General features: G+C 37.2%; 1 protein-coding gene across 1 annotated transcript; it reads left to right on the top strand.

The window, feature by feature from the left end:
• The first annotated feature begins 23,346 nt into the window (after positions 1-23,346).
• Positions 23,347-66,442, top strand: SLC25A24 (solute carrier family 25 member 24). The gene is made up of 10 exons (XM_049765847.1): positions 23,347-23,526; positions 33,339-33,465; positions 37,765-37,852; positions 40,047-40,158; positions 44,211-44,369; positions 46,743-46,895; positions 56,699-56,806; positions 60,195-60,362; positions 63,591-63,741; positions 66,258-66,442. The coding sequence occupies exons 1-10, from the start codon at positions 23,347-23,349 to the stop codon at positions 66,440-66,442; spliced, it is 1,431 nt and encodes a 476-aa protein (XP_049621804.1).
• Positions 66,443-72,089: the final 5,647 nt, after the last annotated feature.

The raw sequence follows: 72,089 nt of genomic DNA, 5'->3' as shown, positions 1-72,089 counted from the left end.
GTTGTTTCTGAACTCTGGCTATTGTGAATAGAGCTGCAATGAACATAGGAGTGCAGATGCCTTTATTGCATTGTGTTTTTGGGTTCCTAGGGTATGTTCACAGGAGTTTTTGCTTCTGGGTTGAATTGAAACTCAATTTCTAGTTTTTTGAAGAAATTCCATATTATGTTTCATAAAGGCTGTACCAGTCTACATTTCTACCAGCAGTGAATTACTTACTCTCTTTTCTCCCCATATCCACATGAGCACTGGATATTCTTTTTAGTTGTTGTTGTTTGTTGATTTTTTTGTTGTGGGGCCACACTCGGTGGTGGCGGCGCTCCTGGGTTACTCCTGGCTCTGTGCTCGGAAATCGCACCTGGCAGGCATGGGGACCATATGGGATGCCGGGAATCGAACCACTGTCGGTCCTAGGTGGGCTGCTTGCAAGGCAAATGCTCTATCTCTGTGCTATCTCTCCTCTTGGGTTATTTTTGAGGTGTGCTAATCTCTCTGTGGTATAAGGTGATATTGTATTGTAGTTTTGGCATTTCCATTATGATTGAGGACGTGGTTCACCTTTTTCTTTTTTTTTTTTTTTTTTTTTTTGGTTTTTGGGCCACACCCGGTGACGCTCAGGGGTTACTCCTGGCTATGCGCTCAGAAGTCGCTCCTGGCTTGGGGGACCATATGGGACGCCGGGGGATCGAACCGCGGTCCGTCTCCTAGGCTAGCGCAGGTAAGGCTTACCTTACCTCCAGCGCCACCGCCCGGCCCCGTGGTTCACCTTTTTCATGTGCCTTTTGACCACCTGTATTTCTTCTTTGAGAAATCTTTTCTCTCCATATTTTGACGGGATTAGATGTTGGAGCTCACATTTTTTTGCTGCGTAGTTGAGTAGTGCTTTAGAAATAGTCATATACATTGGATTGCTTTCATTTTAGGTTAAGAATTTCAGGCCCTGGAATTTTTCTGGGAGAATATTTAACCTTCTAAGAGGCAAGAATGGGGAATTGTATACCTGAGTAACTGGCAGCCAGCCTTTGTAGCATTCCTCATTCTTTCTCGTTCATTTATAAAAAATTTCAGGACACGAAACTTTTCTGAGGTGGTTGGGGTGGTGCCAGGAGTCAAATTAGCTGGTTTTGTATGTATTCCAAAATGCAATTAAATGCAGTGAAAGCACCCCATGTAAGATAAACATGAAGTTCATCCCCTCACTTTCCTGGCACACTGAGTGAGGGTGCTGCTATCTCCATCTGAAGTTTTCAAAACTTTGGCTCTGGAGATTTCTTTTCTATATGGAAATCCTTGCCTGTTCGGTGTTGCTTATCCTCCCTCACCTAGCATATGTTTCTAGTAGTTTTTTCCCCCATGTCCATATATTTGTTTTGATATCATGCACCGGCAACTCTGGTTATTCTTATCAGCCTGGATTTTGTTTCTGTCACCATTAGATCTCAGAAAGTAGTGAGTTATAGAAAATATTTTTTTCTCTTATTTTTGTGGGGGGCCATCTCAATGATGATCTGGGCTTACACCTGAGGGGAAAATTTTGCTTGGTAGGGTTTACTGTATTGAACTTAAACTCCTAATACTGTTTCATGAGGAAAATTCTAAATTTTCAGGAAAACTGAAGGACCACTCAAGTATTTGGTCGAGTTACATATATTGTTTTTTAAGTGTAATTTTGCTGTTTTCTCACTTATTTTAAAAAATATACTTAGATCTTTCAGAATATTTGTTCTCAGGTTTACCCTTAGTAAGAATCAATTGGCAAAGCCTACTATTCTGTACATACTAAAAGACAGGATGTTGGGGAAGGAGGTATGCCTTTGAAGTGGATTTTGTTTCCATTACTCTTTCGTTATTTTAGCTCTATCTTTAATAGAAACTGAAACAATTATTGGTTTTGTGCTGCTAAGTCCTTCCCAAAACTGCCTTGGGTGAGTTATGTTTTGTGTTACTGGCCTCCACTTGAACAAAATGATTGAAAAAAACAGTCCTTCCTGTTGTTGCAATTGCTTTTAGAATTTTTAAAGGACCTTATCTTCTCCCTTCATCACAGTGAGTCATTTCTTAAACTACACTGTACTACAACAAAACCCTCCCCACCCCCATCCCCCAAAAGAAAACAACCCCATGGGTTCTCTAGAGGAGCGGATTTATTTCCTCCTTTGTATTTACTTTTATCTTTTGTATTTTGCACTCTCTGGTCTTTCTATTCTGTTTTATTTGAATTTTTTTTGTTTTGTTTTGGTTTGTTTTTTTGGGAGCCATACCCTGGTGATGCACTGGGCTTACTCCTGGCTCTTTGTACAGAGATCAGTCCTGGAGGTGCTTAGGGGACCTACGACATGTTAGAGATCACGCAGTGTTGAGGGCTGCTGTACTATTTCTCTAGCCCTTTCTATTCTGTTCTAAAATGTGCTAATGACTCTTAGATAAAGTGAGTTCAGATGACTAATGCGAATTCTGTTGACAAAAGACTCCCCTAGACACAACCATGTCTAGTTAAGTTGTCTGCTGTCTGCTGCAAGGTATGGAGCCAGAAAATGACTCCTTTGTAATTGGTTATAATTCAGTGTAAGATATACATACACATTACAATAATTGGTCTATTTTTTACTCCTTTCCTAAATGAAGACAAATTAATTATATTTTGCTGGTAGGTGTGGTACAGTAGCAGTAGAAGCTATTCATATTATAGGATTAATATTCTATAATTTATAAATTAACACTAATATATAAATATTAAAACTAATCATGCTGCATTAACCGATTTTTATTTTAAAAGATATGTAAGACTTACAAAAAGGAGAAAATTAAATACATTCTAAATGAAAGACCAGTTTTTAATATTTTTCCTCAGCATTAGAGTAACAAGATGAGAATTTTATTCAGATTATTTTTTTTAATTTTTATTTTTGGGTCAAACCCGGTGGCAGTGCTCAAGGATTACTCCTGGCTCTGTGCTCGGGGGACCACATAGGATGCTGGGATTCGAACCACTGACCTTCTGCATGCAAGGCAAATGCCTACCTCCATGCTATCTCTCAGGCCCAAAGATTTTTCAGTGATGTTACATTGGTTTAGAAAACAGTTTTTCACCTCTTCAAAATACAAATAACTACACCATGCTTTCCATCTGCATATCAATATCACTTTTATCACAATCAATTAATTCTATAACTGTATTCTTTTTCTTTTTCTTTTTTTTTGGCCACACCCGGTGACCTCAGGGGTTACTCCTGGCTATGAGCTATGAGCTATGAGCTCAGAAGTCGCTCCGGCTTGGGGGACCATATGGGACGCCAGGGGATCCAGCCACGGTCCGTCCTAGGCTAGCGCTGGCAAGGCAGACACCTTACCTCTAGCATCACCGCGCTGGCCCCTTTTCTATAACTTTATTCTTTCAATCTTCTCCCACCTTCATCCTTGTGAAACTTGTACTCTGTAGTCACTTTTTTTTTCTCTGAAGTCACTTTCTAAAGGTGTCTTTTCTTTTTGTTTTTGGGGTCACACTTGGCTGTGGTCAGAGACTATTTCTCATGGGGGGCTTAAGGGATCAGATGTGATGGGCGTGTAAGATGAGCTTCCTAACTGCTCCACTATCTTTCTGGTTCCAGGGTTATTACTTATTTTAGGTTTTTTGACCTCCCTTTTTATGACCCAAATATGAGTAAGATCATTTGGTATTTGCTTTTCTCCTTCTGACTTATGCTTAGCATGAACCATTTTAGTAACATCCATGTTGTCACAAAGTTAAGAATTACTCTTTTCTTGGGGCTGGAGCAGTAGTACAGCTGGTAGGGTGTTTTCCTTGCACGCAGAGTAACTGGTTCCAATCCCTGGCATCCTATATGGTTCACTGTACCCCTTCAAGAGTGATTTCTGAGCATAAAACCTGAGTGCTGCCAGGTGTGGCAAAAATTAATCTTTTCTTTTAAATAAGTAGTATATAATTGTGTATATATATTGCCCCTTCTTTATCCACTCATTTGTCATTGGATCCTTGGATTATTTCCATAGCTTGGTTATTATAAATAGATATGCATATTATTTTCGAATAAATGTTCTGTGGATTGATGTAAGAGTAAAAATATTTTGGGAAATATCAATACTTTTCACAGAAGCTTGATCAATATCCAAACTAATAGAGGGAGCACGTATTTTTGGCCTTTTTCACACAGGCCTTTACAGGTATCATAGGACTGGAATAACAGCTCACTGCAGAGGCTCAAGGCTGCCATGTCTGGGTGCAGCAAGACCCATCCAGGAGAAGGGAGGGGAGGGAGAGGAGAGGGAGACTGAGAGAGATAGGGAGAGAGAGGTGGGGGAAAGAAAGGGGGAAAGAGGAGAGAGAGAAGAGAGAGAGAGAGGGGAAAGAGAGGAGGAGAGAAAATGGAAAGAGGGGAGAAAGAGATGGTAAGAAACAGAAAAGAGAGAGGGGAGAGAGAGGGTAAGAGACAGGGGGAGAGAGAGTGGGGAGAGATTGAGGGGAGATAGAAGGGAGACAGAGAGGGGAGAAAGGTGAAGAGAGAGGGGAAAGGGAGAGAGAGGAGGAGAGGTGAGAAAGAGGGGGGAGAGAGAGGTGAGAAAAAGGGGAGAGAGGGAGAGAGAGAGAGAGAGAGAGAGAGAGAGAGAGAGAGAGAGAGAGAGAGAGAGAGAGAGAGAGAGAGAGAGAAACCAAGTATACTCTTATTCCTCCTGGAGTTTGAGGCCTGCCCAGGATGTTCTGAGGTTCTGAGAGGGAGAGATAGATGGAAATTCACTGGGGCTGGAGGTGATATAAGAAAGAAAAAGGGATAAATATAAAGCAGGTAGCATCTTCCCAATGCTTTATCTCTGGGCTCCCCGTGGACCAGCAGGCTTTGCTCTGGTCACTATCCTGGACCACCCTCCCCCGCAAAGATCTTGTTTTTTTCCTTTTATACCAGGCATGACAAGGGGCATGTCCAAGTCCAACTGCCATTACATCGACAGCTCACTATCATTTTGCTTTACTGTTCCTTGAAAATAGTAAAAATGGAAGAATTTTTATGTGCCTGTGGTCATCTGTAAATCTTTTTTGAGGAAAAGTTTGCTGAGCTTTTCTTCTCATTTTGTTGCATTTTTCTTTTCTTTCCATTTTGTTTGCTTTCTTGTTGAATTTTCCGAGTTCCTTCTAGATCATGAGTATTAGCAGAAAGCTTCTTAGCTGATTGTATACAAATAGTATCTCATTCAGGAGAATGTCTTTTTTGTTTTAATTAAAGTTTCTTTTGCTTCTTTTTGTTTGGGGGACACTATCAATGATGCTTAGGACTTACTTCTAACCTTGTGTCCAGAGGTCACTCCTGAAGGTCTTGCTTGGTGGAATAAACGCAGTGGCCACAATAGAGAGAATCCAGGTCTGGTACATACAAGGCAAGTGGCTCAATCCCTATCTTATCTCTCTAGCATTTCAATTATTTTTTTAATTGGGAAGAAAAAGATATACCTCAAGAAAGCAGAAGCCTTAGATTACAAAACCACAGCTAACATAATATCAGTGATAAAAAAAGCAGATTTCCTCAGTTCACTGCCACCTCTTTTTTAATAATTTTGGAAGTCTAAATCAGAGCAACTAGACATAAAAAAGACATACAGGAACCCAAGCTGGAAACTATTGCTTTTTGCAGATAATATGATAATATATTTAGAAAATCTAAAAGACTATGTTCAAAACTCAATAGAAATAATGAATGAGTTTTGTAAGTTGGCAGAATACAAAATCAATATGTATAAACCCATTGCATTTTTAAATGAATTACTTTATTTGAAGACCATGATTCACGGAGTTTCTCATAATATGGGTCTGCCATTCTGTGTTCCAATACCAATCCCACCACCAATATAAAATCTCCTCTACCATTGTCCTGAATCCCTACCCATTTTCAAGCCTGCCTGCTTGTCAGGCATGAAATAATACATTTTATATCGCTTCTTTACAGGTAAGTGGTAATGAAATTATTTTTTTAAGTACAGAATAAAGAAAATATGTGACAATCATTGCATCTTGTAATGAGGTTAAGTCATTATTGTCAGAAGTTTACGAAGCTATTTGTTGCTAATTGAACTTTTGGTTATTTTGTTTATTTGTTTCTAAACATTAGGTGGCTTTGAGTCCATTTGATGTCTAAATTTGTGCCTTCCTACTGGTTGACTGTATTGAAAATTTGTGTTGTCTACAGCCTTGCGGTGCAAAAATTCCAAGGTCTAGGTCTGATATCGCATGTGGTTTAGGCTACCAGGCCTGGGGTTAGGGATGGGGGTTAGCCCTTACTCATTCTGACAAAGTCCTCCTGATGTCAGCCCAAATACCAGCATATCTAGAGTTTTGGTCAGTTAGGCATCTCTGCAGATATCAGTGGTTAAGCCATGAAGTTGGGCTATTGCGATAAAATAGTGATAAATCTGTTTAATTTTTAAGGAAAAGAAAGTTAAGAAAAAAATCGCATTTACAATTGCTTCCAAAAAGATAAAAATACCTGGTAGTAAACATGACAATGGAGTGAAAAGATCTATATAAACAGAGTATATGAAATTATTAAAATAAAAGGAGATAAAAATATTGAAAAAGTCTGTTCATGGGTTGGAAGAATAAGCATTATTACAATGGTTATCTTACCTAAGTAAATCTATATATTCAAGGTATCCCTTCTAAAGATAACCAAGACATTCTTTGTAGAAATAGAAGAAACAAATCTAAAATTGTTACAAAACCACAAAGACACCACAAAGCAATTCTGAAAGCAAAGAATGGAGACATCTCATGCCATGGCTTCAAACTATATTTCAAAATAGTAGTAATAAACCCTATGGTTTTGGAACAAAATAGGTACCGAGTCCAGTGGATTAGGATGGAGTCCAGGATTATTCCACATAAATGTGTACCATCTGCTCTACAATAAAGGAGCCAAAACCTTACAAAGGAGAAAGGAAGCCTCTTCAAACAATGATGTTGGTGGACTCCCTCAGGGGTCAGGAGTATGTTGCTTGAAGCACATGGACCTAGCATGATCTCCTGAGCACAATTTAGTATACTGATTATAACCATCACTACCCCTCTGCCCAACCATATACACGCCTCTGGAATGGCTGGAAGTAATTCTGGTGAATCCCCAAACTGCCAGAGTGACTCTGTTGCCCTCAATACTATAACAACAACAACAACAACAACAACAACAGCAATAGCAGTACCACACTGCCCAGATCTTTCAATAAACTATTTGATCTGTTGGCCAATTATGTCTGAGAGCAACCTCAGGCCCTCTGAGCACTGATTTTTGGAGAATTACCACAAATAAACAAACTAAAATAATAGTGCTGGGGAAACTGGACGTCAAAAAACGACCAAACAGGGACCGAAGCGATAGCACAGCAGTAGGGTGTTTGCCTTGCATGCGATTGGCTCAGGATAAACTTGGGTTCACTCCTTGGCATCCCATATGGTCCCCTAGACAGGAGAGATTTCTGAGCACATAGCCCAGGAGTAACCTCTGAGCATCACCCGGGTGTGTGGGTGTGGGGGGGGAAGCAACCAAACAAACAAACAAAAAAAAGCTAGGATCATTATAGCACCATAAACAAAAATGTTCTCCAAATGAATTAGAGACTTGAAATTGAATTGCAACCCCTAAATTATAAATACACAGAAGAAAACAGGTGGTGCTCTGCAGTACTTCAACATAAAGAGATGAGTCAACATAGAGTGACTCAATTCCATTGTCAATGGAAACAAAAACATGAATAAAAAGTAGGACTACATCAAATTAGTAAGCTTTTATACTATGGAAGAAACTACTACAAAAGCAAAAGGAAACCTAGGAATTGGAAAAAAATATTTGCATGTAGCAGTCTGATAACACGTATGTCCAGACATATTAAAAAATTTCTACAGCTCAACAACAATGACAACAGAAAAGAAATCAAGCAACTCAATTGAAAAATGGGTGAAAGGATCTCAAAACACACAGCTTTAAAGAAAACATACTAAGGACTCACAGAAATGATGAAAAAATGGCCAAACATCACTGAATATTATGAAAATTCAAATCAGGAACCAATGTGAGATATTACTACTCAGAAAATGACCTATATAAGAAGATAGAAAACAATAGATATCAATGAGGTTGGGAGAATAAAAGCATTCCTATTAGATTGTGTTGGAATAGTCACTGGTGCCCTCTACGAACTGGTATGAAGTTCTTTAAAAAACTAAAGTAGGGAAATTCTGCATGATTGAGCATTACCAACTTCTAGATATTTGTCTGAAAGATATATAAGCACTAATTTAAACAATAATCTCACCCCTGTGTTCACAGCGACATTGTTAACAATAATTTTTTTTGTTTTTGTTTTTTGTTTTTTGGGCCACACCCAGCGGTGCTCAGTGGTTACTCCTGGCTATCTGCTCAGAAATAGCTCCTGGCAGACACGGGGGAACATATGGGACACTGGGATTCAAACCAACCACCTTAGGTCCTGGATCGGCTGTTTGCAAGGCAAACACCACTGTGCTATCTCTCTGGCCCCCATTGTTAACAATAATGAAGACACTGAATCCACTTACATGTCCAACCATATATGACTGAATTGACATGCTGTGTTATTTATACTCAATGAAATACCAATTTGATTGAACATTATTTTTATTGCCTTTTTTGGGGTGTGGTTTCACACCTGTCTGTGCTGAGGGCTTACTCCTGGCTCTGTTCTCAGAGATCACTCATATTTAACTTGGAGTCTCTCTGGGTTGCCAGCAATCAAACCTAGGTCAGCTGTGTGCAAGGCAAGCTCCTTACCCATTATACTATCTCTCTGGTCCCTCTGCGAGAACATTATATGTCTAAAATTTAACTATCAACAACTTTGCAGATAATGATTCTTTAATAATTTTTTTAATAAAAAAGGTGAAATAGTGCCATTTTGCTTAAACTGAATGGAACTGGGGTGATTATGCAGAGTAAAAAAAATAAGGAAGTGAAAGACAATTATAAAATGGCTTGACTCATGGAGAATATAAATAACTAAAGTGAATCAGCTGGTATGAAAAGCAAAACTAACTTAGAGAGCCTGAAAACTTGTGGTGGTTGCTAGCAGGAGGTGGGGTAGTGGTTATAGATAGAGAAGTAGTCTTTGTGGTTCTTGTATCACTTGAACCTTGGTGGTCAGTCATGTCAGTCTGTACACAAGCAAACTATGTTAGCCTACACCCCTAAAAGTTCCTGTAGTATTATAAACTAGTGTTTCTTAACCTTTTTATTGGACCTTGGCTCCCTCCAATCCTGTTTCCTTCCTCTGGTCTCCCGACCCTCACTGGTGGGACCCTAGTCCATGCTGTGGCCTACCGCTTTCCCCCACTTCCATAATTCATGCTTTTCACTGTGGACACTTTGGAATAAACAAGGAACTAATACAAACAAAGGAGACCAGAATCTTGTACTTCAAAAGTAATAACACAGGCTGATAAAAATAAAGATTTTTGTTCTTTATCTTCTGCCAGTACCTACAACTGGCTTAAGGAGAGTCCATCATGAGTTGCCTCTTATTGGAAAGATACTTATTGGTAAGAAAAAAATGTATTTGCCAACATAGTTTGAATTGGTTTTTTCTAAGAAAAATACTGATGCAAATTTATTTCCTGGGTTGATAAAATTTCATAATATTGTACAACACAGGAAAAAAAGATGAGAAATAAAAACAGTAAAAAACACAGGGAAAAAAAGTGAAAATAAGTTCATAAATGTTTATAAATTTGTTCATAATGATTTTTATACCGTTTTATATTAATTATAGGTATGCGGATCAATGAATTTTGGGTAAAATATTAATCACATGAATTGTGCTTAAAGAAAAAGTTCAACAAAGCCTCCAGAGGTAACCTCAAGTTGTCATTTTGGTGTTCTATCTCCCTCTACTGATCAGAAGCCAAATTACATGTAGCCTTTCCCTATTCATAGAGGATTTCTTTGCTAAAGACAAAACATTTTGACATTATGTTTATTTTGGGGTCACACCTGGGGGTACTCAGGGCTTATTTCTGGCTTTGCTTTTCTGGATCATTCATGGCTAGCTTGGGAACCATATAAAGTGCTGAGAATCGAACCTGGGTTATATCTGAGTAGCAAACACAAATATTTTGATTATGTTAATTAAATCTCAAAAGTCTGTTAACAATTTTAAAAATAATGAAGATAAGTATATGAGAAATTATGTTTCTCTCCCACTTGTGAACTGCTAAAAGGAAGTTTGAAACTGGTTTATGTTCATAATTCTAGTAGTCAATATACTTCTATGGATCACAGTACATTATATGTACATATATAGGCATTTAATAAATATTGAATAAATTAAATGCTTAGGATCTCATAATTATACAGTAATAGTTAATTATTTTATAAATGACTTTGTTTATAAACATTAATATATAGTTTTCATAAGGTTAAAAACCAATTTCTAATAAATTGATTTCATATAAAATGCTAAGGTTGTTTTAATTCCAATACAACTTAGCAGTTTGAACCCTATGTCTATACTCATTTTGAATGTAATTTAACCTGTCATTTTTTTTCTGTTTATCTGTGTCTTTGGCTAGTTAATAACTTATACCTAATTGAGGATTTTTATTAGTTAGATTTAGCAATTTTATTTGTAGAATTATCATCTCCGAGGGGAGGTGGAGAAAAACAGAATTAATGGTTATAACATTTATATCTTTTTCACCTAAACATGGATAATTCAAGGATTTACTTACATTCTCCATAATTATCAAAATCCTGGTTCCTCCTGTCTTATTGCTTCATCATGAATAAGCTTTGTATACTGAAATAAGTAGTCAAAAAATTTAGGAAAAGTAACAGACATGGGAAACTAGGGCTAGTCATGAAGGTAAGTGGACACTGGTGAACGGATTGGTGATGGAACATTGTGTGCCTGAAATAGATAACTTTGTAACTAATTCACAGTAATTCAATAAAACATTTTTCAAAATAAATGTTTAAAACTTTGGGAAAGTAGATGAACTGATCAAAGGCACTGGTATTTAGGTTGGGTCCATCACAATTATATGATATTGGTGTGGTCAGTTTTGGGTTCCCTGATGCCATTGACATCCTATGAATTCATGCACACAAATTGGTATTCAAGGTTAAACCATTATCTCTTGTAGCAGAGTTTTTCCACTTTCTATAACAACTATCCCACATCTTCTTCAGTCTCTTCAAACTACTGGTCCTCAAATTCTTAAAAAAAAAACAACCAAATTTCTTTTTTTTTATTTTGAAAATCTATTTGGTTTGGGGGGCACTTTTGGCTCTGCATTCAGGGATAAATCCTGGTAATATTTGAGAAACTATCTGAGATGTATAGGATTGAACATAGGAAAGCAAGCATCTTACCTACTGTAAATCTCTCTGACCCCAGCATCTTCTTTTTCTAATCTCAAAAACGAGTCCTCTTCTCTATTTGTACTCAATTCTTGTTCTGAGTCCTAGCCCTCTAGATTATTTATTGACTTCATGGATATTCTTTTAGACAAGTTATGTAAGCAGAATCATGTAATGCAAAATCTTCTCTATCTCAATTTTTCATCTAGTATAATCATTTTGAGATTCAAATATCTTGAAGTATATGTAAGCAATTCCTTTCTATCATTGAAAAGTAGTTATATATTTGCTAATAGAAATATTTGGATTAATACAGTTTGGTGCTATTCTTTTTTTTTTCCCTTTTTTTTGGGGGGGGGGCCGCACCCGGCGACGCTCAGGGGTTACTCCTGGCTGTCTGCTCAGAAATAGCTCCTGGCAGGCATGGGGGACCATATGGGACACCGGGATTTGAACCAACCACCTTTGGTCCTGGATCGGCTGCTTGCAAGGCAAACACCGCTGTGCTATCTCTCTGGGCCCCAGTTTGGTGCTATTCTTAATGCTGCTAGTCATATGAAAACCTTTATTTGGCTTTATGTTTTTATTTCTCTTGTGTTGACATTGAAGATAGTTATACATTTATATTTATAATCACACAGTATCTGGTACATAGTATAGTTTTGAGACTATATAGCCAACTTTTCTTACCACTGATAAATAATATACTAGTCTAAGTATGATGTTACATACTTCATTAAAGACTTAATAGGAAACTGACCACAAAGGTTATATGGTATGCTTATGTTTAAATTTTAAATAACCCCTGAGGCTGATTTTTATTCAATTATAGGGTTCGAAATAGCATAATTTCCTCTTTATTGCTGCATAACATAGAAGCCTACTCATATATTCTTCCATTTTCCCAACTCCCTGATAGTTTTCTAATAATGATATAAGACTCCAAATTATTGAACAGAACTCCATCATTCTTACCTGTTACTGTATGAATGGTCATAGATATAATGCATATATTAATTACATTACCATTACTAAACCCAGCTTGTAAAATTTAAGGGAAGGAGTATGAAGTATTTTCAGCTTTTTTTCTTACTATGTCCTTTGTGGATTTTTGGTGTGCGAGTATTTTCTCTTTAGGGGGATAAAATAATTCTTCCCTCTCTAATCCCCCCCCCCCCTTTTTAACTCCTGATTCTGTATTCAGAAGTCATTCTTGGCAGGTTTGGAGAACCATATGTGATTCTGGGGAATAAACCCAGTTTGGCCACGTGCAAGGCAAATACCCTAACCGCTTTGCCATTGCTCTGTCTCCTCTTATTTTTTTCTTCAGTGAAGTAAAATATCTTTATTTAGGAAGAGAGAAAGAAGAGAAGAGAGAGGAGAGAAACTATTTTTGAGGGAAGAGCAAGGCTAGTGCCTCCAGGGATTGCCCCACCCCCATAAAAATGATTTACACATTTTTTGGCTGTGACATATCACCTCATTGATTAGACCGATCTGGCTGGCTAGATCAGTGTTCATTCCAAAGCTGTGAGCTCAGTCAGAGAGCACTGGACTTCCTTAATAAGACTGTCCTGCGCACTAGGGTAGATGAGTAGCTGTGCTTCCTTACTAGAATCAAGAATCGCCAAGCAAGCTATCAAGATTTACGTATACTCAAGTTGGGATGTGGGTGGTTCCAAGATAGAAAGGAAACCCAACTACAATCACGTTTGTAATCATGGTGCTTAAAGATATTATTTTAAAAAAAAGGTTCACTTTTCTTTTTTATGAAAAATATCTGTGAGAGCTTTGACCCCTGACTCTGCCATCTCTGTAATCTATTAGTATAAAGCCTCCTCTGACTCCTTCATTCTCCAATTCCAAAGGTGAACTTCTTTGCTGACCCTCTTGGGGTTTTTTTGGCACAGGAAGTGATTCTTTTCCCTTCCTCCTGGATGGGTCCCTGCAGCCTTCTCTGATGTCTTCTGCACAGTCTCTGCAAGTCCACATTCATATCCTGGACCCCACATGCTTATGTGGCAGCATTCCCATTCTTTTCTACCTACCCCACACACTTCATCACCTGCAATGAAGCTCTAGGTTGTTACTGTAAACTAATTCTCCACCAACAAAACCTTACCAGGAGACTTTGAAACCTAGTTCCACCTCTCCTCCTCAAACAAACAACACCCTCCAAACAACAGAAAATAAAGTTTACATGGCAGCAGTGTGGGCCAGAGATCAATAGAGACATAAATAGTAGACTGTTTAGTAACCAACATACTGGACCACTGCTCTGACCATTTGGAATTTGAAGTTCCATTCCTAGCACCTGCAAATTATTAGGAATTATGAGAAAACAAAGGAATTCAGTAGCATTAGCAAGTGAGGACAGAGGACTAGCTAAGGCCTCAAGTTTATCAAAATTCTGGACACTGCCTTAGGATAACTTCAGAACAAATGTTTTTTAGTGGTAACTAAAATGAGAGATTTGCTCAGCTTGATGAAAAATTAATGTTAAATATTACAGAATTCATTTAATCCAAATGGAAGGAACTAAGGAATTATAATGGTTACAGCAGCAAACATAAGAAATTATAATGAGTTACAGCAGTAAAACTGAAACCAAGTCAGAGGGCTTGGAAACAGCATATAGAAAGTCAACAATAAATCAAACAAGCAAAAGTAAAGATAATTTTTAAATGGAAGAAACTACAAGATATTTAGTAGATAATGGCAAAAGGAGTAATCTCGGGATCATAAGGATACCTGAAGAAGAGGGAAAGGAGTAAACTCTAGTAATAATGGAGGAACTTGTGGGTAGAAAAGATAATAGCCACAAACTTCCCTAGTCACTAGATGTGCACAGACCCAGGTCGTCTAAATAGTTGCAAAGAAAATAAACTCAAATGAATAACACTCAGACTAACTCAATTCAAAGTGGCAAGAACTAAAGAAAAAGACAGATTACTAAAGCAGCAAGAGAGAGGTAAAATGTTAGGTAGAAGGGACACAACATAGTATTCACTACACATCTCTCACATGAAACCTCATAAAGGCTAGAAGGAAATGGGATAACATTCAAAGTGCTAAATGAAGAAAATCTTCAACCCTTCTAGGCTGTCCTTAAGATTAAGTGAGATTTTAGTCGTACAAAGACATTTGCTGCACAGAAAAATAGAGATGAGGGTTGGAAGGACCAACCCACAATATGAAGTTTACCACAAAGAGTGGTGAGTGCAGTTAGAGAAATAACTACACTGACAACTATCATGACAATTATAGTGAGAGAGATGCTTGTCTCAAATACAGGCAGAGGTTGGGGAGAAGGGAGATAGGGGGCATTTGATGGTGGGAAGGTTGCACTGGTGAAGGGGTGTTCTTTTTCTATAACTGGACAAATATATTTGTAATCATGGTGCTTAAATAAAGGTATTATTTAAAAACAAAGCAAAACAAAAATCCCCAAAGACATTTGTTTTGAATATGTCCTTATAAAAATTCAGACCATAGACACCTAAAGGAATTGATGCACAGGCTTTGTATCTGAGAGACAATCTCCTACACTGTATGGGCCACCAAGTACTTTTGGCACAGGTACAACTGGAGCAGCACCTAAGCACTGCCAGCAATGTCTAAAAGTAGCAAAAAAAATTGCTCTCCTTCCAGAATTCTGTGTTCCAGGAGTTGCTTCATCTTCATCCACTATATTCTGATATTTGAGAAAACAACAATAATAACTCAAATAATAACTGCCATTTGGTTGTCTGGTGATGGAGAATGAAGGTGGGCATAACCTATTTCATCATCAGGACGACAGCAACCCTTTGTGATAACTATGTCTCATGTAAACTAAAAAAAAATATTTTCCATAAAAACAAGTATTTTTCTATATGCAAATAATTATATATTTTATGTAAACAAATAAGAAAATATGATGGATTTACAAATACATATAAATAGGCTAAATATGATACTAAATTATAAATTAGACTGCAAAAATTTTAAAACAGAATAACATAATAACTATATCAATTTTGGGTTTTATATCTTGCTGAATCACACTAATTATATTAGCTTTCTGGCATGAGATGCTTTCCATGCCTTCTACTTCTGAGGTGAAGATTGATTGCAAGCAAGATTGAATTGTTTTTGAAGGGTAGCAATTTTATTTCTACCTTGATGATCCTTTTTATTAAATCACTGCATTGCAGATTATTTTGTTACAAGTTGTTGCTTTATATAAGATTAAAACTTAATTCCTCTTAACATATATTGATTTTGTTGAAGGTTCTTTTTGCATTATATAAACATATACTTGTATACCAATATACCATATACCAATGATGACTATATGGATAGATCTTCCACATTGCTACAATAATACTTTGTCTTGTTTAATATATTTATTTATTATTGGTTTTGGTGCCATACCCAATGGTGCTCAGAGCTCACTGCAGCTCTGTGTTCAGAGATCACTTATGGTGGTATTTAGAGGACCATATATGATGTTGGGATTCAACCAGCGTCAGATGTATGCAAGGCAAGTACCATATACCCTATATTATCTCTTTGGCTTTTCAAACTAAATATTTTTATATTTTATTGCTGGTATAAAAACAAACTAAAATGTCATATATATATGAAAGAAAAGAAAAAATGCCTGTAAGAAAAGTAGATTAAATATGATTCAATTCCATGTCTTCTCAGAATCCAGAATTTAGAAGGATTAAGGGGGAAGTGATACTAAGAAGTTTGCTTTGGTGACTTCAATTTTCTCCTGTAGTTCTTAGCTGGGCATAATTTTTGACTATAGATTCCTGCATTTTCCTGTTACTCTTGATTCTTTTCCTTCTGGTCTCTTCCTTCCTTCTTTCCTTCTTTCCTTCTTTCCTTCTTTCCTTCTTTCCTTCCTTCCTTCCTTCCTTCCTTCCTTCCTTCCTTCCTTCCTTCCTTCCTTCCTTCTTTCCTTCCTTCCTTCCTTCCTTCCTTCCTTCCTTCCTTCCTTCCTTCCTTCCTTCCTTCCTTCCTTCCTTCCTTCCTTCCTTCCTTCCTTCCTTCCTTCCTTTTTCCTCCCCCTTCTTCTTCATCAAGCAAGAACATTTTTATTAAACAAAATTTACTTAGAAAGATGTGGGGGATGACAGGCTACAAAATTAACACACAGAAATCAATTTTATACACCAATAATGATAGGGAAGAGATGGACATTAAGAAGGCAATCCCATTCACGTTAGTGCCACACAAACTCAAATATCTTGGAGTCAACTTGACCAAAGACGTGAAGGACCTATACAAAGAAAACTATAAAGACCTGCTCCAAGAAATAAGAGAGGACACATGGAAATGGAAACACTTGCAAAAAAAACGAACATCGACCCCAGTTAACACCATGTATGAAGGTAAAAACCAAATGGATTAAAGACCTTGATATTAGACCTGATACCATAAGGTATATAGAACAACACATAGGTAAAACACTCCATGACATTGAGACTAAAGGCATCTTCAAGGAGAAAACTGCATTTTCCAAACAAGTGGAAGCAGAGATTAACAGATGGGAATACATTAAGCTGAGAAGCTTCTGCACCTCAAAAGAAATAGTGCCCAGGATACAAGAGCCACCCACTTAGTGGGAGAAACTATTCACCCAATACCCATCAGATAAGGGGCTAATCTCCAAAATATACAGGGCACTGACAGAACTTTACAAGAAAAAAACATCTAATCCCATCAAAAAATGGGGAGAAGAAATGGACATTTTGCCAAAGAAGAAATACAAATGGCCAAAAGGCACATGAAAAAATGCTCATCACTAATCATCAGGGAGATGCAAATCAAAACAATGATGAGATACCATCTCACACCACAGAGATTGGCACACATCACAAAGAACGAGAACAATCAGTGCTGATGGGGATGAGGAGAGATAGGGACTCTTATCCACTGCTGGTGGGAATGCCATCTAGTCCAACCTCTATGGAAAGCGATATGGAGATTCCTCCAAAAACTGGAAATTGAGCTCCCATTCGACCCAGCTATTCCACTCCTAGGGATATACCCTAGGAACACAAGAATACAATACAAAAACCCCTTCCTCACACCTATATTTATTGCAACACTATTCACAATAGCCAGGCTCTGGAAACAACCAAGATGCCTTTCAACAGATGAATGACTAAATAACTGTGGTACATATAGACAATGGAATATTATGCAGCCATCAGGAGAGATGAAGTCATGAAATTTTCCTATACATGGATGTACATGGAAACTATCATGCTGAGTGAAATAAGTCAGAGGGAGAAAGAGAGATGCAGAATAGTCTCACTCATCTATGGGTTTTAAGAAAAATAACAGTCACTTTTGCAACAATCCTCAGAGACAATGAGAGGAGGGCTAGAACTTCCAGCTCACTTCAAGAAGCTCACCACAAAGAGTGGTGAGTGCAGTTATAGAAATAACTACACTGAGAACTACCATACCATGTGAATGAATGAGGGAACTGGAAATCCTGTCTAGAGTACAGGTGGGGGTGGGGTGGGATGGAGGGAGATTTGGGACATTGGTGGTAGGAATGTTGCACTGGTGAAGAGGGGTGTTCTTTACATGACTGAAACCTAATCACAATCATATTTGTAATCAAGATGTTTAAATAAAGATATATATAAAAAAGAAGAATAAAAAACAACAACAAAAAAACCCAACAACAACAAAAAAAGAAAGGTGTGGGGAAGAGAAAAAAAGAACTATATGTTCAAGATTTAACATCAGTTTCTCTGGGGTGGAAGAAGCAAGCTAACCAGCAAAGAGAAATAGAGATACATGTTCCAGGGAGAACACAGTCATGAAAGCAAGTTGTTTTCCCTTCTCTGCTTCCATGATTGTAGATGACTGAAAGCTTGTGTTTGGATTAAGGAAAGAAAGTACATGTGAATAGTAGGAATACTACTGAGAATGATGGTTAGGTAACTTTAGCAGAACTAAACTTAACCTTCATTTAGTTCTACCATTAAACTATTTATTAACTTAAATGAAACAGGAGCCATACTCCTGAAAGTTTTCATTTATCTCTCTTGAAGCTTTACAAGCTAATTGTATGCCTATTATTTTCAGTTTGAAACTCTTTTTGTGAGCTGTACATATGATTTTGTCATTTGCTTGACACACTGCTATCTTGAACTAATAATGTTGAAAGTTGAACATGTTTAAGGGGTCTTCAGTGGGGGGTCTCCCATGCAATGATCAGAAGATCTGAGGACCCTCCTGGCAATTCTCAGCCAATGTAAATTTAATTCAATATGTTTGCAGTCAATCTCCTCTACCTCAGAAGCTAGAACCCTATCTAAATGTAGCATCTCCTGACAGAGATCCAAATTTTTGCTATACTCTTAGTCTGTTTGGGTTGTTATAAACTGGGTGGCTTATGAACAACAAAAATTCATTCCTCACAGATCTTGAAACCAGGAAATTCAATATCAAGGAACTAATAAATTTGCTGTTGATGAGGCCACTTCCTGTTCAAACAAATCTTCTGATTTTGTTTTTATTGGGCCACACTCAGTGACACTCAGGGGATACCCTGGCTATGTGCTTAGAAATTGCTCCTGGCTTGGGAGACCATACGGGACTCCGGGGAATCGAACCGAAGTCTGTCCGAAGTCAGCTCATTCAAGGCAAATACCCTACTTCTTGTGCCACCGCTCCAGCCCATCAAACAAATCTTTTAACTCTGATTTTAGAATTGTGGCTACAAAAGGTTAAGGGTTCCAATGCACATGTGTTGGAGGTATATTTGAACTTGGATGGTGTGAAGAGTACCAAAGTTCCCAATTATTTCCTCTGAATCTATTATTGCCAGCAGGCAAGAACTTGGATTTTGTCACTAACGTAAACCACATTTTGAGTGACATTCTTGTATGTTAGCAGAGCTTTTAAGATTTTAAATGGAGAATTATTATCAAATTCTTGGTAGGTAGTTCTTAACTGGTCTGCAGTGGGTTTGAGATTTTTATGTTCATCATAATCTCCTCAGTGATTCTGTAGTTATTGTTTTCTGTATTGTTTTAAAGTTCATATACTCACAAACTATTTTGATTTTAGTGACTATTTTTTACACACTTGATGGTGCACAGAGGTTACTACTGCTGGCTCTGAACTCAGGAATCACTCCTGGTTAGCTTGGTGGACCATATGGGATACCAAGGATTGAAAGGGGGTCTGCTACATGCAAAGCAAACACCTTACCAACTGTATTATCTCTCCAGTACTTTTTAGATATTTTTTGGGGGGTGATGATTTTTATCCCACTAGCTCGTGTTTGTCAGATACTAACTGAAATCAGATTTTTGAGGAATAATTCCAGAATTAACCAAATCCTAAAGTGTTGTTCATTATAATTTACTCATATAGTTATGTAACCACTCCCATAATAAAAACATAATAGTCTTATCCTATGCAAAACATCCTATATGTAACCAACACTGTCTTCTCCCAGCTACTAGTATCCAGTGATCTATTTTCAGTTCCTGTAGTTTCACTTTTTCCAGAATGTTAAATAATATATTGCTGTAATATCAGTAGTTCATTCCTAGTTATTGCTGAATAGTACTCAAATATGAATGCGATACAGGTTGCTTATCCATAAATTATGAAACATTTATTTGTTTCTGGTCTTGCATAATTATGATAACTGCTATGAAGATTTGTTGTGCATTTTATTTTTAATTAAATATTAATTAAATTAATTATTTTAAATTAAAACTTTTTAAAATGTAAGAACTCTGTACATTCTTTTTCTTTCTTTCTTTCTTTTTTTTTTTTTTGGTTTTTGGGCCACACCCGGCATTGCTCAGGGGTTACTCCTGGCTGTCTGCTCAGAAATAGCTCCTGGCAGGCACGGGGGACCATATGGGACACCGGGATTCGAACCAACCACCTTTGGTCCTGGATCGGTTGCTTGCAAGGCAAACGCCGCTGTGCTATCTCTCAGGGCCCACTGTATACATTCTTACAGTTATTGTTAACTGAATTTTAAACACATGATGTTATAGCACCCATCAATGTCAACTTCCTTCAGCCAGTGTTTTCAAGTTCCTTCCTGTTCCCTCCCTGAGTCAGGAGTCTTGTGTTTAGAGCCAGTAACTCCTGAGCGCTGCTGGGTGTGGCCCCCAAAGCAAAAAACGTACAAAAGAATTTTTACCTGGAAGTTTCTCTATCCTTCAAGTTTGTAACGACCATTTATTCTGCTTGTTTTGGGCCCACTCCTGGTGCTTAGGGATTAATCCTGGCTCTTCATTCATAGATTACTCCTGGCAGTGCTGATCAAAACCTGGCGGGGTCACCATATGTGGTGCCAGGGATCAACCCCAGTTCCACCATGCACAAAGCAAGCACTATATTAGTTGTACTATCTTTGGTACAGCCTCCTAGGACTGCCATTTCAAGCAACCGCTCTTCAAGTATAGTTTCATCTGTAGGAATGAAAAGAAGTTTTCCATGTCAGAAAACTTGATATGGTCTAAAGGTCTTTCCAGAGGAAAAGGATATTTCTTAACAAATACTAAAAACTAGAAGTTACAGACCAAAGGAGTTGGCTTCAAGATTATTAAATGTCAGCGTTCAGTTTATTAACTTCCCATTCATTTGGATGACATAATGAATGGTACTAATGGGGATAAATTTCAAGGTTCTAAGTGGTTTTTCATTTTCTTGGAGCAAATGATTACTGCTAAGTGATTCTGAAGGCATGGGGAGAACCTTATTTATAAGTGTTGAGACCAATCTGCAAATCATAGGAAGATAATGACAGTTTCTGTTAAGCCACTGTGGGTGAAGAGAAAATCATGATAATTAGTGATCTCATTTGACATTTTAGAGTACTATGATCTTTTCCATACAAAAACTTGCTATGAGGCTGCAATCCAGACTCTAAATCCAAGATGAAAGATTAGGAACCTATTCTCAATGTTCTGTTTTCTTCTCATGTCCCAGGAAAAGGTCTGTCTCATTGGGCCAATAAAATCCAAGTTTCTTATCTAGACCCACACGGAGAGCAAGAAATTTCAAAATTTCCAGAAGAAACATTTTAGGTGCTGGAGAGATAGTACAGTTTGCTTTGCACTTTGTTAAGGATTCCGTCTCCGGCATACCACAGGGTCCATGGAGGCCTCACCAGGTGTGATCTCTGAGCACGGAGCCAGGAGGAAGCCCTGAGCACAGCAGGTTGTGTATCCCAAACCAAACCAAACCAAACCACTCCACAAACAGAAGAATGGCCTTGGCAGGTTTAATCTATGATTTAACGGTGGGCGGGTGGATCTCACTAAGCCCTCGCTGCAAAGATTCTCCTTTAACTGCTCCCCTAGAGTGGGCAGGGAGCACAAGTCTCTTGAGTCTCCTTTTATGGTCTTTACAGTTTCACTGAGTTGTAACTGCCAATCACATTGCTACTTTGGGAAGTGGGAGTCTTAGGGAAGTGGGGGTCCAAGGAAAGTGGGGGGTCTTAGAGAAATGAGGTCTTAGGGAAGGGGGTTCTTAGGGAAGTGGAAGTCTTAGAGAAGTGGGGGTCCTAGGGAAGTGGGGGGTCTTAGGGAGGGGGGATCTTAGGGAAATGGGGGTCTTAGACAAGTGGGGCATTAGGGAAGGGGTCTTAAGGAAAGGAGTCTTAGGGAAGTGGGACTCCTAGGGAAGTGGGAGTCTTAGGGAAGTGGGGGTCCAAGGAAAGTGGGGGGGTCTTAGAGAAATGGAGTCTTAGGGAAGGGGGTTCTTAGGGAAGGGGGGTCTTAGAGAAGTGGAAGTCTTAGAGAAGTGGGGGTCCTAGGGAAGTGGGGGGGTCTTATGGAAGGGGGTCTTAGGGAAGGGGGATCTTAGGGAAATGGGGGTCTTAGACAAGTGGGGCATTAGGGAAGGGGTCTTAAGGAAAGGAGTCTTAGGAAAGTGGGAAGCCTAGGGAAGTAGGGGTCTTAGGGAAGTGTCTTAGGAAAGTAAAGGTCTTAGAGAAGTGGGGCTCCTAGGGAAGTGGGGGTTTTAGGAAAATGGGGTCTTAGGGAAATGGGGGCCTTAGGGCGGTGGAGGTCTTAGGGAAGGGGAGTCTTAGGGAAGTGGCGAGTCTTAGAGAAATGGGGTCTTAGGGAAGTGGGGGCTTAGGGAAGGGTGTCTTGAGAAGTGGGGGTCCTAGGGAAGTGGGGGCTCTTAGGGAAGGGGGATCTTAGAAAAGTAGGGGTCTTAGGGAAGTGGGGCCTTAGGGAAAGGGATCTTAGAGAAATGGGGGTCTTAAGGAAGGGGATCTTAGAGAAGTAGGCGTCTTAGGGAAGTGGGGTCCTAAGGAAGTGGGGGCTCTTAGAGAAGTGGGGTCTTAGGGAAGGGGTCCTAGGGAAGTGGGGTCTTTAGAGAAATGGGGTGTTAGGGAAGGGGAGTCTTAAGGAAGGGGGTCTTAGGGAGGTGGGGAATCTTAGGGAAGTAAGGATCTTAGGGAAGTGAGGGTCTCAGGTATGGGGGTCTTCAGGAAGGGGGTTTCGAGAAGTGGGGTCTTAGGAAGGGGGAGCCTTGGAGAAGTGGGGGGTCCTTTTGCCTTTCTATTGTACTAGGAAAATGGGGGGTGGGCCTTCAGTCTTTGCCCTGCCCTCAAGAATTAGGGAGGAAGAGGGGTCCCCGCCTCCGCTGACTGGGATGTGGCTGGGGGGAGGGGACGGCGCTTCCCGTCCGCCTCAGCCTCACTCCAAGCCCAGCCCAGCTCTGGGCGCCTCAGAGGCGGGAGAGCTGAGGGGAAGGAAGGCCGGCCCCCCGCGAGCGAGCGCTCCTCCCCGCGCGCCACGCCCTGCGCCTCAGCTCGCCCGCGCCTCAGAGGCGGCCTCCCTCCGTCCCTCTCCCTCCCTCAGCTGAGGTGCGTCGCGCCCACCCGAGCGCCTCGGGCCGCGCCTCAGGCACTTCCGGAGCGAGAGCAGCGCGAGCGCGCGTGCGCCGGGCCGCGACGATGCCGCGGTGGCCGGGGGGCTCGGCGCTGCCCGGGGCGGCCTGCCAGGCCGAGCGCCGCCCGAGCTACGAGAGCCTCTTCCAGAGGCTCGACCGCAACGGCGACGGCGTGGTGGACGTCCACGAGCTGCACCAGGAGCTGCAGCAGCTCAACGTGCCGCTGGGCCGCGACGCCGAGGAGGTGAGCCCCTCGGGTGGCCGCCCTGCCTGCTTGGTGGCTGGCTGGATGGCTGGCTGGCTGACTCTGACAGACTCTGAACTAGATTGACTGACTGGCTGGCTGACTGGCGGACTGAACTCGATTGACAGACTGACTGACTGACTCTGAGCTAGATTGGCTGGCTGGCTGGCTGACTCTGGCTGGCTGACTCTGACTGACTCTGAACTAGATTGGCTGGCTGGCTGGCTGACTCTGAACTTGTCTGACTGACATTGACCCATTGACTGACTCTGACTGACTGACTGCTTGACTGACTTTGAACTTGACTGGATTGACTGACTGACCCTGATGGACTGATTGACTTGACTGACTGACACTGACTCTGGCTGACTGACTTTGAACTTGACTGACTGACTCTGACTGATTGACTCTGACTGACTTTGAAGTTGACTGATTGACTCTGACTGACCCTGATTGACGGACTCTGATTAACTTTGAACTTGACTGACACTGATTGACTCTGGCTGTCTGTCTGACTGACTGACTGATTGACTGACTTTGAACTTGACCGACTGACTCTGACTGACTCTGGCTGACTGGCTGACCCTAGCTGACTGGCTGGCTGACTGACTGACTTTGAACTTGACTGACACTGACTGACTCTGACTGGCTGACTTTGGCTGACTGATTCTGACTGACTTTGAACTTGACTGACTGACAGACTGACTGACTTACTGACTCTGACTGACTGCTTGGCCGCTTGATTGACTGCTTGACTGACTGACTCTGACCCTGATTGACTGACTGACTGACTTTGAACTTAACTGTCATTGACTGACTGACTCTGACTTACAGGCTCTGACTGACTGACTTTGAACTTGACTGACTGACAGACTGATTTTGAACTTGACGGACTGACTCTGACTGACCAACTAACTGACTTTGAACTTGACTGACTTTGACTGAGACTGACTGACAGACTGACTACTGACTGACTGGAGGGCAGCCTAGGCCTAAGCACCCCTTAAGCTGATTGATTGACTGACTGACTGACTAGGGTGTCCTAGGCCCAAGCACTCCTCAAGTTTCCAGCCCTGACTAACTGACTGACTGACTGACGAATGGGAGGGTGGCCTAGGCCTAAGCACCCCTCAAGCTCACTGACTGACTAGTGGGCGGCCTAGGCCCAAGAACCCCTCAAGTTTCCAGCACTGACTGACTGACTGACTTTGGACCGGGTTGAATGACCCAGTTTGGGGCTACACTCGGCCTTTGCTTCATAACTTCTCCTGCCAGTGCTCCCAAGGACCTGGTTGCCTCCTCTCACAGACCGTTGAGTCCAGCCTTTTGTGTTACCTCAGCCTGAAAGAACCGTTAAAGAAAACCAACAACAAAACTCATTCCACAGTTTGGGTCTGAATGAAAACCAGGCCCCTCAAGCAGCTCCTTTTATTTATTTTTTGTTTTTGTTTTTGGGCCACACTCTCAGAAATTAAACCTGGCAGACTCAGGGATATGGGATGCCAGAGATTGAATCTGCATTGGCTGTGTGCAAGGCAAACTCCCTAGTTTGCTGGGCTCTCTCTCTGGCTTCTAAAAGTGGAACTCTAATTAGTCTGTTTTGTTTTATTATTTTTTTTGTGTTTTGGGCCATACCCAGTGATCCTCAGGGGTGGCTCCTGGGGACAGTTGGCACCTCTTCAGCTCCACTGAAACCTGAGAGAGAGAGAAAGCACTTACCCTGGCATTCCCAGCCCCAAGGGGGCAAGTGATTATGTGACTGAAAGAGCCAACTGTTTGATGGGGATATTTTAAGAAACATATTGTATCGTTTGTAGTTACAGGTTTGTAGTTTGTACTTCTCTTGTGTTAGATTTAGTAAATACAGTTTTGTTGGACACTCTCTTATTTTTATCTTACTTGGAAATTACCCAAGTCCCGATTGTGCTTTCCACTTAGAAAACACACCTCCTGAAGATGAGGATCATGATGTAGTAAAAAAAATGAGTTAAGATTTTGATTCTGAATTAACCAAAATAGGACCAGGAAAGTAGTATAGAAGGAAGGCTCTTGTATGCATTCAACCCTTATTTAAGTCCCCAGCAACCACCTGTGGTCTCAAGTACTTTCAGGATTTACTCTTGAGTATAGAGCTAGAAATAGCCCCTGAGCATTATAGGGAATGGCCTTTAACAACCTCCCCCCCCCCCCCCAGTAAAAAGAAATAACCAAAACAAGGTGGTGACTAAATTTGAAATTTTTGGAAATACGCAGTTTAACTATAAATTAGTTATTAAGGTTTCTATTTCTAGCATATGTAAGACATGCTAGAATAAAAAAAATCCTCCAATTATAAGATAGCTAGAAATGCTGACTGGAATGAAATAAATACAGATTTAAAAGAGTATTTTTATTATTACTTTCATCCATAAATTAGCTTGTATGATTTTTTTTTAATAAACTGGGTTAAAATTTTGGTTTTGCATGGCCAGAGATACAGTACAGCGGGCAAGATGCTTGCCTTTCTGTTCCTGGTTTGATCTCAGGAGTAAGCTGTCTATATAGCCAGATATTGTCCAGAAGACCAAAATAATAATTATTAGTTAACTTTGGTCAAGTTTTCTTAGTCTCAAGTATTGGTTTCTTCATCCTTGACAGAGGTGCTACTAGACCTATTTCAGGTTTATGTGAAGAATGAAGATAGTAAAGTACTTAGAATATGTGACATCCAATCAACAGTAAATTAAATATGAGCTTTTATTATTTAATGTTAAAAGTATAGTCATTATAGAAAAGGAGTGCCAAGATCTCCTTCTGGTTTTGAATTTGTCTACTTTTCTGTTAACATTTCTCTTTCAAATTTGATATTATACAAGGGTTATATTCAAATTTAGCATTGTAACATCCTGGTGAATTGCTTCTTTTATCATTATGCTTTCTTGCTCACCCTTATGTCATAGGTTACTACATTAATCAAATGTTTGAGTTATAAAATACATGAAACATCTTAGCCAGGATAGTCTCCCCAACTTGCCCCCCCATCACCTCTGAGAATGCTTCAACATCCAGGCTCCCATTTTCTTTATGATATTATCCTTGCCCTATAAACCCTCAGGGTTCTGCCTGCTGTGTGGTAAATGAGTCAATGACCAAACCCCAGGCTACTATTTCCTGTCTTGGGACACTCAAGATGGGATTGCAAAAACTATACTGGGAGGAATGCCTATGAGGGACAAAGGAAAAGGAGGGGCCAGGATTACATTGTGAGCGGGTCTTTAGATCAGCATGCCAGTTTAACTCCTGTGACACTATAAGGAAAAAAAATACTGATTTAGGAAGCAGTTTAGATCAAATCATGGTTCTTAGAAATTTTCAAGGTTAAGCAGGGGAAGTGGTTTTACAGTGCTGGTTGCCTGAATTGTGACTGGGTATTGGTTGGTACCACCTAGGGTAAGTGTTGACTAGGTCTAAATAATCTTACAGGTCTAAAGGTTGAAAGGTGTGGCTGTGTAGGCTGGCCTACTAGAGCAGGCTCTTTCATACGCTGATCTGACCTCCAGCATAGACTCTCTGTGCCTTATTGGAACCGTTTATATAAATTTAGGAAGTGCTCCTATAGGTTCTCAGCCTGTCTTCCTTCACATCAGTGGACAAAGTACTGTTCCCATTGCTTTAGTTGGTCACAACTATTGCTCAACACTTCTCTTCTTGATTGTATATTTTAAATTCTACTCATTTACATTCAGCTGTAAATCTCCAAGAATCATTGTAACATACTTGGTCATGTGATACAAACCTTTTTTCCCGAGGAATAACACTGGCTTCTCAGGCTGCATGTGCATATTCCTAGTTAAAATTGGACAAGGAGATTAAACGCCATGTTCATATATTACCTGAGTTCCATAGATAATACATCTGACATCACTGTGAAAAGGCAGCTCAGCCTTCTGTTGATCAACTTTATTTACTTCTACTAGGGTTATTGCTTCTTTTCTGGCTGGCTGGTTCCTGCTCATGAGAGGTTCAACATGCCCAGCTAGCAATTGTAGCTTTAATTCAGTAGATTTTTTGTCTTATGTCTTGGAAAGAACCTGTTCTATTTAGGATCAGAAACTATTTATGCAGAGTTCGGAGTTGTGAAAATAAAAGCCACACAGTGGATCTATGGGAGTGATCTTGAGACCACACCTACTTCTACCGCTTGATTTCTGACTAATGCACTCATTGTATTGGGGTTAGTGAGTTATAGATGACGCCTGGTTTAGTGTATGTACTTGAAACCTAAAGGATGTTAGCTTTCCTTGTCAAATATTGTCATTCAGATGATGCTTCAGATATGTTTTCAATAGGGCATTCCATTATTTTGAATTAGCTTCTGCTGGTTGGTGTGTTGTGTGATATGGCTGGTATTCTAGATATTAGCTATACATATGGGCTATTGCAGGATAACATTAGGAAAATGAAAACTTTTCCCTCAGAATAAAAATGAATGGAATGCTATTCAGGCCAGACATGAGAAATGACCAAAGTGATAACCGTCTTAACTATCCTGTCTGGTTCTTGTAGTCTAGATATGTGATCACCTTGACATTAAAGAAGCCTGAGTTCACTTTTTTTTTTTTTTGCATGTAGTTGACCTGAGCTGAGGGTCTTGTTTTTATTCCAATACCATGCTGTTTTATAATATAGTTTAAAGTTAGGGAAGGTGATTCCACCTGTCCTTATTTATTTATTTATTTATTTATTTATTTATTTATTTATTTATTTATTTTTACCAAGGATTGATTTAGCTATTCATGGATATTTGTTCCAAATGAATTTCAAGAGTGTTTGATCTGTTTCTTTGGGTATTTTTATTTATAAGGATTACATTAAATCTGTGCAATGCTTTGGGAAGTATGCCATTTAATGATGTTAATCCTCCCTACCCATAAACAGGATATATGTTTACACTTCTTAAATGTCCTCTTTTATTTCTAGAAGCAGTGTTTTGTAGTTTTTTTTTTTTTATATATAGGTCTTCACCTCTTTAGTTAAATTGACTCCAAGGTACTTGATTTTTTGAGGCTAGTTGTGAATGGGATTATTTTTAATATCTTTTTCTTCTTTTGTTATTTGTATATAGAAAATCCATGGATTTTTGTGTATTAATTTTGTAGCCTGCCACTTGACTGTACAAGTCTACTATTTCTAGAAGATTTTTGGTAGATTCTTTACAAATTTTTTTTTTTTTTTTGGTTTTTGGGCTACACCCGGCAGTGCTCAGGGGTTACTCCTGGCTGTTTGCTCAGAAATAGCTCCTGGCAGGCACGGGGGACCATATGGAACACCGGGATTCAAACCAACCACCTTTGGTCCTGGATTGGCTGCTTGCAAGGCAAACACCGCTGTACTATCTCTCCGGGTCCAGATTCTTTACAATTTTTTAAATATAGTATCATGCTATCTGCAAACAGTGAGAACTTGACTTCTTCCTTTCCTATCTGGGTGCCCTTAATATCTTTTCTATACTTCCAGTACTATATTGAATAGAAGTGGCATGAAGGGGTAACCTTGTTTTGTGCCAGTTCATAGAGGAAAAGCTTTTAGTTTTTCCCCATTGAGTATAATGTTTGCCATTGGTTTGTGGTAAATGTATTTGACTGAACTGAGGAAAGTTTCTTCGGTTCCCATTTTGTTGAGGGTTATTTTTTGTTAAATCATGAATAGGTGCTGGAACTTGTCAGATGCTTCTTCTGCATCTATTTTCTAGTCATATGATATTTTTCTTTTATTGATATGGTATATTGAATTGAGTTGTATATGTTAAACTACCCTTGAATCTCTGGGATAAATACTACTTGGTCATGGTATATGACCTTCATTTTGAATTTTATTTTATCAAAACCATTCTGATCTACAAAGTCCTTCATAATTGAATTGCATATATGTAGTGAATCAAGGCCATTTGCACTGCCAGTGTTGACCTCACTCTACCAATGATCCCAGAGTGCATCCTATACTACCTCCCTCTGCCACTAAGGGCCTGCCAGTATAACATGCCATTTGTTTAGATTGTTAAAGCTTAGGTCTTGATTTTATTGTTGTTGACTTTGGCTTGGATATTTAGTTCTGTCATTTTTATTTTTCTCCACCAGTGTATCTGAAACCACTTGTCCCCTGGCTCACAACCTTTCTTTTTTTATCTTTCTTCTTAGTTTTATATAAAAATGCAGAAATATATTGTAAAACAAAACCATGTCCCAAGGTTCAATGAAAAAGGTGGGAGCCTCTATTTAAAAGATAAAAAAAGAAAACAATTGAAAAAGGAAAAAAAAATTGTGAAGCATGTTTTTTTTTTTTTTCCATAGGCACAACAAAAATTAGGGAAAATAGAAAGGAAAAACCTTTGCTCTAAAAACAGGGAGACCCTACCCATGAAGCATCCTGCCACAAGACCAACAACAGGCTTGGGCATACAAATTTTCTTAACCTCAAAGTCTTTCTTTGTGGTCCCAGTAAAAGTTCTTCTCAATCATGGTTGTCATAGTCAGGTTTCTGTAATTAAAGATCCTGGTTTTTGCACAGTTTCTATGTTGAAGTCAGGGTGTCATGGAGCATGTTGTGCTGCTGGTAGGTGGTAATCTCACTGGTAGGTGGTGCTGCAGGAAACTGCCCTGAAAGGAAGTTGTTGCTGTTTCCAAGTCTTCAGGATGTCTTGTGAACCCATTCTGCAGCTAGTTGATGCCAAGGTAGCATCAGGGTCTTCCTCAGTAGAAGTCTTGTTTCTGTTGCTGGTACAGAAAACTGTGATGGTTCCATAGATGGGATCCAAGGTTCACGGGTGAATGGCTATTGTTCGATCATCTGAAGCCAAAGCTAAGTCACTATGATAAATGTTCAGGGTAAAAGGCTCTACTGCAATATAAAATTTATGAGTTCTTATCCATAGGGATATAACAAGTAAGAACTTGTTTCTATACTTATTATTTCCCCTTTTTAATGTGCCTATGTACTACTGGTACATATGGTGGTAAAAATAACAAGTTAAACAATTCCTATAATCTGGTTCTAACATGAACTCAGAACCCAAGAGAAATTTATTTGCTAGAAATTTCCTACTAAACATCCAGAAAAAAGAAGAATGGGGAAATCTACCTCTACATAAGGAAATACACAATAAGAATTATATCTATTAAGGAAATACATCTAAAGAGATTATACAAAGGAAATATACATATCCCCTTTAAGTCTTTTGAAATAGCCTGGTGGATGGGGAATAAAGTACAGCTTCAGCCTGCAATATGATTTTGTGAAAAATGACTCCCAGCTGTCACATTATCTGGAAATATCCTCGAGCTGAGGTGTTCTCAAAAACTGAATCTGATAGTGAGCAACAGTCCACAGTGAAGGGAGGTGGTAGAAAAGGGACTTCCAGGAAAAAATCTACAGCAATGACAGTGGTAGCTTCTTCTCAGGCTGAGGCAAGGTGGGCTGGGAATCTGTCTCTTCGCTTTGGGAACTAGTTGGCAGCTTGTTGGGGGGGGGGGATGTTCCACTTTCTGAAGAGTATACCTTTTCTGAAGGTATAAAGGGTTAAATAGGGAGAAATAACAGATTGGGAGTGAGAGAGAAAAGGAATAGAAAAGGATTTGTAAAGTGGTAAGGAGGGGAGAGGAAGTGTTATATAGGCCTTGATAAATTGTTGGATTCTATTTGCTAGTATTGTGTTGAGGATCTTTGAATGTTTGTTCATCAAGGATATTGACCTGTTATCTTTTTTTTGTGTTGTCTCTGTATGCTTTTAGTATCAGGGTCAGATGCTAGCTTCATTGAAACCATTTAAGAGTGCTTCTTTTTCTTCAAAGAGCCTGAAAAGTATTTGTCCTCTTTAAAGGTTTGAAAGAATTCACTAATGAAGCCACCTGGAATTTTGTTTTTAAGAAGCCTATTGACTACCATTTTAATTTTCTAAATAGTGATAGTAGACATTTTTTTTTCTTAAAATACTGTGAGATACAGAGTTAAAAAGTTGTTGCTAGTTGAATTTCAGTCATACAGTGTTACACCAGTTTTCATTTCTTACCAGCATTTTCCCAAGTTTCCCTCCCATTTCTCCCCTTCCAGCCTGCCTCTATAGCAGACACCCTAGTTCTTTCTATCGATATTCTTTTGTTTCTCACTCTTCCTCTCTCCCCTTTTTTCTTTCAGGTACCGTGGTTCACAGTACTGTTACTGAATAGGTATAATGTGAAGCACTTTACTTTCTTTCATCACCCAGTTCTCCTCTAGAGTGATCATTTTCAACTGTTATTGTCACAATGGTCTCTTCTCTGTCCTAACTGTACTTCTCCATCATTTGTATTATCATTGAGTATTATGTTCATTCTAGTTTTTTATATTCTGCAAGTTAGCTTTATTTCACATCATTCTATGTCTATCCCTCTTTCCTTCTGACTCCTTTCTTAGACCATATTTAAAATTAAACTTTGAACCATAGCCTGCAACAAATCACCCAGGAAACCAAGCCCATATTTACAATACACAATCTAAGAAGCCAGTCTTCTATGAGTCAGACAGAGATAGATTTCTGTCTCTAGTGATAATGTATTATGTTGATTTTTTTAACACTCAGCATCAAATGAACATTGAAAACATTGAAAAAATAGGAGATAGTGTCTCCTTCTTATATTTGACAAGGAAAAACCAAATCTAAATCTGTAATTATCACATACGTTATCCCATTTCTAGTTAGTTTGCCTAGAGCCGCTGCTTTGTTCATCCTGTAGAGCATGTATAAAGCTTTCTGATTTTCTGCTAAAAAGCTTTCTCACTTAGCTGCATTTCTTGAGTCTCTGACAAAATACAACTCACAGTAATTGATTCCTTGCTAAATAATACAAGTTCAGAATAAATAGCCTTTTAAAAAATCATTTGTTATTATTTTCAGAGGAATACATAGAACATTTAAAAGGGAAGCACCAGTCTTTCAAATTTTTTTTCTTTTCTTTTTTTTTTTTTGGTTTTTGGGTCACACCCAGCGGTGCTCAGGGTTTACTCCTGGCTGTCTGCTCAGAAATAGCTCCTGGCAGGCACGGGGGACCATATGGGACACCGGGATTTGAACCAACCACCTTTGGTCCTGGATCGGCTGCTTGCAAGGCAAACACCATTGTGCTATCTCTCCGGGCCCAGTCTTTCAAATTTTTATACTCAAAATTATTAGACAATTTTAACTGCTAATTAGACAGTTATAAGACAAATTTAACTCCCTACAAGTCTGTAGGGATGAAAATAGAGTTAAAGAAATATGAGTTGTATGATCCAGCGAGATGGTAAAGGAATCAGGGTATTTGCCTTGTGTGAGGTTGACCCCATTTTGATTCCTAGCAGCACATATTTTCCCAAATAGAACAGGGGTGGCTCCTAAATGCAGTTAGGAGAAAGTACTAACTTTGTGACCCAGTATGACCTCTCCCATCAAAAAAACGTGGCTTATAAAATCAAGATTTCTAAGCCTGAGGAGAGAGTGCAAATTGGTTTACATGTTTTCCATGCTTGAGACCCTGAGTTGTTTCCCTGTGAATGCATGACTTCCTTGGAATTATTTGAATAGTTTTGGGGAGAAATTTAAAAAAAAAACTTTTTAAATATAAGGTCACATATCTTCTTCCACTTCTAATTGCCAAAATTGTGATTATTTCATTGACCAAATATGTTTTTTTTTAAAAAGAAAATCTCAGTAAATAAATTGAGTCCCCAGAATGCTATCACATTTTCTCTTTGATTATGCAAATCTTTGTACTCTGTGTTCAGTAAAAATATAAAAATGTCTACTTTCTTCTTTTTTAAAGCAACTTTTTAATAAAGGCGATACAAATAAAGATGGGAAGCTAACTTTCGAAGAATTTGTGAAGTACCTCAAAGACCATGAGATAAAAATGAGATTGGCATTTACAACTCTGGACAAAAATAATGATGGTATGTCTTTCTCTTTCTTATATTTATCACCAACTATGTAATATGTAAATTATTATTTGTATTTTAAAGAGTATAAAACATGCATATTTGATCTTTTTTATAATTATTACTTGAAAATAGTTATTTTTCTTTGTAATATGATTTTTATTAATTTATTGAGTTGATTTTAGAGCCATACCTGGCTGCTTTTGGAAGCAACTACCTGTTGCAAGTCAGCCCCTGAAGAGGTTGACTGATGGAGGGATGGAGGATGAGGCCTTTCCCCTCCAGCTCGGAGCATGCGTCTGCCACCCTGTTCAGCCAACGGTTTGAGGTGAAACGGCGGGTAAACAGCTTCCAGACAGTCAGGCTTGTGGAAATATTAGCTTTATTCGGTGGACAAGACTGAAGTCCAAAGACTCAGCATCAGTTCCAGCAAAAAGCCTCTCGCCTTCCACAGACCCTTGTTTTTATCCCCCAGAATCAGGTACCACCCTATGGTGGGATCAGATACCACCCAATGGTGGAAGCAGAATCAGGTACCACCCTAGGGTGGGAGCAGAATGCCAGGTCACACCCTAGGGTAGGGCACAATCACCGATCAGGGTAGGGTCAGTAACATAATAATCCCCTAAAATATTTACATACACAACACTACCAACCTTGTGTTAAACCCATTTTTTTCCCCGTTTTTGGGCCACACCCAATGATGCTTGTGGGTTACTCCTGGCCATGTGCTTAAAAATTGCTCCTGGCTTGGGGAGACCATATGGAACATCGGGAGATTGAATTGTGGTCCATCCTACGCTAGCAAGGGGAAGGCAGATGCCTTATTGCTTGCGCCACCACTCTGGCCCCTAAGCCTATTTTATAATATAGAACTCATGTTTTCAGTTAAAAAACAACAAAACACCTTACAGTGCACGAAGCATCGTACATTAATTAAAAACTGAGTAGGACTTTTTATAAATCATGAACTGTGAAAAATAATGCTGATATGACTTACAGCCATAGGATAAAAATAATAATTGTGCAAGAGAGATTTATTTTGTTATAGTTATGAAGGTTTTTTATTTAAGCTTTCAGGTGTCTTACATATGATAGTACTTTTGATAGAATTAACTTAGAAGGGGCTGGAGAAATAGTATAGCAGGTAGGGATACTTGCGTTATACATGAATTTGATTTCCAGTGCTTCATATGGTTTTCTGAGCCCTGCCAGAAATGATCCACAAGAGGAGATCCAGGAAAAAGACCTAAGTACAGTCAGATGTAGATGCCTCTTCATCCCCTCCACCAAACAAAACAAACAAAGAACTTTGCAATACAAAACAAAAGAACTTTGAAAATAATCTCTTAGGGGCCGGGCGGTGGCGCTGGAGGTAAGGTGCCTGCCTTGCCTGCGCTAGCCTAGGACGGACCGCGGTTCGATCCCCCGGCGTCCCATATGGTCCCCCAAGCCAGGAGCGACTTCTGAGCCAATAGCCAGGAGTAACCCCTGAGCGTCACCGGGTGTGGCCCAAAAAAAAAAAAACCAAAAAAAAAAAAAAAAAAGAAAATAATCTCTTGAGGCCAGAGAGATGGCACAGCGGTTGGGCCTTTGCCTTGCATGCAGCCGACCTGGAGAGGGCCAGTTTGATTCCTGGCATCCCATATCGTCCCTCAGCCTGCCATGGGTGATTTCTGAGTGCAGGGCCAGGAGCAACTCCTGTGCATCGCTGGATGTGGCCCCAAAAAACAATAAATCAATAAGTAAAGTTTTCTTAAAAAAGAAAAGAATCGTTGATCCCAAAAATTGGAGGAAAAAGACAACTAAATAACTATGCGTCTTCTGATTGTGAGCATGATTTTTCTTTAGATTAATAGCTTCAAATTGGAGTCCCAGTTCTGTAGCAGAAAAAGCAAGGGAAAAAGTAGGAGAAAGGGGAAAGCAACAATCTTTTATTATCTGAGTCAATCTTTGATAGGAAAATGAAATTTATTTAAGAATATATAAGGCATTTCTTTAACTGCACTCACCACTCTTTGTGGTATGCTTCATATCGGGGGAAGGTTGCCCTGGTGAAGGGGGTGTTTTTTTTTTTTTTATAATTAAAACTCAACTACAAACATGTTTGTAATCATGTTGCTTAAATAAGGATATTATTAAAAAATGATGAGCCATAAAATACCCAGAAACATTCATTGATTTTAGTCAGATGCTGATTAAAAAAAGAAGGATATATAAGGCAGCCTCAAACCCCTTTTTGCTACATATAAGTCTTAGCAACCATTGCATTCAGATACTTGTTATTCAAGAGACAAATTAAATTAATAGATAGGGAGAAAATACAGTTCATATCAGAGGTTGGCAGATATATACATATACATATTTTTTTTTAGTATATATATTTTAAAAGCCAGTTAAGACCAAGGAAATAGCTGAACACCTGGAGAGCATGCTTTGCCTGAGGGAGACCAGGGTCATTCTCTGGCTCTATATGATTCCTTTATCACTCCTGCCACTGACTTGTAAGCTACTCCTGAGTTAGAGTATCTTCCAGTCACCATTGGCTTTGGCTCCCCTACTCTCTGAACTCCTAAAAATTGACTCTAAAATATTAGAGTCAGTTTTTTAACTTTGTGGGCCCTTGTGTCTCAGTTGTAACCATCTGTGCTGCCAGAACTCCCAAATAACCATGGATAATATGTCTAAGTGAGCATGATTGTTCTAGTAAAACTTTACTTAAAAAACTGGCAAATTATCTTATTTGGTATAGAGTAATGAATTTGATTTGTAGTCAATGCTAAATATTAACTTACTTTATTTGGAATCAGAGACAATTTCTTTGGCCTACTAGTTTTGGTAATCATTTAAATTTATCACTGTCACGAAAAAACAGTAGAAAATTGTGTTACTGAAATATTTGTTATACTCAATAACCTCCTATAATTGTATAGTCATATGATCCCATATCATGCATAGTTTGATTTTCATCAAAATTTAGTTCTTAGAATCAGCTTACATAAACTTCCCTACCCTGAAGTTCCCAAAATCTTGTACATTGTGTTAGGGCAGGAAATAGTAGCCAAAGAAGGAGCTTTTTCTGGATGGCATAGAAAGCTGTCATCCCATCAAGTTGTGCATTCTGCATTATCAATTTCAGAATATTCTCAGTGAGTCAAATCAAATGATTAAATATAAATTTTTAATGATTTATTTATTGTGTAGCAACAATTTCCCCTTATAGGTATATTTGAAATTTTTCATTATAATTTTATATGCATTGTTTTTGCTTTTGGGCCATACCTAACTTTGCTTATGGCTTATTCCTGGTTTTGTTGTCAGAGATCACTATTGTGGCACTCAGGGGACCATATGGGATGCTGGGGATTGAATCCAGGTCAGTCACATGCAAAGCAAGCAGCCTGCCTCCATTCTATCTACTATATTTCCAATCTCAGGACTTTATTATTATTATTATTATTATTATTATTTGTTTTTGGGCCACACCCAGCAGTGCTCAGGGGTTATTCTTGGTTCTGCACTCAGAAATTGCTTCTGCAGGCTCAGGGGACTGTATGGGATGCTGGGGATTGAACCCAGTCAGTCCCGGGTTGGCCGCTTGCAAGGCAAATGCCCTATCCACTGGGCTATTTCTCTGACTCTCAAGAACTTCATATTTTTATCAGACTTTCTTAAAGCAACAATATAATTGTGGATTCTATACTTGAATATTCACCTGTTTGTTAACGTTCAGACTTAAAAGTAGCTCCAAACATCAATAGTCACTATATTTTCACAGTCATTCATGGATCTTGACAGAGGAGAAAAAAAAAAGAAGAAAAAACCTTAATTCCTAATTATTTTTAGCTGAGATAGAACAAGATGATGCTGTCTGCATTCTCATTTAGGTCTTATACTGTCAACAAGTGTCTTTTTAAAGTCATCTGTTTGTCATATTTTCTGCATTGTTGTGCTTTATTGTAAGTTTTGCTGTTATTTTCAAAGTAGCTTCCAAGTGAATTTACCTTAAGTGAGAAGATATTGGTTATAATCTCAGGCAGATTGCTTAATTTTGTTACTTAAGTTTCTTTCTTCTGTTAAATATAATACAGTGAAATAAACCTGCAAGGATTGCATGATTTTAAATAAAATAATACATATCTATTTTATGTATTTGTTAAATTCTGAATTGGTGTTGTGATATGTAAGTAAGTTAACATATACTGATATATTAGGAACTGAGCCAGTTTATCTTATAAAGTTATAGATTTGAAATTTGTGATAAAAAATCTTTCAGTTCTGAATCTAAAGTTGTGTTCTTTTAAAATTTTAAAGGAAAAATTGAGGCTTCAGAAATTGTCCAGTCTCTCCAGATACTAGGTATATGTATTTCAGAAGAGCAAGCAAAGTTAATTCTTCAAAGGTAAGCTATTCATATTATTGGCAGTTTAAAAATATTTTTATTTTATTATCCTAAATTACAGATTTACTTTTATAAGTATAGCTTTAAACAGCTGTTTCACCTCACCCTTCCTTATTGCATATATTTAATATCTCTCTTCCCTTCTTTTTCTTTTCTTTTTTTGGGGGGGGGGTTTGGGTCACACCTGGCAATGCTCAGGGGTTATTACTCCTGGCTCTGTGCTCAGAAATCACTCCTGGAGGGCTTAGGGGACCATATGGGATGGTGGGATTCGAACCACTGTCCTTCTGCATGAAAGGCAAATGCCCTACCTCCATGCTATTTCTCTGACCCCTCATCTTTTTCTTTTCAAAGTTAGATTTTTGCATTTGCAAGGTTAATTTTACATGGTAGAGTAGTAATTTTTGAAGTCTAAGCATATTTTAAGGCTTTTGCTATAAGCACACCATAAAGATTAATTTAAAAATGATAACAGAAATTAGAAGAGTTGTATAATATTAATATTTTGTGAATATTTTAAATATTTAACATTATCTAAAAAGTTTTCTAAATGAAGTTCCTGGGAAAGTTATAGGACATATTACTTTTCCTGACTCTGCTGAACCTATTTGGTGTACAGCTAAAAAGTTTTCTTTTGGGTTTGGAGCGATAGCTCAGCGGTAGGGCATTTGCCTTGCATGTGGTTGACCCAGGGTGGACCTTGGTTTGATCCCTGGCATCCCATATGGTCCCCCAAGCCAGGAGTGATTTCTGAGTGCATTGCCAGGAATAACCCCTGAGGGTCACCCGGTGTGACTCCAAAACCAAAAACCAAAAATCAAAAAAAAAGAAAAGTTTTCTTCTTTTTTTTTTTTTTTGTTTTTGGGCCACACCCGGCGTTGCTCAGGGGTTACTCCTGGCTGTCTGCTCAGAAATAACTCCTGGCAGGCACGGGGGACCATGTAGGACACTGGGATTCGAACCAACCACCTTTGGTCCTGGATCGGCTGCTTGCAAGGCAAACACCACTGTGCTATCTCTCCAGGCCCCAGAATAACGTTTTAAACTTAAGTAGTGAGACTCATGAAATTTGATACTAATATTTTCATACTGGTAATGTGAAAAATTTAAGTGTAATTTCATCTAAGTAGGTCAAAATTTAAAGTGGCATTAGAGACAATGATATATGAAAAACTCATTTTATTTTACTTTCATCTTGATACATTATTTTCACACACATTATGAACACATTTAGAATTTGTAGATGACACCAAATCTTATTTTCAGAGAAATTTATTTAGTCAACAAATATTCAACAAATAAATGGGTTCCTTATTTGTGCCAGTTACTTTAGGTGCTGGATATGCTGAGGTGAACAAAATGGCCAACTTCCTTGGCACAATTGGGAGTTGGCTTTTTTGGAATAATCAATACACATATTACCATTCCAGAGAAGTTTTTGAAAAATGTAATAAAATATATCTAATGCTGCAATCTAAGATGAGGTAACAGGATTTGAAAGTCAGAAACCAATTACTTTAAATTTTTTTTTTTTTTTTTACAGTCACCACTTACTTTGTCAGAGAAAGTTGGCTCAGCACATTGATACAGCATCTTTTGAGTATCTTAAAAAATTACCTACAAATGTTTCAACATAATACTAAGGATATGTTTCTGAACCAGTGCAGGGAATAATGGACCATAAATACATTTATAAATTTAACTTATTTTATTTTCAACTTTCTTATTTGACTTAGAAAATGATGAGTCTCAGAAGTTTCCAGAAGAGCTTATGTAGTTTTGGGATCCACATTTACTTAAAGAATTAGACCTAATGGAATATCAGATATGTGCTGCCATTTAAACAACAATCCATTATTTTGAATTTAATTGATTCTACTCTTTAAATTTATTAGTTCAAGGGCCACACTGGTGGTGCTCAGGGGGGTTATAACTGGGATTATTTGCACCTGAGATTGTTTGGGATTATTTGCACCAGTGCTCAGTGGCCATGCAGAGCCTGGAATTGAACCTAGAGCTTCCATATCTAAAGCATACAGTTCAGTCCTTAGAATTACCTCCTAGATCATTATTATTTTGAATTTAATAACAAATTTTAAGTTTGTAAAAAGAATATTATTCTGCAACTTGACCAGTGATAATAGTTTTGCATATAAATTTGACTTACTTTTAATCAGCTCCTTTTTATTTTCAGCATTGATTCTGATGGGACAATGTCAGTAGACTGGGATGAATGGATGAATTATTTCTTATTTAATCCTGTTTCAGATATAGAGGGAATTGTACGTTTTTGGAAACATTCTACGGTAAGTATGACTTTTATATTAATGCATTTTTAATTTAATTATATAATTTATAATTATATAATATATAATATATTTATAATTTATAATATATTATAATATATTATATATAACTTATAATATATTTATAATTATATAATATATAACTAATATATAATTATGTAATATATATCGATTTTAAACTTAATTATATAATTATATTAATAAAATATTAATATTTTATATTAATGAATTATTTGGAGATGTATTTGGAGATAGGTATAGATATTACCTGAACAGGCTTGTAATTTCACAGTTCAAGATATCAGAGTTCTAGTAGGTCCTTAATTTATAGAGTTTAGTTTATTATACTGGATGTATTTGTAGATTATATTAAGCAACACCAAGACTGGAAACCATATGGAAAAAATGTAGTTGTGGCACCTAATTTTGCCATTATCAAAAGGTAGAAGAGGTAGTTGCCTTCCAGAAGTGGAATTAGGATTTTATTCACCTTTGGTTTATACTTTCCATTCTGTTATAGGAAAGTGTAAAGTCCTATTGAAATTTATTTTCTATAGATATTGTATTTTCTTTTTTTCCTCAAAACTTTATTGATTGATTGATTTTGGGACCACACCCAGAAGTGCTCAGGAGTTACTCCTGGTTCTGCACTCAGAAATCACCCTGGCAGGCTGGGGACCATATGGGATGCTGGGAATTGAACTGGGTCCCTCTTGGGTTGGCAGCATGCAAGGCAAATGCCCCACCACTATGATATCTTTCCGTCCCTGATATTGTATTTTCTAAATAGTCTCAAAACTTTTTTTTTAATTTTATTTTATTGAAGCTATTTTGATCTACAAAGTCCTTTATAGTTGAATTTCAGATATACAATGAATCAGGACTATTCCCACCACTAGTGTCGACCTCCCTCCACCAATGATCCCAGAGTGCATCCTAAACACACCCTTTTGCCTGCCAGTATAACAGGCCCGTTTAAATTTGGATTGTTAAAGTTTAGGTCTCTTGATTCCATTGTCATTGACTTTGGCTTGGATATTTAGTTCTGTCCTTTTTTTATCTACCAATGTACCTGAGACTACTTGGCCCCTGGCTTTCATCATTTATTCCCTCCTTTCCTCTTAATTTTATAGAAAAATGCAGAAATATGAGGCAAAACAAAGCAATCCCTGTCCCAAGGTTCTATGAAAAAGGAGGAATCCTTTTTTTAAAAGATAAAAAAAAAATAAAAAAGAAGAAGAAAAAAGAAAAAGGGGGTGTGGCAGTTTTTTGCACAGGTGAAACAAAAATTGGGGAAAATAGAAAGGAAAAACCTTTGGCCTACCCATGAAGCATCCTGCCATAAGACCAACTACAGGCTTGGGGCATACCAAATTCTCTAACCCCAAAGTCTTTCTTTGTGGTTCCAGTAAAAGTTCTCCTCAGTCATGGTTGTTGCAGTTAGGTTTCTGTGATTAGAGATCTTGGAAAACCAACACTATTTTTTGAGGGGGAGCCTTTTAAACCAGTGCTCAGGAGGCCTGGAGACGTCATCCACTGATTTGCCAGTGATTTAAAGCAAGACCTGAGAATGCACTACTTCATGGAGTTCTGCCCTTTGAGGATTATTGTAGCCACCCACAGCACTTGGGCTCCAAGGCTACCCCTGGTAATGCTCTAGGACTCTGGTGGTACCAGGGATTGAACCTGAATTGATTACAGAACCTAAGTACTCTATTTCTTGGTCTCTAATTATAACACTTTAAAAATTCTGAAAACACAATTTTTTGTAGCATAATAAAAGTAGAAATAGAGTTATTATTAAACATTTTTAGGTTACACCTATATTTGTACTCAGAGGGCACTTATAATGATTTTTATTCAAGCTTAAATTTTATCAGCATTTCACACGTATCATTCTTAACCTTTAAAATTCTAGTTACATTGTAGTAAATATATTAGCATAAATGAAGTTTAGTTTGTTCTTCTGCTGCTGAAATCACAGAAATTCTTTAATTTTTCCTAATGGTGTTTTTTTCTACTCATATTAATGAATTTCAGTAAGCTTTTCATGCATTAAATGAAGCCTGGAGTTCGTTTTGCCACTGTTAGCAATGCTATAATTACACAGAACTATATAAAGTTACTGACAAGTTATGCTTTCAATTATGAGTATAAAATATTTCTATATTAGTCCAATGACTTGATTCAATATTCTGTTTATATAAACTGTATTTACATAACAAAATACTTATTGTATCTTTTGAATAGTTGCTAACAGTTGAGGCTTTTTATATTCTTATACCCAGTTTATTTACAGTTGAAATGACAGAGTGTTGCTTTAAATTAGCTTCTTACTTCACATCCTTATTGATAAACTCTTTTATGCCAGAATAATTTAAATAATATAGTTTAATATTTATAAAATTATATTTCTCTAAGCTGTGCTTATAATCCTAGAAATTTTTACAAGATAGAAGGAAGGCCATTTTAAGCATCTTGAATCTCTTAGCTTAATTTGATATAGAATCTATTGAGTATTTTAACTGTCATTAAAACATTAGTAGACAGAGTCTGGGAGATTTCTTTAGAGGCAAAGTGCATTCTGAGCATGTACAAGGCACTAAGCATGGTCTTTAACCCCACTGGGTTTGGACCTAATGGTCTGGAGCACTAAGTCACAGAACTGAGAGCACTGAGTCCTTGGCTATACTGCCGCATAGTTGGGAGTGTCTGGTAATTCCCTTCCCTACAACGGTGCTGGGTTGGCCCATAATACAAAATACTTCCAAATATGTAAATTATGATGATGATGCAAAGTCTACAGTGGAGGTTTCCAAACATACCCTCGCCCTTTCAGAAAAAGTTTACCTGGTGCCATCTTGGAAATCTATCTTCTTTAAGGAAACAGAAACTCCCTCTTCACTGAAGATAAAATTCCTCCCTGGATTGTTTAAGTGCCTATCACATAGCCATAGAGCTCACATTGGGAAAAAATCATCTAGAAAATGAGTTTAGAGGTTTTTATATGCCTCTAGGTTAATTCCTATTTACCTACTTAAGGTATTATAGTATATACATATTATATCATAGTATAAAATAATGTGGATGATGGGGCCGGACAGATAGTAGGGCATTTGCCAATCCAGGACAGACTATGATTCGAATCCCTGCATCCCATAGGGTCCCCCGTGTCTGCCAGGAGCAATTTCTGAGCACAGAGCCAGGAGTAAACCCTGAGCGCCACCAGGTGTGACCCCCCAAAAATGTGGAATTTATTTTGTTAAAAAGGGAACATTAAACATTCAGTTGAATTTAAATTTCTTTCTATAGCTAACAGTATTCCTATATCTGATAAAATGCCTTTGTTTCCAATCTGACTTAGACCAAGATTCTATTAAGGGAAAAGTTATAATTTTTGATTTTGTAAATTTACAATTACTGTTAATTTTTATTACTTGTGAACTGATACTGTGCTTAATTTAGTGTGGCTAAAACATTATAATCATATTTCATATTTATGCTCACATTGGCTCACTATACTTTCAATGAAGTATATGAAGGAATATATGAGAAACGAAGTTGATCTTAAATTATAAAACAACACATTTCTTCTGAAAAAATATATACCTCCAGGAATGATTTATTTTGTTGGTTTTGCTTTGGGGACTAGTCCTGGCTCTGTGCTCAGAGATAGCAGGGCTTGGAGACCATATGTGGTACTAGGAATTGAATCTAGGTCTATTTCTTGCAAGATTACTGCTTTTACCCACTGTACTATTTCTTTGGTCCCTGGAAGGATCTATTTTTTTTTTTTTTTTGTTCTTGGGTCACACCCGGCAGTGCTCAGGAATGATTCCTGGCTCTGCACTCAGAAATCGCTCCTGGCTGGCACAGAGACCATAAGGAATGCCTGGATTCCAACCCCCTTCAGTCCTGGATCGGATGCTTGCAAGGCAAACACCCTACCACTGTGCTATTTCTCTGGCCCCAGGATCTATTTTTTAATTGAAAAAAGCATTGTAATTTCTTTCTCTTTCATCTTTTTCTCTCTTCCCCCTTCCTTTTAACAGGGTATTGACATTGGAGAGAGTTTAGCTATTCCAGATGAATTCACTGAAGATGAAAAAAAGTCAGGGCAATGGTGGAGGCAGCTTTTAGCGGGAGGTATAGCTGGTGCTGTCTCGAGAACAAGCACTGCTCCTTTGGATCGACTCAAAGTCATGATGCAGGTGAGCTAAATACTATGTGTCCCAAATTAATACTGTGTGTCCTAGATATTCAGTCAGTGAAATGTGGTATTTTGGAAAATGCTTTAAAATGGTTTTCATGCCTTTAAAATAATCTCTTAACTCATGTGAATTATTTCAGTGTTCTATAAAACCTCAAATTGTGGTACATATGTGTGATAATATTTATTGTTCTGTGAAAATTTAAATGTTTAATTAGGAGTCCCTAGCTACTATTATATTTTCCATAAATCATATTTTTTTGGGCCAGAGTGATAGTACAGTGGGCAGGTCACTTGCTTTTTATGTGGCTAACTGGGTTCAGTCCCTAGCTTCTTCTGGGCATCTGAGAATCACCTCAGTGCAGAGCCAAGGGTAACCCCTGAGCATTTCAGGATGTGGCCTCAAAGTAAACAGATTCCAAAATCTTCCCTTCATTTTGTGTAATTTCTCAAAACAAGTATTTCTGAAAGGGTGCATCTTGGAACAAATGATTCTAAATCTGAAGTTACGGAAAAAGCTACATTTAACAGAATGGCTTTGTTAGACTTATCGTAGACTAGCTGTGGCTAGTCAGGGTGAAAAGAAAAAAAGGCAAGGAAATATTATAGTATTTATTTAATTTTTACATGGTAGTCTCTGCCATAGTTCCACATTTCCAGTGTGGTGAGTCTTTTCTCATTTTATATGTGGGAATCTAAGACCAATGGAATTAAGTGACTGTCCATTTACAACAAATTAGTTGACTTGGAATATTATTACTCTATACTCATGATTTTTTATTTTCCCTCTTTTTATTTAAAAACCATGATTACTAAGTTGTTTATGATTAGGTTTCAGTCTTACAGTGTATGCCACAATTCACCAGTGTACATTTCCTGCCATGTCCCCAGTTTGGAAACTCTCTCCCCTGCCTGCCTGAGGGGTAGGCATTTACGTCTCTCTTTTTTTCTCTTTCTCTCTCTCTGACTCTCTCCACTCTATTTTTCTCTTCTAGAAACTGTGATTTGAACTATTATTAATGAATGGATACTGTGCTCATCACTTTACCTCGGTTTAGCACCCAGTTTAAACTCATGATTCCTATAGTGCATGAAACCCTGAAGTCTCATTTTTCATCATTATGCAATGGGACTATGACTATTTATTTAGCACAAGTTTGGTTAAACTTGCTAAGAGTTAAATAATGAAAGGTATGTCAAGACAGATGCACTCGAGTATCCCATTGCAATTGAATAGTTACTTAATGGTTTTTGTAAGCTGTGTTTGCTATGCCACTAGTTAATATTTTGTGTAATTGTCCTTATATTTCTATACAAAATATGTCTATTTTAAACTATCAGCCATTCAAGATATACTTAAATCTCAAAATATATTTAGGGTTAAAGGTAGTTCTTTAAGGAGAAAGATTTAAAAAAGTGATAAATGTGTGTATAAGTTTTTGTTTCTTCAGGAACAAAGTAGTAAACTTTGAGAGAACTTAGATTTCTTTTTTGGTTATAACATGAAAAATTAATAGTTTTACTTAGTTTTTGTAAGCCAAAGTAATCAGACAAATTTGCCAACACATACAAAAAACACATGTTATTTACTATATTTTTCTCTGCCCTTGGTTTTGTGAATATTTTTTATTTGTGTTTAACTTTTTGCTGTATTTCTCATGGCATATTGCTCTCCCTGGAAGAATGAGAATATGATACATCACTTTTTTTAGCACATGCATAATGAAAAAATTAGCTTTTTATTTTGGTTATAGAATTTATCAGTTTTTTATAGATTAATCTTTAGTATGTTTAAATAGCTATCATTGCTATAGTTTAAGCTAATTAATATTTTATGGTTTTATGGACTTCTTGAGAGAAGAGATAGCATAATGCCTTAGGTCTGATTTTTTATTTTTCTTATATTAAACTTTCTCATATCCAATATTTTATTGACTAATACAAAATTTTAATACTTATTATGAATATTGATCATAATTTAAATTTTAATATATTTTTGCTTTCCCATATGTGATATTTATTTTTCTTAGTTATAGCTTCAAATTATAGTTCTTACATCATTATATACATTATCTTTTTATTTTTTTTTTGGTTTTTGGGTCACACCTGGCATCGCTCAGGGGTTACTCCTGGCTCTATGCTCAGAAATCGCTCCTGGCAGGCTTGGGGGACCATATGGGATGCCGGGATTTGAACCGATGACCTTCTGCATGAAAGGCAAACACCTTACCCTCCATACTATCTCTCCAGCCCCACATTTTCAATCCTATTTTAGATTTCTTGTAATAATAGTAGTGAAATAATGAAAGTGGTTTGTATGATTACAAATTGAAATAACACACCACCAATATTTTTATATTCTTTTCATTTTTAGGTCCATGGTTCAAAGTCACACAAAATGAACGTATATGATGGCTTTCGACAGATGGTGAAAGAAGGAGGTTTCCATTCCCTTTGGAGAGGAAACGGTACAAATGTCCTTAAAATTGCTCCTGAGACAGCTGTGAAGTTCTGGGCATATGAACAGGTAATTTTATCACCTGTAGAATTTATTAACAAAGAGAAGTTAACAAACATTTTAGTAGCAGGTTACATAAAAACTTTATATATATATATATATATATATATATATATATATATATTTTTTTTTTTTTTTTTTTTTTTTTTTTTACAGAGGCCATACCCAGAAGTGCTGAGGTATCTGGACCACTACCAGCAGAGCTCCACTAGTGCAGTTTATAGTGTTCAGCCTGGTGTTAATTGAGGGTCACCAGAGCTGTAACTGATGGTGCTTTTTGTTTTGTTTTGTTTTGGGGCCATACCCAGCGCTGCTTGGGTTACTCCTGGCTCTGCATTGAGAAATTGTTCCTGGCTTGGAGGACCATATGGATGCCGGGGATAGAACCCAGGTCTGACCTATGTCAGCTGTTCCACTGTGCTACCACTCTGGCCCCAGGACCTGATGGTGCTTAAGGGGGGAATGCATTGGCTAACAATCAAACTCAGAGTCTTGTATGTGCTAGGCATGAGCTCTACCACTTGATCTATCTCCGTGGCCCTGAATACTTGTTTTAATATGTAGTAATTTTTCCTATAGCAGATCAGACTGAATGAATTTAGACGAGACATTTCTTGTGATTGAATTCTGTGATTCTGAATTTAAAATTACATTATTTATAAAAGAAATAATTCTGTGTTCTAAATATCTCAGCAAGGAAATGAAAATCTTTTAGCTGAATTGACAAAGTTCTGACTAGAAGTTGTATACTTAACTTTATGAATATCTACATACTATAGATCTGGAAGGAAAGATTTTAAGTTGAAATCCCAAGAGTATTTTGACAACTCTCAAGTAAAATTGAGCTGAGTTTAGAATAGAATGTCCATAAAGGCAGGAGCTTGATGCTAGTCTATGCACTTCAGCATAGAGCCAGTGTGTAATAAGTAATTGCTCAGTATGTGTTTGTTGAACCAGTGAGTGAATATATTTACCTCTGAGTCAACTTCTCTGTTGACTTAGATTATTTAACTTGACACTTAAGGGAAATACAGAAAAGAGTTTCAGAATTTAGTATCTTTTTTTAAAAGTAATTTTATTGTGACTAGCATGAATTACGAATCTTTCACAATAATATTTAAGGTACATAGACATTGAATTGGTATTCTCACTATTAGTGTTGCCCTCCTTCCACCCCTGTTCCCAGCATCCCCCTCCTTTGTCTCTCAGACTGCTAGTATAACTGGTCCCCTCTGTGTATAGCTTGTTGAAGATTGGCTATTGATTCTGTTGTCATTGACTTTGGGTTTGGTGTTTTAAGACTGATCATTTTTTTATTTCTACTCAATGTTCATACGACTGTTTGGTCCTGGTACCATCATTTTTTCCCCTCAATTTATGAGGCAGAACAAGATGATTCAAGTTATTTGGTTCTGTTTGAGAAAGAAAAAGAAAAATAAAGAAATAAAAAAACAAAATAAAACAAAAACTGGGAGGAGTTTGTTTAGAGGTTATAAATATCAATTTAAAAGAAGAAAAGGAGAAAAGAAGAGAAATATAACAAAAGGACCCACACACACACACACAAAAAAAAAAAACCCAAAAACAACAACAGAAGGAACAAATATCAAACAAAGGCCCAAAACCAACAACTACAAAAAAAAGCACCACAGCAACGAATACAGCAACCAAACAATAACCACAAGAACGAAAAAAAAAAGAAAGAAAAAAAGGAAGGAGGGCTGGTGTGGCAGATTTTGTGCTTCTTTTTTTCTTTTTTTTGCATAGGCACAGTAAATATTGGGGAAATTAGAAAGGGAATTCCCTTGGCCTAAGAGATACAGGGCTTCTCCGCCCTTGAAGATTTTGTCATGGGAATAGCTACAGGCTTTGTACATGCTCATTTTCACATCTCAAGATATTTTTATGGTTCCAGGAAACTTTCAGTTGTGGATGATAGAATCAGGCCTCTGTAATTAGAGATCTTAGTATTTGCACAGATCATAGGATGAAGTCTAGGATAGCACCTTTATTTATGGTTCTAGAAGTTCTGTTCCATCGCTGTTGTAATCAGTCTTCTGTAATTGGTGGTCTTGGTTTTTGCTCAGAACCTAGGAGGAAACCTATCTTTCATTATGTTTCCAGAAATTCTACTCAGTTGCAGTTGTCAAAGTCAGACCTCTGTAATTAGAGATCTTGGTTATTGTACAAATCCTAGGCCAAAGCCTAGGCTTTCTTATTGGTCCCAGGATAAGTTCTGCCCAGTCATGGTTGTCAGAGTCAGTCTTCTATAGTTAGCTATATTGGTTTTTGCACAGATCAAAGGATGACGTGTCTTCTGATTTCATCTTACCATTAGGTGATTAGATATGACAATTACTCTTAGATCAATTTGTTGCTGTTTCCTTGTTGTCAGGATGTCATATCAAAACTGGTGCAAGTTTGTGCTAGAGCAGTATTAGGAATTTCCAAGGCATAGTTTGATTTCTGGTGCTCTTGCAAGGAACTGTGTTGGTTCTGTGTCAGGGATCTAGGGCTCAGGATTGTACAGTCACTGTCCGATCACATGGAGTCTAAGTTGATAAGTTGGGTTCATATGACACATGTTCAGGGTGGGAGGTGCTCCTGTATTACAAAACATATGGGTTCTTATCCCTTGTAGATAAGAGCTTGTTTATTATATACATAAAATTTTCCCCCTTTTTTAGTATGCTTTTGCAAAAAGGAATGGTGCCATATTATATTGCATTTGGGGGTAAGAATGTCAGGCTACACAATCTCTGTGCCCTGGTTTAGACCTGAGCTTTTATCCCAGGAAAGACTTTTTCTTGTAGGTTTTTGTGCCAAGCAGAACCAAAACAGGTGAAGTTAAGGAAGAAAAAAATATATACGTATACAAAAATAGATGAAATAAATGAAAGTAAATTTAAAATTTTAAAAGTAATTAAAGAAAAGTGATATAAGAGGCTACCTTACATTGGGAATAAACAGACTAAAATATTATAGAAGTATTACACATATAAAGGAAATATAGGCTTCCCCATTAAGTCTTTTGAGATATTTTTGTGGGGGAGTGAGATGCAGGGCACATTTTCATCACACACTGTGATCTTGTTGAGTTTGAGAAATGATTTGTAGCAATAAGGGATCAGGTAGTGGTGTCCTTTAGCTGGGGTTTCTTCTGGAGCTGAAACAGCTAGCATAAAATAATCCACATTTGTGGGGGTGGAGGATGAGAAGAAGGGCCACTAAGCAAAGGAGTTAGTTGTACTTTCTTGCTGGGGCACAAGATATGGGGCTGAGAGGGTGTCCTTTCACTTTGGGAGCTGGGTGGTGGTTATTGGGGCAGGAGGTTGCTAATGAGTTAAGAACTGAGGGTAAAGAAGCTTAAATAAGGAGAGATATCAGATCAGGATTGGGGGATGAAAATATAGAAGGATTTCTGAACTGGGGGAACAATAATATATAAGAGGGGCTATATATATTTTAGACATGATTATTTACATTTTATGTTTGACAATCATAGAGGAGTCCACTGTGTATAAACTCATGCCCACATAAAGACAGACATTAGTGATCTGTTCTTAAGTTGTTGTTGGAGGCCTAAACCTCAGGGGGTCTGAGCTCTTAAAAAATAATTGAATTAAGAAAAAATAAATAATTAGCTAAGATATAGATTAGGAGAGAAAGAAAGGGGAAAAGGATAAGAGAGAAGAGAAAAGAAAAATAAGCAAATATGGTAAAAATAAGTTAAAAAAATTGGGCTGGTGCGTCTGAGTTGGAAGGTTTTCCAATTTCTAGGCACTTCATCACTGGGGGTGTGGACATAGCTAAATGAAGATTTCAGGTAACTGGAGCATTTTAGGATAAACATAGTTTTCATGTCTAGAGTACTAAGCAATGTGGTAGTGAGGACTATAAGAGGTGGCTACCCTATGTGTCTGCCACATCTTATGTGTGGGGGTTCCTTTCCTAAAGAGAAACTGCCAGTGTGGGTTTTATTTAACATAGATTAAATTGATGAAGAAGAGGAACAAAGGAGAGAAGGAAAGAGGAAATAGGGAAGAAAAAGAAAAAAAGAGAGAGAACAAAAAAAGGAAATGGTAATTTGCAAAAAACATATTTGATGAGTGGGACCTGTAACATCAGTCTGTTTAGCTGTTGACAGTTTCAGTGGTCTGAATAATCATATGCTTATGGTCCTAATAGAAGACATAAGGGAAATGGGTAAATTGGAGTATTTTATTGAGACATTGTCATACTGAGCACTGTATATGGTATCTAGTATGATTAAGCACTGAGGCGTAAAATTTGGATGTACACTCTGTGTTTCCAAGAACTGCTGCGGACAAAGAAGCTGAAGGGTTATTTTATACCTGGTAAAATTAAGGCATTAAAACATAGTTAGTAATCACTGCAGCAGGAGTCCTGGCTTCTAATCATATTCTGCACCTGGCTCTGTGGGTAAATACATTTGGACATTATTATAGGCCTTTGTAGGTTGAAGTTGATTGCATACCTGTTCACTCTAAACCACTGTTTGTGTTGTTGCTGGTTTCTTTATAGTATAATGGATAGTTGAGGCTTTGTGTTGCCCCTCTTCCACTTGATTTGAACACTTCTTTTCACTATGTGCTGACACCTATGGTGCTTGGAGTTTCTACCCTTTGTATTAGTTCATGGAGTATTATATGTATATATGGTATATATTCTTTAGTTTTTGCCAGTGGAGTCAAATCATTAAAAATACCTCTGAGGTTCATCTGCTGGAGAGTTAAGACCCTTGAAATTTAACTCCATCTCACATATATAATATTGCTCATTCATTTTGCTTTTGTTGCTGATTTTTGGGGTTGCACAGTTGGTTACACTGCACATACAACATTGGTTATGGTAGTACTTCATGAATAAGATTTAGTTATGTGGGGTTCCAGCCAATGAATCTGCTGCTAAATTTTACTTGCATGTTAATCACTCAGTAGTTAATCACTACTCTGTGTCACATCTCTGTGTCCTCAAATATGTCTTGAGTTATTATGGAGAGCTACTTGAACAACAGAATATTTTAGAAAAGATTACAGAATCGAGTGTCATCCTTTTCTTAGCTTAGTAAGTAGGGAAACACAGAAAAATACTGAGAAAATCTATATAGTAGGAATATAATTTGAATCTCTTTTTAGAGGAATCAGTTTTCTTGTGTGAATAAAGATACTAATTATTACTAGTAAGGACTCACATTTTCAGATATTCAGAGTCTTTTCACATATTTACATTTTATGGTAGAATAGTAGAACTGAAAAATAATTACATACAAACCATTATTTAAATTGAATGAAGTCTGATATTTTGGGAATGTCATTATATTTCAAGCAGTGTGTATATTCTACTTTAAGATACTTGACAAATTCTAAGCAACATCTCTGCTCAATCTCATCAGCTTCCTTTCTGAATTTTCTTTACAAAATTCTCAATTTTGCATGCTGACTTTTCTTAGAGCCAAAGAAAACTTTCTCTGTTACAAGGCATAGTATCCTCTTGGTCTTTGGGGTTCATTATGTCCAGTCATTTTCTCTCCTCCTGGAAGTCTGTGCCTCCTTCAAATGTGTTTTATGTAGCTTTGTGTGAGGAGTATTTTTTTCATTATCCCAATCATATCAGTGCCTCTATCCCAAAACTTCTTAGAGTACTATAATATATATATATATATATATATATATATATATATATATATATTTTGGTTTTTGGGCCACACCCGTTTGATGCTCAAGGTTTTCTCCTGGCTAAGCACTCAGAAATCACCCCTGGTTTGGGGGGACCATATGGGATTCCGGGGGATCGAACCACAGTCCTTCCATGGCAAGCGCTTGCCAGGCAGACACCTTACCTCTAGCACCACCTCTCCGGCCCTAGAGTACTATATAATATTTAAATTTTATATTAAAGAGTTTCAACAAATTTTTTATTGTATAATAGAAATTCTGGAATAGAAATTCCATGGTTTACTAGTGAGTTGTAAACTAGTATAAATATTGTATATGGTTCTGTATAATTTATTGAATATAAATTATAATTTATAATTACTATAATACTGTTTTATATATAAATACATTTCCCAGAGGTATATCTAGCATACATATAGATTTTAATAGGTCTTATTCATTGAATACATTTTAGAAAATGAGGAAAAGTAAATATAGAATATTTCAGCCTGTATTTACCTGTCTTAGATGCTTTGAGGTGGAATAAAACTCTGGTCCAGCTGAGTTGTCATTATCATAGAAATACAATTATATCAATGACAAGGATGGCCATGAGTAGTGTTCTCTGGCTTCAGCTGCCATCTGTATACTACCTGTCCTGCATTTTGACATATTTCTTCTTATTATTATACCAATAAATTATGTATGTATGACATAGCTGTGCCTATCTGCTTCTATATCTCAGAGATACCTCAATTTAGCCCCCATCCCTCATAACACACATACACACGTGCATACATGGGCATATGTAAATATATACCCCATTTCTTTTTCTGGCATACAATGATGAATATCCTTTTAATATTTCACTCAGGAGTTACTACAGTAAATCTTATTGCTACACTCCCTTGTTTGCCTTTGTTACAGCCCTTCTACACTGAATTCTGGTCATCTTAGTGATTATTTCTGCTTAATGAAATGGTTGGTTTCCTCAGGCAATATTTGTTTTCAGGTTTGTATTCCCTGCACTTTACCAATGCCAGTAAATCCTTATTGAATGAATGAAGACACAACTTCCACAGCTAGTTAATGAACCCAAGTATGCAAGAATATCAAGCCCATTACAGTGAATGGAAAGGTAGGTATTTCAAAATAGAAACAGTAATATGTGAAGAGAAATTTGGTGGTGCTTGGGGGACCAGGTGACCATCATTCATTCTGTAAACAAAAGGTGGTTCAGTGGGTTCAAGTCTATTAGAGTATATTTCTAGGAAGTTAATGATGTAAGCAAGTCAAGAATAAAGTGAGTATTGATTTTGTAGATATAATCTTTAATGCAGCGAGAGAAGCAACTTATGTAGGGAAGTAAAATATGCACATCTAAGAAAGACAAACTTTAAAAATTAATAGATAATGTATTGGAATACAGTGTGCCTAGATTGGAAGCCAGAATAGTACTTAGTGAAATATTCCAGTAACTCAGTTAGTAATGATGAGCCCCAGAATAAGAGGGTAGCTATAGGCATTGTATAAGAAAATGTTTTGGAAATATAGACATAAAACTCACTAAATGAGATAGAGGTAGGAAAAAAGGAGGATTCAGTTATGACACTCTGGTTCTTTCTTTTTTTTTAATTTTTATTTTGATCATAGTGGCTTACATATCTTTCACAGTAGTATTTTAGGTACATATTAACATTGAATCAGGGGAATACCCACCACCAAATTTGTCTTTCCTCCTTCCCCATTCCCTTTCTGCAACCCATATCCCCCACCATCATCCCCCGGGCTGCTAGAGTAGGTGGTCCCCTCTTTGTCTAGTTTACTATCAGGGATCAAATATCTGTTTGGTCCTGGTGTCCTCCCTTGTTTCTCCCTCTATTTGAGAGGCTGGACACTCTGGTTCTTAATTTGAGAAACTGAATACAATAGTATACAAGAGGAATATATTGACCTCTAACCTACATCTGACCCTTAGGATGGAAATGGAGTTCGGTAACAGTTTTAAGTACTGACAGTGCCCAATTTTCTTACAGACTCTCTACTTCCTATTTTTTATATATGCTATAGTTTGGTGATGCAGAAACCCAAAGCTTTTATACTTTAAATTCATATTTTTCTACCAATCAGCTGTTCAGTTAATCAGTCACTAAGTATTTATGTGTTCTCTATAAATTACTAAATATTTAAATACTTTGATAGATATTGTTGGAAATAGAGTATAAAAAATGCCTTTGAGGTTTCTGTCAATATATAGGAACTTTTAAGAAAATTTGTTTGATAATTGTGATAATCCAGTTTGTGGCAAAATTAATAGTCTACACAAAATAGGAATTGAGTTAACATTATAGTTTATTTCAGGAAGCATTGAGAAATTTATACATTCAATTTTATGCATAAAGAAATACAGTTTTGAGTATGTCAGGAAACATTGAGAAATCAATACACTCAATTTTATGCATAAAGAAATATAGTTTTGGGTTTTTTTTGGGGGGTGCCATATCAGCAGTGTTCAGAGGTTACTCCTGACTTTGCACTTAGGAATCACTCCAAAAGGAATTGGAGTTTCCTTATAGGATGTAAAGGTTTGAACCCAGCTCATTTGCATGCAAGACAAGCAGTCTACCTGCCATGCTTTTTGCTCTGTCCCCAAAATATAGCTTTAATAGAATAAATAGAATAAACCAATGTGACCTTCCCTTCACTAATATCCCTAGTTTCTTACAACTTCCAGGCTTCCCCTTACAGGCACAAACAATTATTTTTCATGTTGCTTATTACAATACAAAGCTAAAGGAATCATCAAAAATAGATACATAAAAGTCATTTTGTGATAATTGTTATTATATCTCACAATGGTTGTTTCTAAAGTCATTGAGGATTTACTGGACTGGTTAGTGCTAGTAACCTTCTTTGTTTGATTATTGAACTTAGTGGTCTTCTACACAACCTTCCCATCAGATTTGCTATGGTCCTATAGGACTAACAGTACTATGAAATTTGGAAATGTTGCTTGGGTGCAATTACTCCCATGAGCTCCAAGAACTTTGGAACTGAGTGATTTGGTGACTTGGTGACATTGATGAGGTTCCGTTCTGGAGCAGAGCCATTTCAATGTTGGAGTATGTCATTGTTGCTGCGGGTTGCTGTGCTTTCTGGAAGAAAAGGAATCTGCCTGCCCCCATTGTGAGAAGGCCTCAGAGTTTTCAGCCTTGACTGGTTTGTCTGAGGAGGTTCAGCAGCTATTGCATTCATTTGGAGATTATTTGTGGAACTGGACCATTTGTTTCGAAATCGTTAGATCCTTGTTTCACTTTTTTGAGATTAGTTCTGTATGAGTCTAGGTAATTTCCATGTTGGAGGGTGTTGGCCAAGAACTTTTTCTAATTTGTTGATATTTGTCACATGTATTATTATTTTGTTTTGTCAAAAATGTATGTTAGAAATAAAAAGTGGGAAAATATCCTAAAATTGTAAAAATTATTCATCCTGTGTTTTCTGGGCACTTTTATTCTGCTAAGCCTAAGTATATCTTGCCTGTTAAAAATACGTTTATGTTTTGTGTAAATCTAACCTGACTATCATTATCTAGTAAACTGGATATATTAGCATGAACCCTTACTTTTATATGAGGTATTGTTTATGTAGTGTACACATTTTGAGAATATCATCATAATGACCAGAATTGGTTTTTAGTAGTTGACTTGTTATTTGTTATTGTCTTAGGTCTTGGCTTGCTGTAACAGTATCAAACAGTGGGGGATTTAAACAACAGAAATGTATTCTAGAACTGAGAAATTCAAAATTAAGATACTGATTATATTGCTTTTTGTTGAGGATGCTATTCTTGTTTTCTTGAATGTGTACATAATTTCTGTGGTGGTTTTTGTGCAAATGGACTTATGTAGAGCATATGATGATAGGCATGTATGAGGGTTCACTAATGTCTCTTGTTTTCAAGACACTGATCCTGTCTTGAGTATTCCACACACCTGTCATTGTCTAACCTAATTACTTTAAAAAGAAATTTCAGAGACCATCCCATTGGATATTGCAGCTTTATGAATTTGAATTTGTGTGACACACGTAAGTCTATAGTAGCTATTAATATGAACTTAATATTTATTTCCACAGTATAAGAAGTTGCTTACAGAGGAAGGACAGAAAATAGGAACCTTTGAGAGATTTGTTTCTGGTTCCATGGCTGGAGCAACAGCACAGACATTTATTTATCCTTTGGAGGTAAGAACGCTGATGCATTCTAGTTCTGTTTGTAAAATTTATGTATTACAGTGCAGTAATTTATCCTCAAATTAACTGTTGATAGCAACAAAAGTGGTATTATCTTACCATTACTATGGGATAAGATATTAGAAATGGCTTAATTGGCTCAGAGTTTATCATAACTTACATCCAAGCTATTGTAGTCACAATGAAGGTCATTGGAGGTAGGTCTGTTGCAAACCTCACTCACATTTTTTGTGGCAAGCACCCCCTGGCTATTATCTGGAGACATCAGTTCCACCTTTGAGCATACCTCTCTGTAGGCTACTTCGTATCCCTACAGTATGGTAGCTGGTTTTCCCAATAGAATAATCTGTGAGTGATGAGTGAGTACCCAGGTGGAAGCTGCAATGTACAGTATTTTCTGCCATATAAGACGACTTTTTAACCCATGAAAAACTTATTAAAAGTTGGGGGTCATCTTATACGCTGATATACGTCATGCTGAAACTTACTCCAGCTTCAGGGACGAGTGATCCATACCCCTCTTACCTCCGCATTCCATCCAGCTGTTAGGCTTCTTCACTCAGTCCTCTGCTTGTCCCGATTAATCTTTCAGGGCACACAGAGGAGCTGAGTTACTGAGTGCTGCATTCCATCCAGCTGCCTGGTGTCATCGCTGGTATGCGGCTTTCTGGTGCTCAGTCCTCTGTTCAACTTTTATGGGATACAGAGGAGATGCTCTCACTCCCTCTAGCTGTCCTATTAATCACTGTACCTTAGCCAGCTGCTTTTGGTGGAGCCCCCTCTCCCTGCTCTCAATGTAAATCACAATTAAAAAAAATCACAGTCACTCACTACAAATGACAAATGTAAAATGATTGTTGGCACTCTAAAGTCTAAATTAAACATATACTATTAACCTTTGAGGGGTCTATTCTTTTTCTCTTATATTTTTTTAATTTCCATTTGGTGTGTGTTAAAAGAGAGGTAGTCTTATACAGCAAATATAGCCAAAACCCTGTATTTTAACAGGAAAACTAGGGGGTTGTCTTATATGTCCAGTCATTTTATACGCTGGAAAATACAGTAATATTTTATTTATCAGAGGAGGCCTTTTCAAGAAGTACTCAGGGGAGCTGGTTGCCCCTCCTTTTGATACTGTACCAGATGGGCTACCAGATGGAGTTTGAGATTCGGTGTTGCTCCAGATTTGTGGTGCTGGGAACCATCAAGGCCTCTTCGAGGTGCCTATAGGGTCATATTGCCCAGTGTTCCAGAGCCTCTGGATCTATACCCATCATTTTTAGGAAGTCATGTGGTATCAGGCATGTGCCCTAATTGTTGTATTATTGCTCAATTATGGATCTGTGATCTTTTGCTACTTCTGATTTCTGTTGGTCACACAGATCAGCTAGATAGGAAAAATCTTCACAGGGCAAGAATAATTGGAGATTGGCTGTAACAGTGTAATAACACTATCAGTTAAAATACTGCTTTCCACAGAGGTTTTCCTTCATCAATTCAATTATGAAATCTCAGGATTAGTTTAGACGGTAGTTGTCTTAATTATTTGTCTTAGTTCTTTTATCAGAGAACAGGTTGACAAGCCATATATGTATGGAATATTTTATATAGCCCTTGAACTAAGAATGATTTTTTTACATTTTAAAAAACTGTCTAAAAAACCAGTAACACCCTTTCCCAATACCTCATTACCACCTTTACTCCCCTCCCCCAGAAACCCATGCAATAAATATGCAACAGAGACCTGATACTTAAGCCTACAGACTAAAGTATTTTTTCTGGATTGGTAAGTTGCCAACTCCTGCTTTATTAGTATAAAAATGAATATGGTAAATATGGATATTTTTGTTTATAAGACAAAGGATTTTTCAGAAATGATAAGGTCATTTTGCCTTTATAATATGCATATTAATTAATAGCTTTCCTTCCAAGCATCTTAATAAAATGTTCATATTACTCCCATACACTTTAAAAATTATTCTACTGAACCAGGTCTTCCTCTGTAATTTTACATCTCTATTAACATCTTTCCACTTCTCTGTTACATTTACCCTATATTCCAAACTAAATACATAGGAATATAATTCCAAATATAAATTATTCCAAATATAACTTACCATATTTTTCATACCTTAAGACATATTTTCCCCCAGAAGTGTGTTTTATGGAGCAAATGTCACCTGGAACTGAAGCCTGAGTGCAGAAGAGGAGAGCATTTAAAAACTATGTGTGTCTTATGGTTGGATGTGTCTTTTAGACTAAAAAATACGGTATTTGACCTACCACTAATTTTTTTAACATAATTTTTATTTTAATTTATTGGCTTACATATCGTTCACAGTAATATTCCAGGTACATATTTACATTGAATCAGGGGAATTCCCACCACCAAATTGTCCTCCCACAACCGCTCCCATCCTGCCTCCCATATCCTCCACTCTTCCCCCCCCCCCCCCCCCCGGGGGCTGCTAGAATGTGTGGTCCCCTCTGTGTCTAGTTAATTACTTAATGGGCTTATAACTGTTTGGTCTTGGTGCCTCCATTATTGCCCCCTCTAGTTGGGAGGCGGGACTAGAAAAATCAAGTTATGTGGATTTGTTTGAGGAAGAGAAAGGTAATATAATGGGGTAAAAATGGACTACGCTGACTATGAGCGGAGTCATTCTAGAGGCTCTCATCCTTGGTTTGAGAGACGATGGGGAAAAGAAGAAGGTGAAACACCACAGCAGTTCAAAAAGAGGAATCAAATAAGATATTCAGTGAGCACTGCAGCCATAAAATACGAAAATAAGAGCGAAAAAATACGGTATTTGACCTACCACTAATTTTTTAGAAAAAAATTACTCAATGTCTCCCTGAATCTGTGTCTTTTTTTTAAATAAACAAACAAACAAACAGAAAAAAAGGAAATTTGAAATTGTTACTTGCACCCAAGGCTACTCCCATACCTTTTCCCTAGATGTTTTTAGCAGCAGCTCATTCCAGGTCAGTATCAACCACTTTGGGAAAGACTGGTTTGTTTTGGCCCCTCCTTGGAAAGACTGTTTTATTCTATCATTTCATGTCTCATCTTCATGTCTAATTTGTCATTAGTCAATTCTGTTAAGACATCAGTAGATTGTTTTCTATTTCATCTGTTACTGATTATTTTCCGATATTCTTTTTTTAAATTATCTTTATTTAAATTTCCAGATATTCTTTGTAACCAATATGACCCCTTGGATCTAGTCTTTGCCCCTCAATGAAGAACACATTAACAAATTGGAATGTCATTTGACAGTTTGTGCTAGCTATCGGTTGTCTGTAAAAAGTGCTTATTTTTGAACCATGATCAATAACTTAATATGCACACTAATATTTTGGTACATTTTATGACCAGGTTATGAAAACAAGACTGGCTGTAAGCAAAACTGGACAGTATTCTGGGATATTTGATTGTGCCAAGAAGACTTTGAAGCATGAAGGCATAGGAGCTTTTTATAAAGGTTATATTCCCAATTTATTAGGCATCATACCTTATGCTGGTATAGATCTGACTGTATATGAGGTGAGTTTACAGTAGTCTTTTGAATATGTGAATATAAGTAATTATAGTTATAATTTTATTTAATATAAAGAAGTACACATATAATAAGGAACCATTTTAACCAGAAATAAATTTAAGGATCTTTAATTGGATCTATATTTTTAAAAGTACCATGGATATGAGATCCTGTATTCCTGTAGTTACCTTTGTACTAGATTTCTCTCTAAATAATTTCTATTGAGAGTAGGCTCTATATGTAGTTATAGTTCATTTTTAGATGATGTCTGGCCATTTTTCTGAGGACAGAGAAACTAAGAAAATATGTGCCTTTTTTGATTTTTAAAAATATATCACTGTTCAATCTTAGAGTGGTTGTGGGTAGAATAGTTATATCTTTGTATTAAACAGGCCACTCAATACAAATCATTAGATCAGTTGTGCCATTTAAACCATTTAACAACTTACGATTCTGGGAATAGTTGTTGAGTACATGGTATTGGAAATGGTATGTTCAAAATACTGGGTTAGAGCATGAATATAGAGAATGACAGGTTTACTCAGATTCTGCTTTTGAAAAACTGAAGGTCTGATTGGTGAGAAAGGCACAAAAACAAAGCCCAGTATGGTTAGTTGTCCTATGGTAGAAGTAAGTCTGGGCATTAGGATAGGACCCCAACATATATCAGAGAGGAGTGGTATGTGTAATGGAAGTTAACACTGAGAATTTGAAGATTAAAAATCTAAACCGAGGGGCCGGGCGGTGGCGCTGGAGGTAAGGTGCCTGCCTTGCCTGCGCTAGCCTAGGACGGACCGCAGTTCGATCCCCCGGCGTCCCATATGGTTTCCCAAGAAGCCAGGAGCAACTTCTGAGCGCATAGCCAGGAGTAACCCCTGAGCGTCACAGGGTGTGGCCCAAAAACCAAAAAAAAAAAAAAAATCTAAACCGAGATACTGATGAGTTTGATGTATATTGAAGTTTATAACTTGGCTTAAAAATCCTAGTCAGAGGGGCCGGCGAGGTGGCGCTAGAGGTAAGGTGTCTGCTTTGCAAGCTCTAGCCAAGGAAGGACCGTGGCCATAAAAAAAAAATGCTAGTCAGAGAGACAATATAATAATATAACCATTATAGCTTTTGTGTTCTGATTGTATGCAATACTTTTGACTTTAGTTGTTTAAATTGTTTTTCAATCATGTGTTTCCTAGTCTTGTTTAATGGTATGTATAATCTGGGGTTTTTTGGATTTTTTTGTGGGGGGCCACACCCAGTGATGCTTAGGTGTTACTCCTGGCTATGAGCTCAGAAATTGCTCCTGGCTTGGGGGACCATATGAGACGCTGCAAGATCAATCCGAAGTCCATACTGGGTCAGCCACGTGAAGGCAGATAATCTGTTTTAAGTAAATTACCTGTTTTTAAATTTTGAGGTTCAGAAATAGTTGTCTTTAGCTACATGATTTTACTTTCACATTATGACATAAATTGGAAAGTAAGTGAAATGCTTGATTCTAATTTTTATGTCATTTATAGTGTTTTTCTTGTTATATAATTTTATTATATAACTTGTTATATAATTGTTATATATGTACATATGTTTTTTTAAGTGCCAATTTGAAGTTAATTTTTTCTTTAAAAATACTTAGCTATGGGCTCAAAAAACTGAAGCATGTGTTTTATACATGGTGACTTAAGTTCAGTCTCTGGGCATCATTGGGTATGGTTTTGGTAGCCCCCCATCTCTGGGTTGAGCAGTACCACATCTTTAGGCCTGAGAACCCATCATCAGACCCACATAACTGGACAAAGTATAGAAGTAAGTGGCCCATGGCCCCAGCACTGCTAGGAAGGACCTCTTTCCCAAATTTATTAATTGTGTATTTATGTACATGGTAGCAAGTACTTTAATGAGTGCATTTTCTACATCTGAAAAGCGAATTAGCATGTATATTACATATACATTTTTCTCAATTATTGCACTATAGTAAAAATACAGGGACCTATGAGTATAGAGGTAATGGGAACATGTTTATCGTAATGGGAAAATATTTAGCAAATTTATTTCTGTATCTTAGTTAAAAACAAATGAAATACCACCAAGACTGATTTTTCTCACTTTCTTTAAAAATAAATTTTATTTTGACCACAGTGGATTACAAATCTTTCACAGTAATATTTTAGGTACATAGTGACATTGAATCAGGGGCATTCCTACCACCAATGTTGTCCTCCTTCTATCCTTATGCCCAGCATGCATCCCATATCCCCCTCCTTTGCTCTCTGGGCTGCTAGTATAAGAAGTCCCCTCTGTGTCTAGCTTGTTGTAGATTGGGTATCAATTCTGTTGCCGTTGGCTTTGGATTTGGTGTTTAAGTCTGATCATTTTTTGTTTCTACTTAATGTTCATACGACTATTTGGTTTTGGTACCCTCCATTATTTTCCCTCAATTTGTGAGGCAGAGCAGAACCATCTTGGTTCTATTAGAAGGAAAGAATAAAAAGAGGGGAGGCAAAAATCAAACAAGCAATTTTTCTCACTTTTAAAATCAGAAGAATAGTTGTAAAGGAGCCTATGGATGGCTGAGTGCGTGCATTTACTTATTAACCCAAGAGTTTATTCCCTAGCATTGCTCCTCATGCTGAATGAGACCTAGTGATTTGTGATCCTTGGTGCTGCAACAAAAAAGTGGGTAATCTCCAGTGTTTTATAACCAGGTGACTCCAGATGATGCTACTAAATTATCTGCACCTCCAGTGCACCCCTGGGAGCACTAGATGGTTAACTAAATGTGTAACCCCAGTCATGACAGCTACCACCACAATTAAGAGAAGGAAGAGAATAAAAATAGCACTTTATCAGAGACTTTATTAAAAAAAATTAGTGAGATTATATGTGATGAAGTATAAAATGAGATGTAACTAGCAGTATTCATATGGTTTTTTTGTTAATACCATATGAAATGGTCTTTAGATGATGTTTGGTGCTCCACTGCTCCTTACACTTAGAAGAATGAGTGAAGAACAAGTGTGCAGACCTTATGTTTTTTGAATCTCTGATGACTTGCTTACCCTTTGCTTACCTTGGCATAGTTTCCACTCCCTCCTGTGACTTGTGCTTCAGAATATGCTCTGTCTAATCTGGCAGAAATGGGCCTGTGTCTCTTTGGGCTGAGAGGAGCTGTGAAATATTTGTATTATTACATGAGAACAAATTTAAACTTATTCCTTCATTGCTCTGTTGTGTTTTCCTTGCAGCTCTTGAAGACCCATTGGCTAGATAATTTTGCCAAAGACTCTGTCAACCCCGGAGTTGTAGTGTTGCTGGGGTGCGGTGCCTTATCAAGTACCTGTGGGCAGTTAGCCAGCTACCCTTTATCTTTGGTGAGAACTCGTATGCAGGCTCAAGGTGAGGTTTTGATTAAAAATATTAAAAACATTAAAAATACTGCATCAGTCATGTACTTCAAATTCTGGTGAGATAACTATGAATGGTTTTCAGTGAGTTTTCTTAGTAGTCTTTTTTTTCATTATTGATTTTCTTAGGAACCTTTTAAGATGGTCTTCCCCAGTCTTATTATTTATTTGTTTTTGCGTCTACCCAGTGCATCTCAGGGCTTATTCTTGGATTTTTATTCAGGAATTATTCCTGGTGGTACTTTGGAGACCATATGGGATGCTGGGTATTGAACCTAGGTAAGCCACAAACAAGCAAGCACCCTACACACTGTACTATCTCTCTAGTACCATGGACCCTACAACTTTCGAATTTTGATCATATTCCCCTGTGACAGTCTTCTTTATTTTCCACCATTGCACCTAGATTTTCTGTCTCACTGGTTATTCTCTTTGCTGCCTTTTATTCCCTTTCTCTTTTGCTCTTTCTGTAATTTCATTTATTGCCTTTAAACAGTTTACCCTGGGCATCATGAATTTTATCCTCAACATCCCTCCCAAGTACTCAGATTCCAAGTAATCAGCCAAACATTAAAACTTGAGCCATTGCTCCTTGCTAGACACACTTCTCCATGCTAAGTTAAAACAGCCCAGTCAGATAGACATAGCTCCTGCCATTGAGAGATAAAGTTGCATATTCACCAATAGACCCAAACAAACCACGTTCTCCTCTTTGAGAGTTGGTTGCACAGAGCAAAAAGACTCAAACTTAATTTAAGAATTAGAGAACATTGCTGTTTAAATTGAGCCTGGAAGGTCCTGGGAGATAGTACTGAGGCTGAGATAAATGCTCAGTTATTTTTCTGGCATCACATGATGCCCTAAGTATCACTAGGTTACCCAGGTGGTCTCAGGTTTTTATGGATCAGAGTTGCACTGCACCCTAGAGCCCTAGCATTGAACATGGGGCCAACTTGGAGTTCAGGCCCGCAGTGTACTGCCCACCCCTCCTACCCCAAACAAATGAACTGAATTGAGAAAGACAAATGGAAATTAGCTAGGCTTCTGCAGGGTGAAGGAAAACATAAATGTGAAGGCCCTGGGGCAGGGAAAGTGTTACTTGTAACATCTGAAAAACTGTAAGTTGATATTGAAGAAAAGAAAAATACAAATAATGAGTTAAGTTTTTGTGTATATTATATCAGTTAACCATTATAACCATTATATATCTTTGAGGGATGCTGTTGTTATTCTCATTTTGATAGTGAATAAGAGGAGCAAAGTGAGATTAAATAATTTCCACAAGGTTATATACATTTGGTAGATAGTAGAGATGAACTTTAGATATAGGCTGACTTTCAGTTCAAGCTATCCCTAAACTGATCTTCACAACTCTCATTTAATCATATAGACTTGTTCCTGAGCTTGTAAACAATTTCAGTCTTGTCCATAAATTCAAATACTTTTCAGTATCTTCAGAGTAATTTTCAAAATTGTTAATAGGAATTTTAAAACTTTCTATTATCTAGCCCACTTTATATTTTAGCCTTTTTTCTTTTCTGCATCCTTTCCTTGAGCATCTAGCAGCTCAGAACCACTTATGCCAATGTAAAAACCTTTTTACACCTATGGACTAGAGCTTGCCATATTGAGCAGTCTGCTAGACTGGCAGCTATAACGAAGGCAGTAGAACAGTGGGTTGGCCCAGAGACCGGTGATTGAAGAACACTGATTTATACAGTAACCACTTCTAGCAAGAAAAGGTATCCCCATAGAGCATCTATCTGCCTTGGGCCAGCAACTTAGATTTTCTTTCCCACCTTTCTTGCATTTTAGATTCTTTTTGAGACCAGGGACTCTGTTTTTCCTATTTTTCTAAAAATTTCTTTTATCTCTTTTTTCCCCAAGCATAAAGTTTTCTCTCTTCAATCCTTGGTTGAAAGGAAGAAGGTGGTGGAGACAGGAAGAAGAATGGTAGAAAGTGGCTCTGCATTAGCTTTCCCACTAGCTAGCTAAGTTTAAGTTTCTTCATCTTTTTTTTTGTTTTTGCTTTTGTTTTTGTTTTTGGGCCACACCCGGTGACGCTCAGGGGTTACCCCTGGCTATGCGCTCAGAAGTCGCTCCTGGCTTGGGGGACCATATGGGACGCTGGGGGATCGAACCACGGTCCGTCCTACGCTAGGGCTCGCAAGGCAAACACCTTACCTCTAGTGCCACCATGCCGGCCCCAAGTTTCTTCATCTTTCTAAGCCTCAGATTCCTCCCTTATAATAAGAAGTTTCTTTGAGGGACTGATGAATAAAGTAATTAAGGTGATATCTATACATAATAACTCAATAAATACATCATAATCATTTTTATAATCAGGTATTGCATAAGATATTTATAAGAAGTGCTACTTTCTTGGGATCCGTTGGATAAATTGTATTTTCATAATACTATTCTCGAATATAGTTTAAAATAATGACAATAATAATAATGTTATTACTAAAAATGCTTGAATATTAATTGGCATGTTTTGTTTTCTAGCTATGGTAGAAGGGGCCCCTCAGCTGAACATGGTTGGCCTCTTTCGACGAATAATTTCCAAAGAAGGAGTAGCAGGACTTTACCGAGGCATTGCCCCAAACTTCATGAAGGTGCTCCCAGCTGTAGGCATCAGTTATGTGGTTTACGAACATATGAAAGAGACTTTAGGAGTAAACAAGAAATGAAATGTTGAATATTTTTTTTAGAATAGCATTGGAATTTTCAATAAAATTTAGAGGAATAGAATTGCAGTAAATCTTAAGCAAAAGAATTATATTTATTTTTACAAAAGTAAACATCTGATAATTTCAAACATTTGAACTCAATTATAAATATGAAAATGTTAAAACTAGTCTTTTAAAATACTGAAAAATATTTTGATACAGTTTTGAAGAGGCCACATTATTTTAGTTTCTTATAATTCCTTTCTACAGATGTCTGCCTTGAATTATAAAACTGAAAGTGTTTCTGTTTGAACTAAATTAATTTTGTGCAGTAGAATTATAAGTTATTGATCTTTCTTTTTGGTTGATTCAAGTTTAGATAAGTTCATTTATACTTGTGTTTTTTTCTGGAAAAAAAATCAGTCAAATCTTAAAACAAATTGCTTTACATATTTTTATTGCTTTTATAGGCATCTTAAGATTCATTGTATGTAGAACCGTTAATTAAACAAAAATCATTGCATGAAAATATATCTGACAGAATTCAAGTATGTATAGATTTTTATCCTTGTCTTTCATGAAGCTTAATCAGAATGAATTTAAGTGGTTTCTTTTCTACTCAGGAGATTAGAATCTGAGGTTATACTCGACTCTTTTCCCATCTGGAAAGACCTGTGTTTTCTCTTGAACATGTACCTTTCTCTTTCTTTTTCTTCCTGTATTTTTTATAAGTAAATAAAATTATTTTATTTCACTTTTAAGAAAAGAATGAACATAAGTAGCAGTGGTAGAATTGTGATCAAGGCATTTTTGAATTCCCTAGTCTTTTCATATCACTGTATGGGAAGGAGAAATGATGAAATAATTATTTTATGGATACTATGTTTTCATGCTAACTATGCTGAGATGTAGTTAGCCTGGGATGGCATACTGAGTTGTCAGTATATTACTATGAAATGATCAATACAACTCATTTGAAAGAGTCTATATATTCTATTATTGCTTTGAAAAGTACTAGTAAACAAAACCCTTGGTCTTTGTTATCTCCTATTTGAATCACATTTCCTTTTAATCAGGTAGGCTCTGGGAACTATTTTTAGAAATCTGTAATTTCTTTTTTTTATATTTTTGTAATTTCTTAATTATAGGATATGATTGGTAATAGATGAAAAACAGCATATTTTCCTTCCACTATTGAGTTTCCTTAAACTTACAATTCTTAATGTGTACAGCATATAAACCTGTGAGATTAGCACATATTAATATAATATATTGATCTTATATACTAAGTATATAATTCAAATAAAATATACAGTTTTATAGTTTTTCTTACCCCAATTTTAGAAGCATTTTGTGATACAAAAAACTAAAAAGTGTTTTAATTGGAGCTGGAGCGATAGCACAGTGGTAGGGCATTTGCCTTACATGCGGCCAACACAGGACAGACCACGGTTCATTCCTGATATCCCATATGGTCCCCTGAGTCTGCCAGGAGTGATTTCTGTACTGCCAGGTGTGACCCAAAAACCAAAAAGAAAGTTAAAATTTTTTTTATATAATTACTTTAAGCACTGTGGTTATAGAATTGTTTATGGCTGAGTTTCAGTAATAGAAGCTCAATGATTTTACTCATTCCCACTCATAGAATGTACATCACCCTTCACCAGTGCACATTTCTTGCCACCAATGTCCCCATTTTCTTTCCCTCCACCCTTCCCTGCCTGTCTCTGGCACAGGCATTTTACTTCTCTCCCACTGTCTCTCTGTCCCAAGAAAACTTCATTTGTAGTATTGATGACATGCTTTTTGAATTTTACTTAAGTCATGTTTAATAATCAACTGTCTTAAAATTTGTATATACAGAAATTAGAAAAATATTTATTAAACTCAGTTACTTTTATGATTTGTAACTTAGTTCCTTAAACTTGTTTGATTTTTAATCATTTCTGATATAAATTGTCAACATTTTAATGACCATCTAGGAACATAGTATCTATCCATTATTACATATGCACCTACCTCTTAATTCTTCTGAACCAAAGAGAAATATTGGATTTGTGTTTGTTAAATATAATCTAAAACAATTATCATTTTTGTTAAGCATGCATTTTTATACATGTCTGTATTTTATAACATGATAGGCATAGGACACAATTTGATCTTTAAGGCTTTTTCTACTTCTGAATACATAAATGACAATATTAAGGTATATGAGTATATGAATAACTGAAATTTCAAGCTACAGAAGAGGTTTCATTGCTTATTATGACTTTGTTTGCTTTATATGATTTATCTGTATCTCGTATCTTTTGAAAAAATTATTGTGTATATTAAAAAGTGCCTGATGTTAAAGATAGTTTATTTCTGATATTACCATTTATTTCCTTTCAATTTATATTAAAATATATATTTGTTTTTACAGTGACTTGTTTTATCATTTAAAAATTAGTATAACTAAGGCAAAAAGGACTGTCACAGCTATACTACTCATGGAATTTAATTAAAACTTTCCATATTTGCTTCATATAGTCTTTCTGACCTTTTTAATAACCACAACTATTACTATCACATACATTTTGGCATAAAATGATTCTTTCGTGTGAGGTAGAAATTTTTCCATTCAGAGTTAAGGAAAATTAGCAGCATTCAGGAAGACACAAATCATAGAATTTCTTGTTATATCAGTTTATCTCGTGAGAGACAAAGTAAGTTACTGGTAAGCAACTAATATCTTATTATTCAGATGACATTTAAGTTTAAAATTTTATTTAAACAAAAAAATAGCAAGAAATTATGTGTTACTATTTGAATGCCTCTCAGATTTCAGGAATCATGCTAACATTTCCTCCACTCTAAGGAATCTTTGATGGAAAAATGTATATTGTCTTGATTCCCTAGTAAGAGAATAGACTTCGTAGAGAAAAATGTATATTAATTAGTCTTGATTCCCTGGTAAGAGGATAGACTTAATAGTGGGTATAGGGAATGTATTTTGTACTAATTGTGCTGGAGCTTTATATTGGGTCACATGTATAAAATTATAGTATGGTTCTTCATCACCAAATTAGAAATTTGCCAGTTTTGGGGGCTGAAGAGATAGCATGGAAGTAAGGCGTTTGTCTTGTATCCAGAAGGATGATGGTTTGAATTCTGGCATCCCATATGGTCCCCGAGCCTGCCAGGAGCGACTTCTGAGTGTAAAGCCACAAGTAACCCCTGAGCGCTGCTGGGTGTGACCCAAAAACAAAAACAAAAACAAAAAAAGAAATTTGCCAGTTTTTATGAAATTTAAAAAACATTTTTTGTCATTGAATTGTTATTTATTTATAATATTAGGTATATTTGGGGGCCTCTATTAGCACTTCTGTATAAGTGTAGTTGTTACGTATAATACCAGAGTCCATTGCCATATAACCAACAGTCTTTACCTGCAGGCATTCCCTAACTGATGTTTACAGTTTCTCATGTATTCTGGAACTTCTCATAGATGTTATTTCCTAGATCTTGTTTTTTTCTTTTTCTAGCTGTGATTATATTCTTCAGTTTCTGATATTCTTTCCCCTAAGATTGAGTCTATGTGTGCTTTCCATTTTAGATTCCGTTTTATTCAGTATGTTCTTTATGAACCCCAGCATCTGTCCTTGGAATTTTAAAAATACTTTCAATCTTTTTGGCAAAGCCCTCTAATACTTACAGTTCTTAAATATCATATAGTTTTTATTTGAGATCTTGAACTTGCTTATCTGTGAATAGTTGCAATTTTCTAAATTATTTTAGTTTTATTATCATGGCTTTTCTCCAGTCTTTCTTACTTCCTCTAATTCTGTGTCTTTAAGTTTGCTCTCTAGAAACCAGTAACTTTTTTTGAGGAACTATTTTTTATTATGATTGCAGGGTTTCTCTGCAAAGGCTCCTTTCTTTCATTTTCCTGCAGGTGGCTCTGTGGCATTAGTTTTAGCATTTTTCTTTGTTTCTATGGTCCGGATAGGGAAAAGTGAGGGGGGAAGGAAATGAGGTGGCAATGTTGCCAGTCAGAGGTGAAAAGAGAGCTGATTAGAGGGAGAGATCCTACTGACCCTCTGCCTCTGTGGCCACTTGGGTTCTCTATTTCTGCCTGCAGCCCAATTCACAATTCACAGCTCGAGTTGGCTGCTGTGTTAAATGGTGGCAGAAGGAATTTAGCTGCTTCAGTCTGTAACAAAGACACACTTGATTGTTTTTTAGTTTTGGTTCACACCTTTTCTTGCTAGCAATGTGGTGTGTCACTTCTGACCAAAAGGTAGATTGAGGTGGACTGTTATTTCTACAGTCCTGCTCTTCCCTCACCTGATTCCAACTATCCATGCTAATGGTGGCTGATGTTGCCTGCTTCACAAAGAAGATCTTCTTTAACTGATACTGCTCATTCATCTGTACCCGGACATTCATATATATATATATATATATATACACATACATACATATACATACATATATACACATGCATAAATATATATACACATATGTATATATAGAGGTGTTGTCTCTTATTACACTGCACATAGATGAAGCTTTGGTGTGTAGTTGATTTCCTGTTGCACTTTAGTAGTAGCTTTGCTTATCAGCCTTTATTCTGACACTTTGTTAGAACTCAGAAAGCAACTCCTTTGAGGAAAACAAAGCAAAACAAAGTCAAGAGCACCAATAGTCAAAACCTGGAAACAACTCAAGTGTCTTTAAACAGATGATTGGATAAAGAGACTATGATATACATACTCAATAAATATAACCAGCTGTAAGAAAAGATGAAATTATGCAATTTGCTACTGCCTGGATGGAACTGGAGAATATCATGCTGAGTGAAGTTAGTCCAAAGGAGCGGAACAGATACCAAATGATCTCCCTTATAGGTGGGACATGAAGAAACACAGTAAGGGAATAACAAATGACCAAAGACAAAAGTTCTGTAGAATCAGTCTATAGAACTGAGCTCACCATAATGGAGAGGTGGGGTTTGATGGTAGAGGGGATCTGAGACAATGGTGGAGAGAGAACACTCGGTGGGGATGCGGTATTTATTTATCATTGATAATATTGAGCATAATAGTGACTAAAATTAATAAGAACACCAAAGGAGAAAGATTTGTGGAGTAAACAAACATCCTCCCCCTTCATTTGCCATATTCCCTAGTTGGAAAGTGTGAGGCATAGATTGAACTAACTCAGTCTTCATTAGGGATGTATCTTGCAGACAGCTTATCCTGCTCTCTTTATCCTATAGAGAACAGAGTTACATGAAGTTCAGGTTGCCCTTATCCACCATTGCCTTCTCACCATAGTTTAATTGCAAACATATTGTCCATGGTCCTCTTAGTGGGTGTAAGATTTTTTAAAGCAGAAAAAATTGTAATTTTTTCTGGTTGTTAAGTGAGTCCCCCAAATTCTATACACACATTATTGGTAATAACCATTGTACTATTTCTTTTAAAGCAGGAATGACCCAAACCTGGGCCACTTGGGTGTTGATTGAGCATTCACATGCCTATTTCTGTTTCAGTGATTATTTTTGTAGCTCTCTTCTGTGTGCCAGACACTTCTAAAGCCTTTTCTCAAGAAGATTAAGAGAAACAATAAATAAACTAATAGGTAATATCTGATGGTAGAAAAGTGCAGACAGCAATGCTGGGGC

Source organism: Suncus etruscus, chromosome 19, assembly GCF_024139225.1.
Source record: "Suncus etruscus isolate mSunEtr1 chromosome 19, mSunEtr1.pri.cur, whole genome shotgun sequence".
NCBI lineage: Eukaryota > Metazoa > Chordata > Mammalia > Eulipotyphla > Soricidae > Suncus > Suncus etruscus.
The sequence above is the reverse complement of the archived record's forward strand: the minus strand, read 5'-3'. Positions and strand labels throughout refer to the sequence as shown.

Bases quoted from the DNA above. Each gene is read 5' to 3' on its own strand.
- SLC25A24 (XM_049765847.1), top strand. From the start codon at position 23,347: ATGCCGCGGTGGCCGGGGGGCTCGGCGCTGCCCGGGGCGGCCTGCCAG. The intron at 56,807-60,194 runs GTAAGAACGCTG...TTTTATGACCAG, and splicing joins CATTTATTTATCCTTTGGAG to GTTATGAAAACAAGACTGGC. The intron at 60,363-63,590 runs GTGAGTTTACAG...TTTTCCTTGCAG, and splicing joins TAGATCTGACTGTATATGAG to CTCTTGAAGACCCATTGGCT.